This window comes from Primulina eburnea, chromosome 8, assembly GCF_022965805.1.
Source record: "Primulina eburnea isolate SZY01 chromosome 8, ASM2296580v1, whole genome shotgun sequence".
In the NCBI taxonomy this organism is placed as follows: domain Eukaryota; kingdom Viridiplantae; phylum Streptophyta; class Magnoliopsida; order Lamiales; family Gesneriaceae; genus Primulina; species Primulina eburnea.
In genome coordinates, this window is record NC_133108.1 from 29,685,180 (window position 1) to 29,746,610 (window position 61,431).

The 61,431-nt window shown below is 39.0% G+C and overlaps 1 protein-coding gene across 1 annotated transcript; it reads left to right on the plus strand.

Moving 5' to 3' along the window:
- Positions 1 to 42,010: 42,010 nt before the first annotated feature.
- On the plus strand, positions 42,011 to 58,854 carry LOC140839367 (chromatin modification-related protein EAF1 B-like). Its single transcript, XM_073206021.1, is given in 24 exon segments — positions 42,011 to 42,325; positions 43,131 to 43,210; positions 43,574 to 43,652; positions 43,655 to 43,779; positions 43,878 to 43,932; positions 44,010 to 44,107; positions 44,195 to 45,506; positions 45,621 to 45,740; positions 45,865 to 46,020; positions 46,713 to 46,904; positions 47,099 to 47,179; positions 48,178 to 48,235; positions 48,318 to 48,826; positions 49,368 to 49,431; positions 49,516 to 49,709; positions 49,781 to 49,834; positions 49,955 to 50,035; positions 50,175 to 50,312; positions 52,725 to 52,841; positions 53,891 to 53,982; positions 54,099 to 54,314; positions 54,399 to 54,765; positions 56,428 to 58,073; positions 58,366 to 58,854. Coding segments are annotated over 21 exon segments (5,622 nt in total). The 5' UTR covers positions 42,011 to 42,325; positions 43,131 to 43,210; positions 43,574 to 43,619; the 3' UTR covers positions 57,988 to 58,073; positions 58,366 to 58,854.
- Positions 58,855 to 61,431: the final 2,577 nt, after the last annotated feature.

Here is a 61,431-nt window from a genome sequence, read left to right on the forward strand (position 1 = left end):
GGCAATTAATTTGCCGACGTTGTCTTGGACTGGATTCAAGGAAGTGTTCCTCGCCAAGTACTGCACTGAGGAATTACGCTCCCGCCTGACCAGAGAGTTTATGACACTAAGGCAGGGGGACAGCAGCGTGGCAGACTTCGTCCGGAAGTTTGAAAGGGGGTGTTACTTCGTACCCCTCATTACAAATGATGTTCAGGCAAAGCTGAGACATTTCATGGATGGATTGCGGCCAATCTTGCGCCGTGATGTGATGGTAGCTGGCCCTACTTCTTATGCAGTCGCCGTATCTAGGGCTTTCGCAGCAGAACAAGACCAGCGGGATATAGAGGCGGACAGGCAGGGCAAGAGACCCTACCAGGCACCACCGCACCAACCGCCGCAGCATCAGCATCAGCGACCCCAGCACAAGAGTCCTTACCAGGGGCCACCAAGGAAGAAACCTTATTAGGGACCGCCGAAGGGCAAGGGTCCAATTCAGCAGCAAAAGGCACCTCAGAAGCCCGTTGTTTTCCCAGTGTGTCCCAAGTGAAACCGCCAGCATCCAGGGCAATGCTTATATGGATCAGGCAAGTGCTTCAAATATGGAGCCAGTGACCACATGCTGAAGGAGTGCCCGCAGTGGAAGCAACCAACTCAAGGGAGAGTTTTCTCCATGCATGCTCAGGAGGCGAACCCAGACACTACACTACTGACCGGTAACCTTTTCTACCTAAGCTCAGTATCGTTTTGCCTTGCATGTGGAATCTTTATTTGGGATTATTAAGGTGTTAGTATTATTTTATTTGGGCGACGTGGGATAGTAATTTTTCTGCTATGATTGAGGTTAATGTTAGTAATTTGGGATGTAAGTTTGTGTTGTGCTAACGTCTCTCAGGGAATATCTTCATTAAGAGATTAGCCACAACGACACTGATAGATTTAGGAGCCACTCACTCCTTTATCTCAGAGACTTTCGCTAATCATTTGGACATCAAGTCCGTTGCCCTAGATATAAATTTTTCGGTGACAGTCCCATCCGGGGAATAACTGTTAGCGAATAGCGTGATCAGAGACATTGATCTGGAATTGCAGGGCCATCTAGTATATGCGGATTTGATTCTACTGCTGATGCCGGAGTTCGACATTATTTTAGGAATGGACTGGCTGACGAGGAACATAGTTCTGATTGACTTTCAGAAGAGGTCGGTATTGGTTAGACCACCGAGCATGGAGCAATTTCTTTTCGAATTATCCAGATGGAGAAGTTTCCCTCGCATGATCTCTTGCATGCAGGCTAGGAGACTTATTTCTAAGGGGTGTCAGGCCTTCTTAGCCAGCACTATTTCTGCACCTTACATACCCATTCCATCTTTATCCGACGTGCCAGTAGTCAGTGAATTCCCAGACGTCTTCCCAGACGATGTTTCAGGTCTTCCACCAGAGAGAGAGGTGGAGTTTGATATTGATCTTATGCCAGGCACAGTGCCAATCTCTAAGGCGCCGTACCGTTTAGCTCCAGCTGAGATGTTAGAGCTCAAGAAGCAGATTCAGGAGCTTCTCGACAAGGAATTCATCCGCCCTAGTTTCTCACTGTGGGGCGCGCCAGTACTCTTTGTGAAAAAGAAGGATGGAAGCATGAGACTTTGCATCGATTACCGAGAATTGAACAAGGTAACGATAAAGACAAAGTACCCACTTCCTAGAATCGAAGACTTGTTTGATCAGTTACAGGGAGCTACAGTGTTCTCCAAGAAAGATCTTCGATCAGGGTACCACCAGCTGAAAGTGAAGGATGTAGATGTGCACAAGACAGCCTTTAGGACCAGGTATGGCCATTACAAGTTCTTAGTAATGCCATTTGGGTTGACGAATGCTCCAGCAATTTTCAAGGACCTCATGAACCGAGTATTTCAGCCCTTCCTTGACCAGTTCGTATAGTATTCATTGACGATATTCTCATATACTTGAAGAGCCATGAGGAGCACAGCCAACATTTGAGGACAGTGTTGCATGTTTTGCAAAGTCGCAAGTTGTTTGCGAAGTTCAGTAAGTGCGAGTTTTGGTAGCAGAAAGTAGCGTTTTTAGGACATGTAGTGTCTAGCAGTGGTATTGAAGTGGATCCAGCAAAGGTAGCAGCCGTTAAAGAATGGGTTGAGCCAAAGAATGCATCAGAGATCCGCAGTTTTCTGGGTTTAGCCGGTTACTACCGTAAGTTCATTCAGGGATTTTCATCCATAGCAGTGCCACTCACTTCACTCACCAAGAAAAATGCTTAGTTCACGTGGAGTGAAGAATGCCAGAAGAGCTTCGATACTCTGAAGCAAGCTCTTATTTCAGCGCCAGTGCTAGCCATGCCGTCAGGGCAAGGTGATGTTGTGCTGTACACCGATGCATCTAAGCTCGGTTTAGGCGCAGTCTTGATGCAACAGATTCGGATGATAGCTTATGCTTCCAGACAGTTAAAAGTGCATGAGAAGAATTATCTGACGCGTGATTTAGAATTAGCCGCAGTCCTCTTTGCGTTGAAGATTTGGAGACACTACTTGTATGGCAAGAAGTGTCAGATTTTCACTGACCACAAAAGTCTGAAATATTTCTTCACGCAGAAGGAACTGAACATGAGGCAGAGACGGTGGCTAGAGCTAGTGAAAAACTATGATTGCGAAATTAGCTACCACCCGAGAAATGCTAATGTTGTCGCAGATGCCCTGAGCAGAAAAGTGACAGTTGTAGCACAGTTGTCAACGCAGAAACCTCTTCAATCCGAGATTCAGAGGTTTGATTTAGAGGTTTATCGTAAGGACAGAGCTCCTAGACTGTCTAATATGACAGTCAAGTCCGATTTACTAGACCGTATCCGGACAATTCAGTCTTCAGATGAGCAATTACTGAAATGGAGACTGAAAGATGAAGCCAGGGCAGTGTTCTTTACACAGTGTCAGATGGTATCATGAGATACAGAGGTAGAATGTGGGTGCTTAGTGTTGATTCGATCAGAGAGGATATTTTAGCAGAGGCACACGCATCTCCGTATTCTATTCACCCAGGAGGTACCAAGATGTATAAGGACCTACAGATCCTGTATTGGTGGCCAGGGATGAAGAGAGACATCCGCAGATTTGTGCCTGAATGCCTCACTTGTCAGCAAGTGAAGGCAGAGTATCAGAGGCCATCAGGATTGGTTAAGCCACTCCCCATTCCAGAGTGGAAATGGGTGAACATCACGATGGACTTCGTCGTTGGATTGCCTAGATCAGTCAGAGGCTTTAATGCCATTTGGGTTATTGTGGATCGACTCACGAAGTCAGTGGACTTTTTGCCAATGAAGACGACTTTCTCCACAACGCAGTATGCGGAGCTTTATATCAGGGAGATAGTCCGTTTACATGGGTTCCCAGTTTCGATTGTGTCCGACAGGGACCCGAGGTTTACGTCGTCCTTTTGGAAGAGCTTGCATGCAGCCATGGGGACAAAGTTGCTATTCAGTACAGCTTTTCACCCGCAAACAGATGGCCAGTCTGAGGGAGTGATTCAGATTTTGGAGGATTTGCTAAGAATCTGTATGATCGATTTCCAGGGGACTTGGGAATCTAAACTACCTCTAGTGGAGTTTACCTACAACAACAGCTTCCAATCATCGATAGGTATGGCTCCCTACGAGGCGTTTTATGGAAGGAAGTGCAGACCACCAGTTCATTGGGATGAAGTTGGTGAAAGAGCAGAACTTGGCCCGAGATAGTTCAGCAGACTGCAGATATGGTGGACAAGATCCGAGACAGAATGAAGACTGCCCAGAGTCGCCAAAAGAGCTATGCCGATAAGAGGAGAAGAGATCTCGAGTTCGCCGTAGGTGATCACGTTTTCATAAATATAGCACCCATGAAGGGTGTTATGAGATTCGGGAAAAAGAGGCAAACTGAGTCCGAGGTTTATTGGACCGTTCGAAATTTTCGACAGAGTTGGGACAATAGCTTATCTTGTTGCCCTCCCGCAGAATCTGGCCGGGGTACACAATGTGTTCCATGTCTCGATGATGAGGAAGTACCTAGAAAATCCTTCGCACGTATTGAGCTATGAACCGTTACAGTTGGCTCCAGACCTGTCTTATGAGGAGAGGCCCGTCCAAATCCTGGACAGACAGGAGAGGAGACTTCGGAACAAAGTGACGAAGTTGGTTAAAGTCCGATGGATAAAGCAATCAGTGGAGGAAGCCACTTGGAAAGCAGAAGCAGATATGAGGATTCGCTACCCGGAGTTATTCGGTAAGACTTAATTTCGAGGATGAAATTTTTATAAGTGGGGGAGGAATTGTAGTGCCCAAATTCAGTACACATATAACCCATGCATTTATTAAATTATTAAAGCATTTATTTAATTTTGAAACGAGTCCTAGTAGTGCATGTTTTATTTAAAGGAATTATTCTAAATTAATTATATTTATTTGATTCACGTTAAAATGTTCTGCGAGTTTCATGGTTCAGGCGATTATTCGAAGCGGAATCGAGGAAAAGACCGGAGACGATTTTTGGCAATTTTAATGTGTTATTTTATTTTTAAGTTGAGGTTGGGGTATTTTAATTAAATTATTAAGTTTTTAGTATTTTAAAGCCTAATTTATTTATTTAGTGATTTAAGAGTTTGAAACTTTTAAAGTTAGCATTTGGTGTGTGTTATTTTGATGAGGAGATTTTTATTTAGAGGTGAGTAGGGATAGTATTTTAATTAATTTGTTAATTGAGGTAACATTTTAATTAGTATCTTGATTGGCATGGTTAATGATGTAATTAAGCAAAATCATATTGAATCAAACATATGCCACATTACTCACAGTTCATGTGCGTGTGTGTTTTTCTATTCTTGTTTACCCAATCCAAATGCCAAGATAAGTTCATAATTTTTTATCTCATAAAATTCTGGACTCCTCGACACATATGTAATTAGCAAAATCATTGAGACACACATTTACCTTCACAAATCAACAGGACTTATAGGGTAACGTTTGGCTAAACATAATGACAATCTGAGGACAATAATTAACCAAACAAAGTCCAATATCATGAGATGTGCACATGTACACAATCAAATTCTATGTCTATCGACGACACTTTTCAAGTGTCCATAGGCTTAACTTTGACAACTCTTCTCCACTAGTATATTGGGTACGTGTGACTTGGTTAATAGGTCTTTTAAGCTTATAACGTTAGGCTATGGCTAATGGCTACAAATGAAGACAGATAATCAAAAGTGAGAGAAACAAACCAATTTATTTTTCAACACGCTTCTCCTTCTTCCTATTGTTTCACATCCACTTGCTTTGCCACAACATATTCACTATTTTGTCCTCTTTTTCACATCAATACGCCATACTCCTTTATTCTTTATTCAACTTTTTCCTTCTCCTTTTTCTCAACATTCTTTTTCTATGATATTCCTATACGCGCTCAAGGGAGAAGAAGTTTTGTAGTGATACACAAGTTCGTTTTCTCTCAGTTTTCGGTAGGTACTAGTGTATATGCTCAAAAGTTGGTAGTTGAAGTAGGGATTTAGAATTGATACAGATTGGGGCTTTTGTGTGCCTTGGCACACTCCATTCGATTTTCATTAAGTTCAAAAATGGGACACTAGGGTCTTATACAATGTTATGGGTAGGCTTGAAAGGCTCAACCGTTCCAAAAATTGCTTAATCATCCCTAAGTCACACAATACCCATATCTCGCCTCGAAGAGTGCCAAACCAAGTTCTATACTACTTTCAATTTACCAATCAACACACACAGATAGATCATGTTTTCGGGTATTCAAATAGAACAAATTACACATCTCATTCTTATTTAAGCTCAAAGGGCTAACAATTGACAAATGATTCAAGGAAAAACAGGCCCAACATAATTCAAAGACTGCCTGGATCATTTTTGTGTTAGTGAACACATATCTCAACAACAAGTAATCAACATGCAGGTTTTGGAGTCCATTCACACATCACAAATCACAAATCACATGAACACTCTCATGACATCGGATGTATCAACAATCATAGCCATCGTGAATTAGTGTGTAAACGGTTAAGTAAAGATAGCATGCTTTTGGATTCGTAGTCATGGAAAAACCTATGTTTCGGGTCAACTCTCATCATTGTTTGGTTAATAACTTAATTCCACAACTCTAAAAAAAACAGTTTAACGACTAAAAATGGACATAAAGACTAAATTAAATATTATTATTATTATTATTTTAGATATAAACAGCAAAATTAAATCACCCACCCAAACTTAAATTATGCATTGTCCTCAATGTATAATCATGAAATAACGGAACAATCATACCTCCCACAACGAGCGTCAGTGCTCGCCGTCATCATCATCGTCATCCTCATCCATGTTCTGGTATGGGGGCTGGTGAGGGGCTCCATGGTACTGTGGTGGCCAAACCGGTGGCTGGGGAAACGTCGGATCCTCTGGACCTATAGATGGAAACCTCTAAGCAAGCACGCCAGTGAAGTCCATCATATATCCCATGAAATGGTCGGTGCGGTGCTGAAGCGAATCCAGCACCTGGCGCTGCTCAACCAGTAACCTCCTTTGGTCCTCCATCTCTGTCTCAAGTCTATTAAATCGATCTCCCCTGCGCTGCCTGGCTGCCTCAGGTCTTGGTGGCTGTGGGACCTGTGGATGTGGGAGCTCCTCTTCATCTGGATACTCGTGGGGAATATAAGAAGCAGCTCCAAAGAAGGCAACAATGAGGGCCTTCGGCTTTAAAACTTGCTCATCAGGTGACCATGCCACGCTATCCTGTCGGCGTAGCTCGGTAACTATATGAGGGCATGGAAGTGCGACCGTGGCTAACCCTGTGTCGGCTCTCATAATCGATCCATAAATTATTTTCCCCAAGTCAACCGATTTGCCCATCAAAATAGCAAAGACAAGTGCAACTTTTTCTTTGGTCACATCGTGGTAGTGCGAGGATGGGAGAACCCGGGCCAACACGAACGATGTCTACGCACTTGCATTGGGGCCAATATCGGATTTATTTAGAGAAATTGGACCACTCGATCTCATTTTCCATGCAGTACCTGCCTGACATACGGTCCGAATGACCTCTGAATTATTAACCTCCTCTTCCAGAAATTCTCTGTACTCGTCTTGGTAGAGGCTAGGCATCTGATAGATCGTGTTTATCGTTTGAGAGTCAAACAATACCAATTTACCTCACACCAATACTTTCGACTCGTCATGGCGTATCCGCATATTAGCATAGAACTCCCGCACAACTGAGATCACAGCATCTAGAGGAGGGTGAGCAAATTCAACACATTGTCTTCGTTCCAGTTCATTCACAATCACACCACGTCGAATCGTTAAATTAAATCCCCTCTCCGTGATGATGGACCGAGTCATCGAGCTCTCTTAAATTTGTTGGGCTTTCTCATTCCAAAATTGGTGCGTATAAAAACTTGCGGAAGAAGAGGCACCCTTCTTTGATTTCTTTTTCGGCACCATATCAATTAGCTATGCAAAACTCACAACCAACAATAAATTCAACAAGAGAGAAACACAAATCCCTGATAATCACACCAACGTGCGTAGCAAATATAATCTCACCCACCAACTAATCCGGTTAGCAATATATCGTGCAAACTCAGTCACAAACCACTTTAGAGCAACGAGAATTAACCAAGTCAAAATAACAAAGGTTCCCCAACTAGATCGAACCCAACTTATAATTACTCTGAATATTTGAACAAAAATCTGGATAAAATCTTATTGGCATGAGAGAGTGACTAGAAATCGGAGTATGGTTGGAATTTAGGCAGTGGTCAAAGGCGGCGGTCGGTTTTCGAGAGTTCGAGACGGCTGCGTTGCGGAGAAGGAGCGGCTGGTGTATCTGAGGAATGGGGCGGCTCTTTGAAATTCTGATGAAGGGTTCGCGAATTTTTTTTATAACAGGTCGCGCGCATATGTGCATCTTAAGCCCACGCATATGCACGAAGGCTACTGTCCCGCATGTGGTATTTCGCGCATATGCGCGCCCATGAGTAGCGCATATGCGCCGATGTCTCTGCCTGAAATTTGGTCTTTCGCGCATATGTGCGCCCTGCGCCACACCTTCTGCCTTCAGAGTTGGGTATCTTGTGTTTTCGCGCATATGCACGTCCTGAAGCGGTGCAGATGCGCGGCCTCCTCTGCCTGTGTCGCGCATGTTGCCTCCCACACAGCACTTGGTTAATTGTCATCAGCCCGACTGTCACTAATCTTGTTCATGGTGGGTCGTATGATTTTTTGGATGCCCTTATTGCCAGCATTTGATCTTCAACTTCCATGGTCATCTTTCCTCGTTTCACGTCAATGATGACTCCAACAGCAGCCAATAATGGTCATCCTAGAATGACGTGAACGTCCTGACCATTCTCCATATCGAGTACCACGAATTCTGCTAGAACTTTTAATTTGTCAATCTTAAGTTCAACGTCTTCCACAATGCCCAATGGCACCTTCACCGATTTATCTGCAAGCTGCAAGCTGAATTCTGTGGGTTTTATCATGGTTAGTCCAAGTTTCTCATAGAGAGAACTTGACATTATATTCACGCTTGCTCCTGAATTACATATAGCTTTTTCCACTAATTGACCCCCTATTTCACATGGTACAATAAATTCCCAAGGGTCTTGCAGATTCTGATGAAGATTTCCTTGCCTTCCCTTATTATCTCCTCCAGTAAATGCCACCTCTTACTGCTCTGCAGACTGAATGTTAGAGTGTAGGTTCTTGAGATTTTCAAGACTTTTTTTCTTTTGAAACTCAGCCTTTAATTTTAAAAATCTATGGGGATATGGAAGTTAAGAAATATCAATGTATTGATCAAAATCATAATGCTTACCTTTCTTACCTCGATTCCCTTTGCTTGGAGCCCGCTTATCTTCTCGGCTGGGTTTATGATCAACCCTTTTTCTCTTTTACTTTTATCATTCCAACCTTCTCATGTTGTATGAAAACAACATTCACCTCTCTCATACTCGGGTCTGCAGTCTTTGGTATTGCGCTTGACGGTTGAAACGTGAGTTGTTTTGATATCTGCCCAACTTGCATCTCCAAGATTTTCAAAGAAGCACCAATATTTGCCATGTGGTTTTCTATGTTATCAATCCTAGACTCAGTCCTAGCCATTCTCTTGCCAGATTTAGCAACAAAATTCCCAACTAAATCCTCAAATGATGGCTTCCCTTCCTCATTTGATGTATTGAAACCTGGTGGAGGATTCAATACATTCTTATTATTTGCATATGAAAAATTCTCATGATTTCTCAATCCAGGGTGGTAAGTAATAGGGGGAGGGTTACCTCGATATCCTCCATAGCCTCCAAAGTTCTTATTGTTGATGTATTGGACTTCTTCAAGAAAATGTGATTCTTCAACAACAACCAGTGGTCCCTCAGTGTTTGATGTACCTGCTTTATTCATAGTCACTATCTGTGTAGTCAATGCTGATACTTGTGCAATGAGTGATGTGATAGGATCCACAGCATATACTCCAGCAGTCCTCTATACTCCTGACCTCTCAGACGGCCATTGGTAGTTGTTAATAGTCATCTGCTCAAGCAAGTCATAGGCCTGAGCAGGAGATTTAGCAAAGATTGTGGCACTTACCGCTGCATCCACTGTTGTACGTGTCTGACCATTGAACCCATTATAGAAAAGCTAGATTTATACCCAGTCTTCAAAACCATGATTCGGGCACCTCCGCGACAAATCCTTGTACCTTTCCCACGCCTCATAAAGCTGCTCAAAGTCAGTTTGCCTGAAATTACTGATCTCAATCTTCAATTGCACAGACTTTGCTGGGGAAAAATATTTAGAAAGAAATTTCGTCGCCTGCTCCTGCCATGTAGTGATAATTCCCAAGGGAAGTGATTGGAGCCATCCTCTCGCCTGGTCCCTGAGAGAAAATGGAAACAAGCGCAATCTAATAATATCATCATAAACATTATTAATTTTTACTGTATCTGTGATCTCTAGGAATGTTCTTAAATGAACATGAGGATCAGAAGTGGCAGTTCCAGCAAACTGATTTTGCTGAACCATATTGATCAGAGCAGGATTCAACTCGAAATTATTGGCGTTGATGGTCCCTCTTGCAATACCAGAGTAATGATTGTTGATCATTGGTCTGAAGTGGTCTCTGATAGGTATGGCGTATGGAGGGTTATATCTCGTGTCCTCTCTGTTTTCAGCCATTGTTTGGATTTCTTCCCTTCTCGCTTTTCTTAGTCTTATTTGAATTACGTTCATTAGTTGTGACTTCGTATCATCGTATCAGTCGATGGATCCATCTACATATAACAGCGGTTCCCGGCAGCGGGGACATCAGGGACGGTATTACCCATCCACTGAGCCTTGGCCTTACATGTCATCGTATTATCGTATCATCATATTAGTCACACCCAACTCCCTACCTCAAAAAACATGTCATCGTATTCATCACTTATAAAAATCACGCATATACATGAAGTTTTCTTAAATCAAGCATGCAATGTATTTTTCATATTCCATAAAAAGTCATGTTCGTCATAACATAAACATTTAAATCATTTCAAACTGTGTCAAGGTGCTGCAAGGACTATAACTCGACCTGGGTGCAAAATGGTCATTTTTGTGAGAACCCGGAAATTTCGACCAAAGCAAATCAAGTAAGTAATATGAAAATTACTTAAAATAAGTTCAGCAATTCTCGTTTCAACTAAACAACTTGAATAATAACTTAAATTTTATCAAATGTAACTCGAAAAGGTAGATTCTAAGCACGAGGAATAGTTCATCGGCATGCTAAGCTGCAACTAACCGCATTCATCGAAGAGTTTTCACGGGAGGAGTAAAACCCTAGCTCAAGGACACAAACTTCCAGTTCGAAGAAGCTCAACCAAGCTTGTCCTAACAAGACCATAAAGGGAGCTAAAAGTTGAGCTAAGGAATTGGAGAAATTAAATATACAAGAAATGACCTTTGCGTTAACCCATGAAGGAGCTGCGGGAGGAGCTAAAGGCTAGGACAACTTTATTATGCAGGAATGTGACTCTTGATGCTTGATATGGAGCTTGGCCATAATTAAGGTTGCTTGGAGGCCAAGAAGTCGACCAAAGTGGCTAGGTGAAGAGACAAAAGTTGGCCTATAAATACTACATCAAATGGATGGAAAAATGCTATCAAAAAGGTACTAAAATTTCGGCTCTTCCCTCCCCCCTCACACTCCTAAAATTCGGCGAAGCAAGGAAAAGCAAGAGAAGGAGATTTTTTGCAGTCCGGAGTTTCTAACCAGTGTCGGAGTGCTGTCCGATCGAAGGCAGTATTTATTGGAGTTACGCCGAGGTGCTGCCGAAATTTTGGAAGAAAGATTCGTATAAGAAATTGTAAGTGGGCTTTTGTTATGTACTTCATTTGTATTTTTAAACCTTGATATAAATAAAATGACATACATGTATGTGTGTCTTGAATTTCGAAAATGTCAGTTTATATGGTTTGAAATTTCGATCGATTATATGTTTCTTCCATGCTTCGAATTTCTTTGAACCGCTGTGTCTGTTGAAAACTCTGAAATCTGAAACTTCCGATAAGTTCTGTCTAATAAGTTCTGTCTGTTAATCCTGAAATCTTTGTTACACTGTTACTATTCAATTTGAAATGGGACGAGAATTGTGATTCTGTCTGGCCCCCAATGGTGGGTATAAAACCATTTCTGGCCCCCAATGGTGGGTATAAAACCATTTCTGTTTGGCCCCCAATGGTGGGTATAAAACCATTTCTGTTTGGCCACCAATGGTGGGTATAAAACCATTTCTGGCCTCACCCCTTAGAGGAGTAACATAATGGGGACAATTTGACCATGGAAATGAGATGAGTGACAGTGTTCTGTTAGTTCTGATATGATCTGTTTCTGAACTGTTCTGAGAAGTCTGTTTCGTTCTGAAATATCGGTCTCATGTTCGTTTCTGTTATGATAAGTTAAGTAGTAAGATTTGAAAGATTGTTAAAGAATTGTTTTCAAGACTTATGTTCTATATGTATCTTTGGAAATCGATCGATCCCCCTACTTGCTGAGTGTTTCTCAAAACACTCACCCTTTTACAATTTCAGATAAAAATGAAGAACAAATCAATGAGGAAGAGCAGGAAGCTTTCTGGGGTTGGTGATCGATGGACATGAGCAAGAATCAATTTATCCATTTTGTTTCTGTTTTCCGCATTTCGCAACTCTGATGTATTTTATTTCATTGTCATTGTAAGACAATACTCTATTTATGAAAAGACTGGTTTGATTTGATACGAGGCTTTATTGTTTTCAATATAATTATTAAACAATGCCGAATGTCACCGACGCTTCGGACACGGGGCGTGACATTAAGTGGTATCAGAGCCGTCAGGTTCATAATCTCGCTGGGATTTTGACAGACAAATTTGGCGAAGTAAAATTTTGGCAAAAGCCTAGTGTATCTCAATTCGAGTCCAACTTTCATATAATCCTGAAGTCTAACTTTCATCTGTTTCCCAAATTTCGAATAGACTTCAAAAATGTATCCCTTCAATCGTTCTGAAATCTCTTAATATCGAAAATTTTCCACGACTGCTTTGTTTCTATTATTTTTATTTTTCCACACTTTATACGATTTTGATGCTTTACGTTCCATTTTACCCTAGGAGATGGCTGCCCCTCGTACTCGCGCACAGGCTTCTCTCCGTATGCGTCAGCTTACCATCGATAACCACGCTAGGGAAATAGCAACTTTATAGGCGCAACTGGCTAAGGAGAAATTGGAAAGGCAAGAACTTAATGAGATTATACATCTGCTGTAGTCGGACGTACAGCGACTCACTCATCATTTGGATGTGGCTGAAAGTCAAATGCTACAGATACCGACGAATTCGATTCGCTTCGCGCGCTTGGTCTCAATCAACAAGGATTTACTTGAGAGGATAGAGACAGAGAAGGATCACGCTGCTCAAGCCCGATAGCATCAGGAGGAGTTCATCGCCAGGCAGGACCGGTACATTTCGAAGATCCACGGAGCTATGGACAGGCTTCAAGACCAAAACAACTACCCACATTCAGTGATAGAGAACATGGAGGAAGAAGAAGTAGCACCGATGGAGGTGGATGGAGACGACAGTGCCAGTGACAGCGATGATGGAGAGATGTTTGATTAGATTAGCATTATTATAAAATATTAAATTTGTGGCTAAGAAACTATTATGTGAATCAAATTATTTTGAAAATTTCTACTTACTTTCTGTTATTGCACATTAACGATTTGACGAGTATCTTATCTATAAAAATGTTTTTGTAACTTTATAGGAAACCAGTATGGATCTCCAAAGTGTTATAAATGAACTTCAAAAACAACTTCAGGAAAAGGAGTCAGAAATTAAAATACTGAAAGAAAAGAATGAAAAACTTGAAAGAGATAACTACCAATTAGATGGAAATAACGCATCTGGAGTCGGAGCATCAGTACGAAATCACCAAGCAAGAGTTGAAGAACGCACAAGATAGGGTTTTTACGCTTCAAATTCAGAAAGATAGTCTTCTTAAAACCCAACGCCGTCTTCAAGGGCGGATTGAAGAGCAAGAAATCGATGAGAAAGTAAGCCAATCGACAATACAAGAGCTGCAGGAACAAGTTAACCACCTTGATCATCAAAATACACAACTGCAGAATTTCATTGAGCATCTGCAAAATGAAATGATCAATATGGAGGAACTTATGGAGCAAATGGAAGCCAACCCAGCGGGGGAAGAAGTTAACGAAGCACTAGGGGATGGGGAAGTGATAGATGAGTAGAGAGAGAGAGATCTAGAGTAGGCTTCGATTGTATCTAGAAGTATTTACTCAATTATTTGACAAGATTGGTTGTATGAAAACTTTTTACAATTTAATGAAATTATTTCTTTGATTAAATATGGTGGCAAACAAATTAATAAAATACATGTTTATAGGATATGGCAGGCAGACCTCCCCGTCACAACCGTAATCCTCGTGGCGATAATCAAAACGAGAATCCACCACCACCACCACCCTAGGGTGAACCTCAGTCAAGAGGATATGATGGCAATAGCAACTATCGTAGCCGCTACATTGCAAGGAATTGTGAATCCCATTGCCAATGACATACAACCACCACCTGAACCACAACCCCGTGGAATTAAGTACCATTACGAATCTCTCAGGAGGAACCGAGATCCGAACTTCGATGGAAACCCAGACCCAGAAGTCAGTCACAACTAGCTTAAAAACGTCGAATCACAACTACACTTACTGGAGGTACCTGAAGAATTGAGAATAGAAGTTGTAGTACCGTTTCTAGAGGATCGAGCTAGGAAGTGGTGGGAGACTGTGTCGCCATCTTTGGCGGAAGTGGAGGAAATCACATGGCAGATTTTTAAGAAAGAATTTCTGAAGCAATACTATCAAGCCGAGTTCCGTCTACAAAAGCTGAATGAATTTGAAAATTTCAGACAGTCACCGGACATGACGGTAATGGAATACACGTCGAGATTTAATGATCTGGGAATTTATGTCCCCACAATTATGTCCGACGAAACCATGAAGATGCATCGTTTCAAAAAGGACTCAACTAGCCGAATTCAGTCGGCACTAGCAATATTCAAACCTAGTAGTTTTGCATATTTAATGGGAGCTGCAATGAGTGCAGAAACTGATACCAAGAGGCATGAGGATGAAAACAAGAACAAAAGGCCGATGATCAATCAATCTATTCAGAACGGCCCCTAAGTTTAAGAAAACAAACTATTCAGGAGGATCTTTCAAAGAGAGTTCTAGCAATGCTGGCAATAGAGAAGGGAAGTGGTGTGACACCTGTAAGCGGTATCATATTGGAGAATGCTTTCAGAAGTCAGGGGCATGTTTCAAGTGCGGAAAAGTGGGCCATCGAATTAGAGATTGTCCAGACAACAAGGAGAAAGGAACAGGGCCTAGCAAACAACAAGAAAACAAGACTAATGCTCGGGTCTATGCAATAACCCAAGAGGAAGCCGATAACAGCAACGAAGTGGTGGCAGGTACCAGCTTACTCAATAAAATGCCTACATATACTTTGTTTGATTGTGGTGCCACACATTCATTTGTGTCTAGAAGATTTGCCAAAAAGCTTAAACTTGCGCATGATATTCTTAATGAACCGTTAAGAGTAGCAACACCTGCCAACAAAACAATTGAAACTCAAAAAGTGTATTGAAATTGTGAAATTTGTATCAATGAACAAACCTTTGAAGTGGAATTAATTCAACTCAATATGGTTGAGTTTGACATTATCCTCGGAATGGATTGGTTAGCTAAAAACCATGCCATTGTGGACTGTCAAAAGAAATAAATTAGACTTCAGACTCCTACTAAAGAGGAAGTCTTATTTCACGGGAAATCCAAATAAAGAAAATTCCTACTGTCAGCTTCGCAAGCCTGGAAGGCTGTAAAGGGAGGAGAAGAAATTTACCTGGCAGTAATTAATGAAGTCAAAGAAGAAGTCCCAAAGTTGGAAGAAATCCCAATTGTTCAAGAATTTCCAGATGTATTTCCTGAGGAACTACCGGGTGAAATACCCGATAGAGAAATAGAACTTGAAATCAATTTGGTCCCTGGTGCTGCACCAATATCAAAGGCACCATACCGAATGGCTCCAGCTGAATGAAGGAGTTAAAGGAGCAACTCCAAGAATTGCTGTACAAGAAGCAGATCCGCCCTAGTGTATCTCGTGGGGAGCCCCAGTGCTTTTTGTAAAGAAAAATGACGGAAGCATGAGACTATGCATCGACTACCGGGAGTTGAACAAGATCACCATAAAGAATAAGTACCCACTCCCAAGAATAGATGATCTTTTCGATCAGTTAAAGGGAGACAAGGTCTTCTCAAAACTAGATCTGAGATCTGGTTACCATCATTTGAAGGTCAAAGCGGAAGACATCTATAAAACTTCTTTCAGGACAAGATATGGACATTACGAATTCACAGTAATGCCTTTTGGTCTAACAAATGCTTCTGCAGCATTCATGGACCTGATGAATCGGGTATTCAAACCATACCTCGACAAGTTTGTGGTTGTCTTCATAGATGATATCCTGGTGTACTCACCAAGTGAAGAAGAGGACAAAGAACATCTGCGTCTCACTTTGCAGACACTACGGGAAAAGGAACTATATGCCAAATTCAAGAAGTGTGAATTTTGGTTGAAAAGTGTGGCGTTTCTAGGTCATATAATTTCTGAATATGGGGTGTCAGTAGACCCTAAGAAGGTGGAAGCAATCAAGGATTGGCCACAACCAAAGACAGTGACTGAAGTAAGAAGTTTTCTGGGATTAGCAGGCTACTATAGAAAATTTGTGGAAGGATTATTTTCAATAGCCATTCCACTCACCAAACTTACTCAGAAAAATTCGAAATTTATTTGGAATGAAGCTTGTGAAAAGAGTTTCGAAACCTTGAAGACAAAACTCGCATCAACACCAGTACTCATTCTTCCCGAGGATGGTAAGAATTTCATTGTATACAGTGACGCATCAAAGGAAGGATTGGGGTGTGTACTTATGCAAGAGGGTCAGGTAATCGCTTATGCCTCATGGCAATTGAAACCATACGAGCAGAATTACCCCACTCATGATTTGGAATTAGCCGCAGTAGTATTTGCACTTAAAATCTGGAGGCACTACCTTTATGGAGTAAATGCGAAGTTTTTACTGATCACCAGAGCCTCAAGTACATTTTCACTCAAAGGGAATTAAACATGAGGCAAAGGAGATGGATGGAACTTCTCAAAGACTATGACCTATCAATCAATTACCATCCGGGTAAGGCAAATAAAGTGGCAGATGCGTTGAGTCGAAGGAACCCTGGGAAGGTGAATTTAAATTCCCTATCAGTGCAACCAAATCTCCGAGAGACCATCAAGTTGAAGAAGAGTCAAGACATCTCCATCCTGAAAATTAAAGAACAAATCCAAGGAGGAAAAGTTCCAGAATTTCAAATTGATAACGATGGTATCCTTTGGATGAAAGGACGATTGTATGTACCAAACATCGATGGAATTCGAGAAGAGGTAATGGCCGAGGCACATAAATCAAGATTTTCATTACACCTGGGAAGCACCAAAATGTACAGGGATCTGAAGAATAACTACTGGTGGAATGGAATGAAGAAGTACGTAGCTGTTTTCATTGCAAAGTGTCTAACCTGTCAACAAGTCAAGGCAGAGCATCAGCGGCCTGGGGGACTTCTGCAACCATTGGAAATACCCGAGTGGAAGTGGGATAACATCTCTATGGACTTTGTAGTCGGGTTGCCAAGATCGAGACAGGGTCACGATGGGATTTGGGTCATCTTTGACAGACTGACCAAGTCTGCCCATTTCTTGCCAGTACGGATGAATTATAATCTGGAGAAATTAGCCGCTTTGTATATGGACAACATAGTGAGGCTACATGGAGTCCCGGCAAGTATACTGTCTGATAGAGACCCAAGATTTGTATAAAGATTTTGGAAGGGTTTCCAAAAGGCTATGGGAACCAGGATTACTCTCAGTACAGCCTATCATCCTCAGACTGATGGCCAAACTGAGAGGACAATTCAGACCCTTGAAGACATGTTGAGGGCATGTGCATTGGATTTTCATGGAAATTGGAGTGAGCAGTTACCGTTGATAGAGTTTGCCTACAATAACATCTACCATAGTAGCATCGAAATGGCTCCGTACGAGGCACTGTATGGTCGAAAATGTAGATCGCCCTTATACTGGGATGACGTCGGAGAAAAATCTATTATCGGGCCAGAGCTCATTCAAATAACTGTTGATAAAGTGGCCATAATCAAAGAAAGACTCAAGGCAGCTCAGGACAGACAAAAGAGTTGGGCTGATTTGAAAAGAAGACCATTGGAGCTCGAGATCGGAGAAAAGGCTTATGTCAAGGTCTCACCAATGAAAGGAGTGGTACTGTTCAGTAAATCTGGGAAGTTAAATCCAAGGTATGTGGGACCGTTCGAGATACTGGAGAAGGTGGGAACTTTAGCTTATCGACTGGCTTTACCACCTGAGATGTCCAGAGTACATAATGTTTTTCACATCTCACAACTACGGAAATATGTCCCGGACCCGAGCCATGTACTTAAAGTTACACCACTGATGATCGAAGGTAATCTGATGAGGAACTCAAATACGAAGAAGTCCCTACCCGAATAGTGGACTCAAAAGACCAGGTGTTGAGAAATCAGACAATACCTTATGTCAAGGTACAGTGGTCAAATCATACCGAAAGAGAAAAGATGCGCTCTCAATACCCTTATTTATTCAACAATTCAAGCTGATCCAAGTTTCGAGGGCGAAACTTTCAATAAGGAGGGAGGGATATGAGAACCCAAAAATTTCGACCAAAGCAAATCAAGTAAGTAATATGAAAATTACTTAAAATAAGTTCAACAATTCTCGTTTCAACTAAACAACTTGAATAATAACTTAAATTTTATCAAATGTAACTCGAAAAGGTAGATTCTAAACTCGAGGAATAGTTCATCGGCATGCTAAGCTGCAACTAACCGCATTCATCGAAGAGTTTTCACGGGAGGAGTAAAACCCCAGCTCAAGGACGTAAACTTCCAGCTCGAAGAAGCTCAACCAAGCTTGTCCTAACAAGACCATAAAGGGAGCTAAATGTTGAGCTAAGGAATTGGACAAAGTAAATATACAAGAAATGACCTTTGCGTTAACCCATGAAGGATCTGCGGGAGGAGCTAAAGGCTTAGGACAACTTTATTATGCATGAATGTGACTCTTGATGCTTGATATGGAGCTTGGCCATAATTAAGGTTGCTTGGAGGCCAAGAAGTCGACCAAAGGGCTAGGTGAAGAGACAAATGTTGGCCTATAAATACTACATCAAATGGATGGAAAAATGCTCTCAAAAAGGTACTAAAATTTCGGCTCTTCTCTCCCCCCCATCACTCCCCTAAAATTCGGCCAAGCAAGGAAAAGAAAGAGAAGGAGATTTCGTGCAGTCCGGAGTTTCTAACCAGTGTCGGAGTGCTGCCCGATCGAAGGCAGTATTTATTGGAGTTACGCCGAGGTTCTGCCGAAGTTTTGGAAGAAAGATTCGTATAAGAAATTGTAAGTGGGCTTTTGTTATGTACTTCATTTGTATTTTTAAACCTTGATATAAATAAAATGACATACATGTATGTGTGTCTTGAATTTCGAAAATGTCAGCTTATATGGTTTGAAATTTCGATCGATTATATGTTTCTTCCATGCTTCGAATTTCTTTGATTCTGCTGTGTCTGTTGAAAACTCTGAAATCTGAAACTTTTGATAAGTTCTGTCTGATAAGTTCTGTCTGTTAATCCTGAAATCTTTGTTAAACTGTTACGATTCAATTTGAAATGGGACGAGAATTGTGATTCTGTATGGCCCCAATGGTGGGTATAAAACCATTTCTGGCCCCCAATGGTGGGTATAAAACCATTTCTGGCCTCACCCCTTAGAGGAGTAACATATTGGGGACAATTTGACCATGGAAATGAGATGAGTGACAGTGTTCTGTTAGTTCTGATATGATCTGTTTCTGAACTGTTCTGAGAAGTCTGTTTCGTTCTGAAATATCGGTCTCATGTTCGTTTCTGTTATGATAAGTTAAGTAGTAAGATTTGAAAGATTGTTAAAGAATTGTTTTAAAGACTTATGTTCTATATGTATCTTTGGAAATCGATCGATCCCCCACTTGCTGAGTGTTTCCCAAAACACTCACCCCTTTACAATTTCAGATAAAAATGAAGAACAAATCAATGAGAAGAGCAGGAAGCTTTCTGGGGTTGGTGATCGATGGACACGAGCAAGAATCAATTTATCCATTTTGTTTATGTTTTCAGCATTTCGCAACTTTGATGTATTTTATTTCATTGTCATTGTAAGACAATACTCTATTTATGAAAAAGACTGGTTTGATTTGATACGAAGCTTTATTGTTTTCAATATAATTGTTAAACAATGCCGGATTTCACTGACGCTTCGGACACGGGGCGTGACAATTTTTCACCTGGAAACCCTAATTGATCATTTTACTTTTGGACCTCAAAATTTCGAGCGAAGCCAACCAAACACCTTAAAACACCTCAAAACATATGTATAATCGTTTCTTAGACATAATTCGAGCACGTTTCATAATTTATACGACTCGTTTTAAAACTTGGACTGGGGTCCCGGTTATAACCCAAATTAACCCGAAACTCAACCAAACATTTCCCAACTTAAATCATGACTCGAACCTACATGAACAGCCCTTAAAACACTCATTTCAGATCGCCTAGGACCCTCGGAAAAGACCGACCAGCTGCTGGAAATTTTTCAGCGCTGAAGCACCGAAAACCCGAGCGCGCTAAACCTTTAAATTATCGATCCTAGACCTAACACACCCGAACCAGCCTTTAACCAACGTCACCTAGGACCAAGATCAGACCATGGACACCCTACTGGACCAGCCCTAACCACGCATATAGCCCCAAGCTCGCACAAGGCTCGATCTTGCCAAGGAGTGCCATGCCTAGCCTTGTTCCCTTCCTGACACCTCTACCCTCACGACCAGCTGCTCATGTCCCCTTCCCAGCCCTTTCACGAACCCATTAAGGTCTGGTCAACTACTGGAATCGGTCCATGCACAGCCGCACCAACCATATCTCCCAATATAGCCACGGGAACCCTAGGTTCTCGAACCCAACCTGATCGGCCCTCACCCAAACCGACCAAGTCTCGACTTCAGCACCTTGTCACCTTTACTCTCAACATAAGCAGTCCCCTAACACCATGATTCGGCAACCATTACACAAATAACAACAAAAATCGTGAGTTACATGCAAGAATCTGCATATTTCATGACAAAAAGATGCATAAACGATTCACATAAAATATTTATGCATTCCTCATGAAAACACACACACATCAGCATAAAATAGTGTGAATGACGAGAAAAAAGGATTTATGGCATGCCTTTGCGAATATACGCTCAAACATTTGCGTAGAACGTGCACCGGAGAGACGGGGAGGGGTTTCTTTGAAATCTTTGAGAGAATTTAGAAGGAGAAGCTGATGAATAAATTCGAAAAGCTGCTGCTGCTGAGGGGAGGGGCGGGTGTGAGTTGTGAGGGAGTGTAGGTAGGTTTTTAAAATATAGTGTTTAAGTTGCATCATTATGCACTAATGGGCCCTTAATAAAAATCGAAGGAGTTAAAAGGATTTTAGGCCCATTAAGCAATAAAATAATCCCATCAAACCCAATAACACTCTCGAAAAATATTTCGTTTAGGTACGTTTTTGAATATATTGCCTGAACTCTCAAAAAGTCCTTAGACTCGCTAAAAATTGCGTACTGATTAAAAATATGACCCAGCGAGTAAAAAAGCCCAACCAAGGACCATTTTAAAAAATCACACTTAATTACACGATATATTAAATAATTATTTAATAAAAATATTTTTCCTAAATATCCCTGATCTTCGTTCTTCGTTCGAGCATGAAATACAACTTAAAGCCCTAATGCATGAAACTTTAAATAAACCATAACCTAAACCAAATATCCATGCAATAATCATGCAATAAAATAATTAAACACATATTTTAGTAAAACTCAAGATTCATGCAATCAGGTTACGTAGCTCAAATTTCTTAGACATTACAATTCCTCCTCCCTTAAAAAGAATTTCGTGTTCGAAACTAAAACATAGCCAATAACTCCGGGTAACGACTCCTCATCTCGGTCTCATTCTCCCACGTAGCCTCCTCCTCGGAATGATTCAGCCACTTGACCTTGACCATGTGAATCGCCTTGTTCCGGAGCCTCCTCTACTGCCTATCCAATATCTAAGAGGTCTTTCCTCAAAAGACAGGTTCGACGTCAGCTGCAGTGGCTCATAGTTCAGCACATGCAAAGGATTCGACATGTACTTCCGCAACATAGATACATGGAACACATTATGAACTCCTGCCAGATTCGACGGTAATGCGACTCTGTAAACTAGTGTCCTCACTCTCTCTAGGATCTCGAATGGTCCTATGAATTTCACAATGAGCTTGCCTTCTTTCCGAATCTCATCACACCCTTCATCAATGCGACCTTCATAAAAATATGATCGCCCACCACAAACTCTAGATCCCTATGCCGCTGATCTGCATAACTCTTCTATAGGCTCTAAGCAGTCTTCATCTTGTCCCGGATCTTTACCACTAACTCTGCAGTCTGCTGACAATATATGGCCCCAGCTCTTCCCTCTTTCCTACCTCGTCCCAATAAACTGGTGACCTACACTTCCTCCGGTGAAGTGCCTCATATGGAGCCTGTTGGAACTTTTCAAGTTCGCAATGTTGATTTTGATGATAACAAAACTTGTTAATTGTGTTACTAATTATCTACCTTAGTGTGCAGCATCTAGGATCACTCACGAGATGTTTACATCGCAGAACTAAAGACCCAACTGATTGCACAAAATGAATCAGTCTAACAGGTTACGTCAATTGAGCAGTCCGGCTGATTGTCTAGTTGATTGGTGATTCAGCAAGAAAACCTCAGAAGCCTGGCCAGCCGAAGGAGTGTTCAACTGATGAAGAAACCCAGCTGATCAGTCCAACTGAATGAGTGTGAAATCAGTTCAACTGACGAGTCAACTGATTTCACCAGCCCAACTGCAAGATCATTTCAACTGACCAGTTCGAAGCATCAGTTAGAATCTTTCAGTTATGGATGAAGACAAACTCTTTCAAGTGGAATCCAGCTGTACGTGAAGGTACAAAGCCATTATCAAGTCAAAGGACAATAATGGACGTTGTATCAGTGCATTAAAGACAAAATATTTCAGAAGGACAGTCGGAAAGTCGAGACACAAAGTCCAAGAAACGAATTTAAGATGCAACGGATACAATAAATCAGTCTCAATGTACGATCAGTTTTCCCACTTATATAAAGAGAAGTTCAGCGAAGACTCAAACATATACAGCTCAAGAGAGAAATAGAAAAGGACACACTTCAAAGTCATGTAAGCTTAAGAGAAGCATTCAGCTCAGTCGAGGGAACTCTTTACAGATATACCAGCTTAGATTAGAAGGTGATTCCCTCAGTGTGTGAGAACATCCGTGTTCAGTTCTCACACACACGAACATTCTCAACCACTCAGATACAGTCTTGCACAAAGACATTAAACTTGTGTATGTAGTCTTTCTCACATAGACATTAAAGAAGTGTTGACTGGAAGGTGATGCCTTCAGTCTAAGTCTAGGAGTTCATTTTAGGCAGTAGGTAAGTCTTAGCTAAGTGGGTTTGTATAAAGAGTTGTATAAATCAAAGTCTTCTAGTGGATCTGATAAGTGTATTTTGTGCACTTAAATTATCCTTATAATTCATATAAATTGTTAGTTTTCTTGGGAAGAATTATGCGTTTTTGTTATCTTTGGTGTGATTGTAGGAATTTAGGTACGGCTACGGCATGGGCGTGAAAATTAACTAAAATGTTGCTTAGGAGAAGAAGTGTGAGCAAATCAAGCATTGAGGGCAGTGAGACCCGCGCATATGCGCCATTCATGGCGCGCATATGCGCGTGAGACATGAGGAGAGAACAGAAAGACTCGCGCATATTCCCGAGCGAAGGAACTTCAGCGAAGGAAACAGAAAACTCCACGCATGTGCGCGGAGCAAGAGCGCGCATGTGCGCGTAAGGAGAAGGAGTTCAGCACAGAAAGAGGCGCACATATGCGCGAGTCTTGGTCATGCATATGCGTGTTGCGCGATGTTCAAACTTAAATAGGTCAGTCTTCGGCTTTGAAAGGGGTTCTGAAATTAGTGACAAGCAGCCGACATATCACTCGAGAAAAGGAGAAAAGGTCAGAGCACGGGACACAAAGAAGAAAGATAGAAGCCGCTGAATCCGGACACAGAGACACGTTTTCATCTCTCCTAAACACGTTCCTAATTCGGTTCTTTACTTTTACTTTCTTAATGATTAAAAACAGGTTTTGTATTGATTTAAATTCGAGCATGAACTAGATGTTATTTTCTAGAGATTGATGTAGTCGAGGTCGAACCTATGTTATAGACGTTTTGAATTTTCATTGTATTAATTCATCGTGTTTATTTGTGATTTCTTGTCTTTAATACTTTTGAATTACTGGCCATAATTCGATTGATCAAATAATTCAGATCTAACACTCGAGAGTGGGGATTGAAATTAGGACATGGGAAATCACATCGTCAAATATTTATAACGTGCAAAAGACGTATAACTCCTGCGAATCCATAAAAAGAACCTTGATTGCATTTATTATGTGTTACGTGATTTTGAATAGATATATTAAAATCAGTAATAGATAATACAGTTCTATTTAACACTTGAAAAAGAGAATAGAAAAATTTCGAGTTCTTGGTTAATAAATATGATGCGATTTAATTAAATGTTAGTCAATTTTAATTTAGCATAGGGGAGACTCGACAAAATCGTATCTCTGGATTGCTTTACCCACTGAATCTCGACTGCGTGCATAAGATTTACATAATTTTTTATTTTGTCTGAATTGATTATAAACCATCTCATTGATTTTTCTAAATAAAGTTGGACTATGTCAATTATGGTAATTAATATACAGTTTTAAATAATTACTCCTCGTGGGATCGATATTTGTACTCTAACCAGTACTAAAACTTGACACCGTATACTTGCGGTAGTAAAAATACGCAACAAGTTTTTTGTGCCATTGCCGGGGAGTATACTGTTTAATTGCATATTAATATCGTTACTAAGTAGTCTTGACTTTAATTTAGATTTTATTTTATTTATTTATTTTGTTACGTTATAATCTTTTCTTTTTTGCAGTGCATGCTAAGATCGCACAGCCCTGATTTTCTTATCTTTGATCCGAAGATCGTAAGAATTTCGAGAAAAGAAAACTGAACACATATATGTTGATATGATGAGATATGGACATGTTTACGCTCTGCCATGTTATGTTTAAGCTTATGCTTTAAGTTCATAAAATGTATTTTAATTACAATACTTTTCACTGTTGCATGTTAAGTATATGTACTTGTTATATCGATTCAGAGTGTTGAGTCTTTAGAATCACTAGTTGTGAATGATGCAGGTGAGGATATTGATGAGGAGACTGGAGGGGCCGAAGACTGAGTAGACGGGACTGGGTGTGCGCACGCTAACCCGAGGGCCATACTTTTTCCGCACATTACGTTTATGAATTAGAAGGAACCATGGATATTTCTACACACTTTCGTTTTTATAAGTTGATGGTTGTCAGGACTTTTCATGTTGTTTATTTGAGATATTTTAAGCCGCAATACTTCTACGCAGTAGTTGAATACCTTTTATTTTTAAATTATGTGATTGAAGATAGATATTGCATACATGCTTATAAATATATATTTTTGAAATAAAAATGCATATTTTGAGATTTAGTTTTTTAAAAAAAATTCTAGTAGTTTTTTAAGTAGTAGACGTTACAGGTGTGACTGTTGGCTGCTGTTAGGGCACGTACAGGGGTCCTAAGGGGGCTGATTCGGGGTCTTAGACAGGCTAAGGGATGGTTGGTGCAAGAGCTAGGCCTAGAGCATGGGACACTAGGGTGTTGGCCGCGCAAGGCTTGTTTGTGACGGTTTATGGGTTTGCAAATGCATGGGCTGTAGAGGCTGTTCCAGTAGGTTGTTAAGGTCTGGTTGGAATGGCCATGGGCTAGGGTCGAAGGAATTGAGGGTTTGCTCAAGCTAGGCTTTTTTGAAATTTTGCAAAATTTTCGAGAAATGTTCTAGGCTTGTTCAAAGGTCCTAAATAGTTTGATTTGGGTTTTATAGGGTATGGTTAGGTGTTAATGTAGTAGCCCGAATTCCAAATTGGGTAATTAACGGATTAATGGTGATTAAGAAGGTTTAATGTGTAATTTTGACCGTGGTCATAATCGGACGGACCGAAGATGGTTCGGTAGCACCGAAGAGTTCGGACGATCCGAAGTGGGTTCGGTGGATCCGATCATGAGGTGTCAAGAGTTGATCGACACGTGGGAGTTCGGACGTTCCGAAGTGGGTTCGGTGGATCCGATCATGAGGTGTCAAGAGTTGATCGACACGTGGGAGTTCGGACGTTCCGAAGTGAGTTCGGTGGATCCGATCATGAGGTGTCAAGAGCTGATGGACACGTAGGAGTTCGGACGTTCCGAAGTGGGTTCGGTGGATCCGAACATAGCCTATAAATAGTGCTCGGATTTCCTCATTTTGTATTGACAATCCTTGAGTTGTGTCTCATATTTGAGAGATTTGGAAGGTTTCTAGGGTTAGTTGTCGGTCGAGCGATAGCCAAGAGCTGCCAGGATTGGTAGTGTAGCGACGCTTGAGTTACGAGGCAATCGACATCAAAGGGCTGTCGACGGACGAAGGTAAACCCTAAACCTTTGGTAGTACTGGTTTTGCTAGTATAGCATGGTAGTATTGTTCATTGGGTGCTTTTGATGCATAGGCTTGTTCTAGACCTGATTAGCGGTGTTGCGTAAGGCTAGGCTTGCTGTGATAGAGGTACGAAAGTACTATCCGAGATATCCTGGTTGAGTATACATTCATATATGTGTTGCATGATTATTTGCTGCATTGTTATATGTCATATGATGCATGTTATTATGTCACGTTGTATGATGCATGTTGCATTTCATGTTGAGCCGTATCTCCTTCGAGATAGCCTTTACTGTTGAGCTGTATCTCTTTCGAGATAAGCTATATATCTTGTGGGGCCGCTCAGCCCTGTCTTGTCTTGTGGACGCATGGACACCGAGAGTACACAGTGGCCGACGGGTCGGGAGGGCTTCGGTGATCCGGGACATTTTAGGTCCACGTCTGTTCTTGCAGTGGATGCAGTGACCCAGAGGTTGGACCGCGCGGCACTATCCACTTGGCGCCTCTAGACTGAGCATTTTGAGATCTTTTGTGATTCCTGTTTCTTGACTACCCTGGTATCATATCATAGCATGTGCATTTCATATAGGTTTGTATACTCATGCTTTTGTACTGGGCGTTCTTATCGCTCACGTCCTCGGTTTTTGTTTATCTTGGACACCCCATTTCCACGGGGCAGGCCTCAGGTTGGACAGCTCGGGAAGAGCAGGAGGAGGACAGTGAGTATCTGGTTGGTTTAGTTTTCAGTACTATTCTATTTCGATTGGGTTGTATAACTATCATTTGTTGGTATTTTCCGCTGTTATCTCTGATTGTTATTAATTAAGTTAGTTGCATGCTTAGTTCTTGACTAGTAGGTGATTCTGGAACGGGTCACTACATTTATGGTATCAGAGCATGCTTACGATTTTGGGATATAGATTCTGTTTTGGGATTTTCGTTGACAATTTTACCATTTCCCCTATTCTATCTTGTAGCGATGGCTGACCACTTTGGTGATGAGAGTAGTCAGGGGAGTGTAGGTCGTTGGGGTGACCAGGACGATCGTAGACGTCATTCTTTCCGTTTCTACTCCGATGGGTCATTCGGTGTTAGCTAAGCGTCTAAGTGATGGGTTGTTCCTTAGATTTTGAGGGTAACGATGTTGTTATTTTCGTTTTGTTCATCCTCTAAACTTGATTTCGAGGACGAAATCGTTTTAAGGGGGGGAGAATGTAGTAGCCCGAATTCCAAATTGGGTAATTAACGGATTAATGGTGATTAAGAAGGTTTAATGTGTAATTTTGACCGTGGTCATAATCGGACGGACCGAAGATGGTTCGGTAGCACCGAAGAGTTCGGACGATCCGAAGTGGGTTCGGTGGATCCGATCATGAGGTGTCAAGAGTTGATCGACACGTGGGAGTTCGGACGTTCCGAAGTGGGTTCGGTGGATCCGATCATGAGGTGTCAAGAGTTGATCGACACGTGGGAGTTCGGACGTTCCGAAGTGAGTTCGGTGGATCCGATCATGAGGTGTCAAGAGCTGATGGACACGTAGGAGTTCGGACGTTCCGAAGTGGGTTCGGTGGATCCGAACATAGCCTATAAATAGTGCTCGGATTTCCTCATTTTGTATTGACAATCCTTGAGTTGTGTCTCATATTTGAGAGATTTGGAAGGTTTCTAGGGTTAGTTGTCGGTCGAGCGATAGCCAAGAGCTGCCAGGATTGGTAGTGTAGCGACGCTTGAGTTACGAGGCAATCGACATCAAAGGGCTGTCGACGGACGAAGGTAAACCCTAAACCTTTGGTAGTACTGGTTTTGCTAGTATAGCATGGTAGTATTGTTCATTGGGTGCTTTTGATGCATAGGCTTGTTCAAGACCTGATTAGCGGTGTTGCGTAAGGCTAGGCTTGCTGTGATAGAGGTACAAAAGTACTATCCGAGATATCCTGGTTGAGTATACATTCATATATGTGTTGCATGATTATTTGCTGCATTGTTATATGTCATATGATGCATGTTATTATGTCACGTTGTATGATGCATGTTGCATTTCATGTTGAGCCGTATCTCCTTCGAGATAGCCTTTACTGTTGAGCTGTATCTCTTTCGAGATAAGCTATATATCTTGTGGGGCCGCTCAGCCCTGTCTTGTCTTGTGGACGCATGGACACCGAGAGTACACAGTGGCCGACGGGTCGGGAGGGCTTCGGTGATCCGGGACATTTTAGGTCCACGTCTGTTCTTGCAGTGGATGCAGTGACCCAGAGGTTGGACCGCGCGGCACTATCCACTTGGCGCCTCTAGACTGAGCATTTTGAGATCTTTTGTGATTCCTGTTTCTTGACTACCCTGGTATCATATCATAGCATGTGCATTTCATATAGGTTTGTATACTCATGCTTTTGTACTGGGCGTTCTTATCGCTCACGTCCTCGGTTTTTGTTTATCTTGGACACCCCATTTCCACGGGGCAGGCCTCAGGTTGGACAGCTCGGGAAGAGCAGGAGGAGGACAGTGAGTATCTGGTTGGTTTAGTTTTCAGTACTATTCTATTTCGATTGGGTTGTATAACTATCATTTGTTGGTATTTTCCGCTGTTATCTCTGATTGTTATTAATTAAGTTAGTTGCATGCTTAGTTCTTGACTAGTAGGTGATTCTGGAACGGGTCACTACAGTTAATAAGCTATGGTTCAAGTTTGGTAAGGTTTGGTTAAGTTTTGAGTCGATTCGAGTTAAAACCGAGAAGTAGGTTCAAGTTTTAAAATGAATTGAGAAATTTGTTGAGAAGCTTAAGTTTACTTCTATGAAATGTTTATAGGTGTATTTTAAGGTGTTACGTTAAGTTTGGATGGATTTGGGTCGTCCTTTTAAGTTATAAGGGTAAACTGGGAAAGTGAGGGTTTCAGAGGCAAAATGATCATTTTACACCTGAAAAATATTAGACGTCCTGGCAGTGCCCAGAATGTTGTAATGAATGTTAAAATGTTTATTTTAAAAGATTATGGAATTTTATGATGCAAAACGATAAATATTAAAATATGTGTTGTATGCTTGGATTAAAAGAAAATGATATTGTTGCCTGTATTTTTATGAAGTGATGGAAACGAGGAAAAAAGCTTTGAAAGAAGTTATTTAATTGAGACGATAAGGAAATGGGGATTCTTGAGGGACGAGGCCCCAGAGGAATCCCGTTTATTGGAGAAGGCCCTGGAGGAGCCCGGCGATTGAATTTCCATCGAAATGATATGATGATATGTAAGGACAATGCTTAGTTGACGGGTGAGAGTGTCACTAATGTCTCCGCCGAATATAGGCCAAGGCACATAACGGAAAAGTGGTTAATGTTGCCTCGCCGCTTTGTACCATGGTTACAGCTGAAATTGATCAATCGACCGGATAATGAAAGGATGGTCACAATAAATAAACGGAATTCACCTTAAAGAGAATGTATATGTATATGTTTATGATGAAAAGAAAATGATATGATGAAAGGAAAAAGGTTTAAAGGATGCATAGTCGTCAAAATCTATTTTTATTAAAAGTATTTTCACTGCCGCGTATAAATTTATATGCATTACTTGCTATCATGGTTAAGGTTTGATGAGTCATTAGACTCACTAGGTGTGATCGATGCAGGAGAAGATGATTTTGCTGATGATTGAGGACTTGATGGTTGAACTAGCTGGACTGCTAGTGCACATAACCTGAGGAACTTTGCTAGTTTTTCCGCATTAGTATGATTTTAAAAGATTTTATGGCGTTTATGATTTTTTTATGCTTTTGAGTAGTTTTGAGAAGATTTAAGATGCTTATACTTTATTTTGAAAAATGCTAGTTTTTGGTTTGGTTTGTCTGATTGCGGTTTTAATGTTTTGCACTACGTTTTTGGGATTTTTAAATAATAGGTTGTTGGTTTATTTTGATAAACAAAAATATATATATATACAAGCATATTCGGCCGAAAGCATGGTTAGAAAAAAAATTTCTCTAGTATATTTTAAAGAAAAACAAGTAGTGGACGTCTCAGTTGGTATCAGAGCAAAGTTTTTGCAAAGGGTTGTGCCACATCCAGTTCCGGAAAGCTCAGTCGTCGAGCCTCAAGTCTGTAAGTTTAAATGCTTTAAATGATTTTAATTATGGTACCTGCATGTTTACATGGTTTACATGGTTAAGTTACATGTTTAAATGCTTTTTGAAGTTAATCGATAGTTTTGCTTAAGTTGCGCGATAAAGGATTTTTATATGCTGCATGGTTAGAAGCTTAGATTTAAATGCATGTTGGTTACGTTTAGAATTTCGAAAACGGTCAGATATAATGTCACCTAGACTCGAACCTAGGACTGATAGGCAAGCTAAGACTCATGGGGATCGTAGAGAGAATGCACCCCCATCTCCCAGTGGGGATGCTGCTACTAAAGTACTGGAGGGTATGGCATGTTTCTTCGAGCAGTAGGCTCATCAAGCTCCAAGGCCACAACACGATATGTATGATCAGTTCCGGAGCTTGGTTCCGAAGGAGTTTCTGGCACCACCGACTCATTTGCTGCCGATGGTTGGATTAGATCACTTGAGGTGCACTTCTGTTACCTGCATATGGGAGATGCTGACCGAGTTAGATGTGCTACTTATATGCTGCGAGATGATGCTTCTCTTTGGTGGGAAAGAGCTGAACAAGGTATTTGTAAAGTCTGACACTAAAATAACACTATAATTTTTTTGGTAATATAATTTCGAAATTGCTCAACACATGTGCTTAAAAAGAATCATTCAACTACTGAATAAAAATGTTGCAATTAACTAATTTAACCTCGTCAAATTCCTGAACTACTATTTTAAAATAACTCAAACATGACGTTCAAAACCAGGTCACACCTTCAACGTATAAAAGATTTAAAATGTATAAAATAAAAAAAAATTTACTCTTAACTCATAGACATATAATGTGTGCAAAAATCATGATCCTCGGGTTAACGTGCAGACACCTAGCTCCGCCTACTCAGTTTTCGGTGCTTCCAATCTCCACATCATCATGCTCACCCTCATTATTCACACCTAGTGAGTCTAAAGACTCGAAACGCCCGAATCTTGATAACAAGTACATATATGTATCATGCAACATTGAAAAGTACTGTAATACAAATACATCTCATGAACTTAAAAGCATGAATTTAAACATAACATGTCAAAGCATAAACGTATCCATAACACATCTCAACCAACCTGAACCAGACTTGAACCAACCTCTCCTAGCTCACCACTGGACCCTCATGGACCGACCTAACCACCACCCTTAGCCCCATGCACGCAGCTTACTCGATTCCACTGATGCAAGCCCAAAAATCCAATCACTCGACCTTAACTTGCGGCTAGCTCCTTCGATCTCTCTTCCACCCGAGACCAGCTATGCACGAGCTACTCCAGGCCGTGTCTCAGACCCGTCAATTCCTTCTTCACATGCATAAGTGCCCTTCTATTTTTATTCGATCTAGCCGAATATGCACTCACCCGAGCCAAAACCGATCGACCCCTTGCCTTACTTTGAACCGATGCACTCTCAGCCTTATTCAACTTAGGTCTCGACGTGTATAGCCCCTTGGAACCTAGGTCTAGCAGCCCTTTGCACAAACACAAGCGAAGACAAGAGTTACATAAAAAAGAGTATGCATATTTAAAATAAATAATCATGTGAGGCCCGGGGCCGAAGAGGGCGGGGGGTGATCGCCGGTGCCATCAGTTGCACGGACAATGAGCGGCTCCTGGCAGGCTTCTAGGTGGAGGGAACATGAATGAACCGACCCACACGAGAATGAGAGGGATTACGAGAATGGGCAATGTAATGGACTGAACAGTTGAAGAGGGCTTAAAAGATTTGATTGGTACTACTCATATCACGAAGTTGCATCTTCTTTTCGGTAGCTCATCACATAAGAACTCTAAAGTTAAGCGTGCTTGTCTTGGGGCAATTTTGGGATGGGTGACCTCCTGGGAAGTTTCTCAGGGTGCGTGTGAGTGAGGACATAAGCACGCTGGAAAGACCCGTCGTGATACAGTGAGGACAGTCATCGAATCTGGGGCGTTACAAGTGGTATCAGAGCCGACCTCTCTTAGTACGGTGTGGTTCGGGGATGAACCAAGCGGAAGCTGGTGGGCATGTGAGGCCCGGGGCCGAAGAGGGCGGGGGGTGATCGCCGGTGCCATCAGTTGCACGGACAATGAGCGGCTCCTGGCAGGCTTCTAGGTGGAGGGAACATGAATGAACCGACCCACACGGGAATGAGAGGGATTCCGAGACTGGGCAATGTAATGGACTGAACAGTTGAAGAGGGCTTAAAAGATTTGATTGGTACTACTCATATCACGAAGGTGCATCTTCTTTTCGGTAGCTCATCACATAAAAACTCTAAAGTTAAGCGTGCTTGACTTGGGGCAATTTTGGGATGGGTGACCTCCTGGGAAGTTTCTCAGGGTGCGTGTGAGTGAGGACATAAGCACGCTGGAAAGACCCGTCGTGATACAGTGAGGACAGTCATCGAATCTGGGGCGTAACAATATTTCATGTCAAAACCATATAAATCTGATGCACACGATAGATATAAGAATTCCCCATGCAAAAACATAAAAATCAACTTATAATGATGTGAATGATGAGAAAAATGAGATTTAGGGCGTGCCTTTGCGTATTTACGCTCGAAACCTTTGAGATAATCGCATAGAACGTGCACCGGAGAGACGGGGAAGAAGTCTTTTGAAAAAACTTGAGAAATCTAGGGAGAAAAGCAGCTGAAAAATTTGAAGAAGCCTACTAGAAAAATGGAGGGGGCGGCCCAATGCTTAGGGTAGGGAGTTTAGGGTTTTGGATGTAGGTTTAGGTATAATATAATTAGTAAAAAGGATTGATGAGATTAAAAAAGATTTCAAGCCCATTATGCAATAAAAAAGTCTCATCAAGCCCAAAAACCCTCTCGCAAAATATTTCGTTTAGGTACGTTTTTGAAAATATTGTATGAACCCTCAAAAAGTCCTCCGACTTGCTAAATTTTGCGTACCGGTTTAAAATATGACCCGACGAGTAAAAATACACTACCAAGGCCCATTATCGAAAATCACCTTTAATTAAAAAATATATTAAATAATTTAAAAAGATTATTTAATAAAAATATTTTTCCTTAATTGTCCTTGGTCTCCGTTACTCGTTCGAGCGCGAAATACTAGTAAAAACCCTAATACATGAAACCTTAACAATCCATGAAGTAGAACACCTATCCATGCAAAAATCATGCATTTAATGCATTAAAATAAACACATATTTTAGCAAAACCATAGATTGCATGCAGTCAGGTTACCTAGTTCGAATTTTCTAGACCTTACAGTATTAATCTAGCCACCTTCACTTGCGTGGAATTTAAGAATATATTTTATGAGAAGTATTTTACTACCGACGTCCTAGGATGCTTGAAGAAAGAGTTTATGAGTCCTCATCAGTGAGACATGTATGTGGCTGAATTCATTATGAGGTTTGATATGTGTTGTCACTTTGTGCACTTCATTGCTAGAGACGCTGCTGAGAAACTAAGCTTCTTGGTTGTCCTTTGACCTACTATACATTGTGATGTGAAGTTGATGCGACAAGCGGATTATGTAGCTACCACTGCTTGTGCATTCCAAATCGATCAAGCCCTAAAGGATATTGATTTTGAGATGCAGCGCAAGAGGCAGCACCACCAACAGAATTCTCAGCCGAATAAGTGGAAGTTTACAGGACCTACAGAAGCTCAAGGGCGGAAAAAGATTGCATGATTATGTGTGTGTTTAATTTTCTTGGACCTACATGGAAGTTTACAGGACCTACATGATCTATCTGAGTTGGTTTTAAGAGATTACATTGTAAATTATAGAAATTGGGCATAAAATATAAGCTTAATAATTCGAAGGAATCAATTGAACCAAATAAGAATTTTAGGGCCTAAAAATGAATGGATCGAAAAGATAAAGGACCAAAGTGCAAAACCGAAAGTTTAATTATTAAATTGCACTAGGCCTAGAATTTCAGGGGTCAAACCGTAAATTTTAAGAAGTCCAGGTACTGAAGTTGAGATGACGAAAATTCTAAGGTGAAATCTGGAATTTATGAAAATTCAGGGACTAAATTGAAAAGTTTTGAAAGTTCAGAGGCTGTGTTGCGAATTCTAGATAAACATAATTTAGGGACTAAAACAGCAAATTCGAAGGGGATATGGCTAAAATGGAGTGAATCCGTAATTTAGTGGGGGCTAAGACACAATTTACGAAAATTTTAAAGACAAAAATTAAAGAATTTCGAAACTTTAAGGGGATGAAATGCAATTTTGAAAACTTATTTTGGTGTGCATTTTCGAGATTTATTAAGGATGGAGTGTGGTAATTTAATTTTGGGGGACGAATGATAGAAATTCTTTAATTGTTCGACTCGATTGGATTTGAGGGCATAGTTCCCTATCGAGATCACCTATGGGTTCTAATGGCGATTCACTGAGAGGGGTTACTATGAAAGAAGCTTATAATAATACTCCGCACTCTATTCATCCTGGAATTACTAAGATGTACAAGGATTTTCAGCAATTAGATTGGTGTCCGGGCATGAAGCGAGATATCTTTCATTTGGTGTCCTAGTGTTTGACATGCCAGCAAGTTAAGGCAGAGCATCAAAGGCCAGCAAAGAAGCTTAAGCCATTTTTTATTCCCGAGTGGAAATGGGAAAACATTATGATGGATTTTGTAGTGGGATTGTCAAGTAGGGGATTCAATGCCATGTGGGTGATAGTTGACCGTCTTACGAAATCAGCGCAATTTCTACCTATTAAGACGACATTCACCATGAAACAGTATGCGGAGTTGTATATTCAAGAGATAGTCCGACTACATGGAATTCTCGTGTCCATTGTTTCGGACAGAGATCTGAGGTTCACATCGTCCTTCTGGAAGAGTTTACATGCAGCGATGGGAACAAAGCTGTTATTCAGCGTCGCATTTCATCCTCAAACCAATTATCAGTCCGAAATAATGATTCAAATGTTGGAAGAACTACTCCGAGCTTGTGTAATTGATTTTCAAGGAAGTTAGAAACCGAAGTTACCTTTAGTGGAGTTTACCTATAATAAGAGCTACCAGTTGTCTATAGGTATGGCTCCTTACGAGGCACTTTACGGGAGGAAGTTTATATCATCTATACAATGGGACGAGGTTGGTGAAAGAGGAGAATTTGGATCGGACTTGATCAAAAAATTTGGCCCAGAGGGCGCCCGTTTCTGGAGAAGTCCCGGAGAGAGCTCGACGAACGAATTTCCATCGAAAGGATATGATGATATGTAAGGCAAAAACTCAGTTGACGGGTGAGAGTGTCGTTGATGTCCCCGCAGACTATAGGCCAAGGGAAATAACGGAAAAGATGTTAATGTCGACTCGCCGCCTGGTACTATGGTTACAGCTGAGATCGATCGATCGATCGAATGATGAAAGGATGGTCACAATAAATAAACGAAATTCTCCTTAAAGAGAATGTATATGTATATGTTTATGATGAAAGAAAAAATGTTTAAAGGATGCATATTCATAAAAAACTATTTTTATTAAAATATTTTCACTATCGCATGTGAATGCATATGTATTACTTGCTATCATGGTTAAGGTTTGCGGAGTCATTAGACTCACTAGGTGTAACCGATGCAAGTGAACATGATTTTTTTGATGATGGAGGATTTGATGGTTGAACTAGCTGGACTAATAGTGCACATAACCCGAGGACCTTTGCGAGTTTTTCCGCATTAGTACGATTTTAAAAGATTTTATGACGTTTATGACTTTTTGATACTTTTGAGTGGTTTTGAGAGGATTTAAGATGCTTATACTTTTTTTTGGAAAAGTGCTAGTTTTAGTTTTGGTTTGTTGGATTGCGATTTTAATGTTTTGCACTATGTTTTTGGGATTTTTAAATAATAGGTTGGTTGGTTTATTTTGATAATATATATACAAGTATATTCGCCCGAAAGCATGGTTAGAAAAAAAATTCTCTAATATATTTTAAAGAAAAACGAGTAGTGGACGTCTCAGGTCGACTGATCAGTTCAGCTGGTCTACACTTGATGATCAGTTCTAACTAATGTCCTTTTAGTTTAAACGTTCTGTTGGTTTCAATTTGAGTATTTCAGTTATGCTTATATCAGTTTCTACGAATAATACATTCAATTATGATCTTTAGTTCTGATATCTAATATATGAATCATCAGTTTCGAGACTTATTAAAACTTTGAGAACTTTAGTTTATTCATTCTACTTAGTATTTTTTTAGTCCAATAAATCTTCTTCAGTTCTGAGATTTGTTACGTTCTATTAGTTTAGTCTCTGTTCATTTTGGGTCTTTATTTTGGTTAATGATTGGTTTGTCAAAATCTGAAATTTATAATTTCCAACAAGAGCTATTCATAATCACCATATTGGTGATATTGTATCATCGATCAGATTATGAAATGAATCAAAAGTTGGTTCTAATACATGTGGAGAGTTTTAATTGACTTATAGTCCAACAAAATTAAGAGGTAACCTACATGAGGTTGGTTACTAATTATAAATAGGCTATGCTAGCCTATTATTGGACATAAAATTCAGCTCTTATTTTTAAAATTTCTCTCAAAATGTTTCAAAGGTTTTGGATGATTAGTTCCTAAATTTTAGGGATCTAACGCAGTCTTTTTTCTTGTACTTAACGCAAATATCTTATAGCTTTCAAGTGCAAACTAGAAGAGGAACAAAGTATCCTTTCATGGACTTTGTTGAGATGATTTGAAGATCATAAAGGACATTAAATTGGTGGACTTCACATCAAGAGCTATCTCTGCTAACCCTAAAATATTTGAAGTATTTCCAAATTTTTTTCGTTTGGAGATAATACATTCTATAAACACTCTATTGTTGTGATTAAACCATACGAGTGCCCAAACAATATTTTGATTGTCAAAATAAAAATTTAAAACTTGTTGGAACATTTCATGTCCGCAATCTTGATTTTGGTGTTAACAAAACTTGTTATTTTGTTTCTAATAATTTATCTTAGTGCACATATAGCTAGGAACTGATCAGGCTTCTAACTGATCAATTAAGCGAGATAAAACTGAAGCTATCGAGATGTTAACTGAAAAGACCAAATGATCGACCAAACTGAATCAGTTCCACTGAAATATCAAAGAACAGTTTAACTGAATGTCCAGCTGATGGATGATTCAGGAGAAGATCTTCAGAAGCCCGACCAGCTGATGAAGAGTTCGACTGATGAAGAACCCAGCTGATCAGTTCGGCTGAAAGAATGAAATCAGTTCGACTGACGAGCCAACTGATTTCACCAGCCCAACTGAATATCAGTTCAGATGATCAGTTAGGAACATCAGTTAGGAATCATTCAATTGCAGATCAAGACAAGCTTATCTTAATGGATTCCAGCCACGCACAACGAGAAAAATATCAGTACGATCAAAGGTACAATAATGGATGTTGTAGCAAAGACTAAAGCCGACAGATTCCTGAAGGCATGTCAGAAAAGTCAAGACACATACCAAGGAACGCATTCAAAGCTGCAACGATCATATGTGATGAGTCTTGAAGTACGGTCTCAATGCCTCTATAGATACAAGCTCAAAACCATCACCAAGAAGGACAAGAGAGAGTATATACTAAAGTGTGTGAAGAACAAAAGAAATGGCACACTTATTTTCTTATCATCTTACAAGAAGCAATCAGCTCAAAGGGAACACTAAAACGTGTTATCAGCTTAGTTTAGAAGCATATTTCTCTCAGTGTGTGAGAAGACCCTCGGGTAGTTTTCAGAGATCAGTTAACACACACACACACACCACCACTCAAATACAGTTTTTCTCAAAGACAATTAACTTGTGTATGTAGTCTTTCTCACATAGACGGTAAAGAAATGTTGACTAGAAGGTGCTGCCTTCAGTTTAGTCTAAGAGTTCAGTTAGGCATTGGGTAAGTCCTAAGATGGGTGGGTTTGTACAAGTAGTGTATAAATCAAAGTCTTCTAGTGAATCCTACCCGATGTGGTAGAGGGGGTGACGTATGAGCAGTTGAAGTCTCCGAACATCCATAAACATATCTTGAGTATTTAACTGTGTAACAATTGTTTTCAAACTGATTTAACCAGTTAGAGCATTCGTCGGTTCAGTTCTCACCATAATTGAACTACTGAATGCAAAAATCAACTGAAAGAGTGAAACCAGTTCGACTGAGGAGCCAACTTATTTCACCAGTCTTACTGAAGATCAGTTAGGAACATCAGTTAGGAATCATTCAGTTGCAGATCAAGACAAGCTTATCGTAGTGGATTCCAGCCACGCACAAAGATACAAATATATGTACGATCAAAGGGACAATAATAGACTTTGCAGCAAATATTAAAGCCGAGAGATTCCTGAAGGCGTGCCAGAAAAGTCAAGACACATATACCAAGGAACGCATTCAAAGCAACGATCACATGTAATGAGTCTTGAAGTACGGTCTCAATGCCTCTATATATACAAGCTCAAGATCATCAGCAAGAAGGACAAGAGAGAGTATATACTAAAGTATGTGAAGAACAAAAGAAAGGGCACACTTATTTACTTATCAGCTTACAAGAAGCAATCAGCTCAGAGGGAACACTAAAATGTGTTCTCAGCTTAGTTTAGAAGCATATTTCCCTCAGTGTGTTAGAACACCTTCGGGTAGTTTTCAGGGATCAGTTCTCTCTCACACACACACCACCACTCAAATACAGTCTTGCACAAAGACAATAAACTTGTGTATATAGTCTTTCTCACATAGACGGTGAAGAAGTGTTGACTGGAAGGTGCTGTCTTCAGTCTAGTCTAGGAGTTCAGTTAGGCGTTGGGTAAGTCCTATGATGGGTGTATTTGTATAAGTAGTTGTATAAATTAAAGTTTTCTAATGAATCCTACCCGATGTGGTAGAAGGGGTGACAGTAGGAGCAGTTGAAGTCTCCGAGCATTCATAAACATATCTTGTATATTTAACTGTTTAATTATTGTTTTCAAACTGATTTGACCAGTTAGAGAATCCGTACGGTTTAGTTCTCACCTATAACTGAACTAATGAATGCAAAAGCTAATCTAGTCTTTTGGTTATTCAGTAACACATGATATAAAAATATATCAGTGTTTCTTAACGAAGGATTATTTCGAGTGTTTTCCAATTGGTTCTATACCAAACTCGATCTAATTCATCGGTGTATATATTATTAGAACATGAGCTATTATAGCTCTTGGAGAATATTTTGTTTGAAGTACCTCAAGGTGCTCTGCAAACGATCCTTCAAAACTTTTGCTGATTCTCGGGCATGAAAAAACAATACGCCAACAGGGTTTGGTGAAAAGTATTGAGTGTGAACCATAAATTAGTAAAAGATGGATGAATGGAAGGAAACCATGCAGTAGTGGGATGGTAAGACATAACATTGGTTGCTAGACAAAAATCAATAAAAGCATGAAGACATGATGGTGATAAGTGTTGGTTTAGGCATGAATTATAATGGTTAGGGATTTTAGAGATTCCGAGGTGTGTTTGGCTTTGGGTTAGTATAAGCAAAAAGAGAATGTACCAAAACAAGGTTTTGTGGTAGCAAAATGTTACAAGTTGAAGTAGTCTTGACAAAAATTTCAGAGAATGAGAGTCAAGTAAAGAGATCTTGCTTCAGTCCGATTTTCCTTGAAGAGGAAAAAATTTTATGGTTGGGATATGATAACTTGGATTCATTTTTCCAAAACCAATCCTCCCTCCCATCAAGTTCAACTTTGGGCCTCATCCTATAATTAGTAATTGAATGAAACAAATATAAATACAAATTGGTCCATTTGACCAAATTGTCTACAACGGGAATTTGTTCGCCAAAACTATTTAAGTAAAAGCCCAACGACCACGAGCGAAGTGTGGGATCAGTCACTGCGGATAATTTTGAGCAAAAAGAATGAGAAAAGGAACATAAGGGGTCTACATAATCAATCATCAAACAACAACTTCAAATATTCTCTGTTCATTAGTGGACTACACATTAAGAGCTATATCCGTTAATCCCAAAATAGTTAAAGTCATTCCAAAATGTTTATGTTTGGAGATAATACTATAAACACCTTTTATTGAGATTAAATCATATCATTGTCAAAATAAAAATTAAAAACTTCTGCTGCATATTAAGCATGAGAAAACTATATGCCAATATGGTTGGTGGAAAGCGTTGAGCGTGAACCCAAAATTAGTAAAAGAGGGATGGATGGAAGGAACTCGTGCAACGGTGGGATGACAAGACACAACAGTGGGCGCTAGAGAAGAATCAATAAAAAGATGAAGACATGATGGTGAGAAGTGTTGGTTTTAGGCGTGAAGTATAAGTTCTAGGGATTTAAGTATTTTGAAGTGTGTTTGGCAAGTAAAAAAGAATGACCAAAACAAAAGTTTGTGGTAGAAAAAGGTTACAAGTTAAAGTAGTGTTGAAAAAATTTTCAGAGAAATAGAATCGAGTTGGAGAGCTTGCTTCAGTCTGATTTTCCATGAAGATGAAGGAATTTCATGGTTGAGATCTGATAACTTTGTTTCATTTTTCCAAAACCAATTCTTCCACCCATCTAGTCAACTTTGGGCCTCATCATGAAATTAGTGATGGACTGAAACAAATAAGTATAGAAATTGATCCATTTGGCCAAATTGTACATGAGGAGCATTTTTTCGCCAAAAATATTTACATAAAAGCCCAAGGATCACGATCGAAGTGGAGGATCAGTCACTGCAAAGAATTTTGAACAAAACAAAAGAGGGAAGAAAGAGAAAATGTCTACACAAACAATCATCAAACAACTACTGCAAATATTCTTTGCAATTTTTCTCAAGTTTCAACAAGATTTACATATGAAATTTCATGTTTATAAGTTAAAAGTAGGATTTCTAGTTGTAATAATCATCCTTCTACTTTGTTTTTTCCATTCACCTGTCTAATTATAATCAACATCTTTCGAAATTAGAGAAGTAATTCATGTCATTTGTGAATCGATTTTCTATCGTTTCTTTTGTTTAATTACTTTATTTTTTAGCATCTTAATTCGAGGAGGCTAGAACCAACAACCAAGTCGGGAATTCACGTCTGTTAGATATAATCTATTTTTTATTTTATTATTTTTGATATGTTTAACTTGACCACTGATACACCCGCACTTTCACAAAATTTGCATCACACATTCCTTCGCCCAAATAAGAAAACGGGAGGTTTCGTCGAACCGGAGAATCAAGATAACCCTTGGAGGATGGCTCAAAGCTGAGCAAATGCAAGGGAAAATCCATTTTAGAGGTAGCAAACAATTTGTAGGGTTACGTAGAGTTGTTTTTGGTTTTTATATGTATTTTATTTGTTTGTAACTTATTACAAGACTAATTATTGACGGTGAATAAAAATAAATTTTAAAAAGGAAAATCGTAGTAAACAGTTTGTTTGACAGGGATGAAGAAAAATAAAGACCCAAAACGAACGTTAAGAGAAGCCCAATGTATCTGCCAATCCAGCCCTATGATCCCAGAGATCCGGAAATTAATTTTGCGAGCCATTTTAGAATAGAAGCCAAGGGGAAGCAGCAACGAGCACGAACAGCAACCCGAAATCACCCATTATTCTTAATTACTTGTATTCAGAACGCGCATTGGCTCAAATATAGATATCCAATTCTCGTATCTTTGGGAGATTTATTTCATAATTTGGCTTATTTAAGGTCATAAATGTTACCCCTTGGTTTGAGCTGAGGTACAGAAAAAAGATTTGGAAAGGCCCTGCATATCGTAGCCCTAGGTTGCAATCTATTAGTGGTTGATTGCAATTCAGGTAATATATGCAAATTCCCACCTCCGGAGCCCTCTAATACGGAGCTCTGCTTAAGTCAGCACCGACCCCTGAAAATTTTAGTGCATTATCTATTGATATGTTTCCTTTTTTTTTCCTTGAGTGGATGTGGAATTGACTATGTTGTTCATTTAACTTATTTTAGTTGATTTGCATAACTGCTTTGTGGTGTTGAGCTGTCTTGCGACATGTGGGCTTGTTTTGCTGATGATCAACGTTTCATTCCTGCGGGAATTCTGAATGATTGGTCATCTCCAACATGTTATGTTCTGCTTTTGGATTATTGTTACTCTCATTGTTTTTCAGTTGCGTAAGTATGCAAGCTGCGTCTGGGCACATCGTGTAACATGAATGTGTTTTTAAGCTTTTTTTTAGGTTGAGTTCATGAAGCATCAATTTCTTATATCCGGACAGGTTTCTATGTTTGCAGATATTTCTCTAATTTTCAGATAAAGTAACCCTGTCTCTGCATCAGTGACTTGTTTTTGTTGAATCATCCAATAAATGATGTGCAACACTGGTGGATCTAATGTTGATAGGGCACAATGTTTTTACTTGTTAGAAAACAAATAAGGGGAAATGCATGCAGTATGCAATATTTCTCTACATATTGTTTTTCTTAGCTTCACATATTCTCCGACTTTAGGAACTATTGTGGCTTTTCTATGACTTTAGGTTTATCAATTTGCTGTGTACCTTTATGCATATACTTTCATTTTCACTACAATTTGGCATGGTGAATTTTGGGCTTCTTGGGATGTTGACTTCCCTATTTCTTTTGTTTTAGCTCCCAAAGTGTTAGGCTCTGTCCTTGGGCTTCTATATTTCCACCTGGCATTTCAGGCTTGTATGTGATTGTTGACTCAGGTGTGTGAAGATTTTTGATTGGAAAATTGTAAAACTAAATTAAATGTCATTTCATGGATAAATGACTTGAACCTTTTGATAAATTACATAAACAAAAGATGGAAGGTACAATGCAACTTAACACTTATTTTCGTCTCTATTTGATTTCCATTCACCTGTTTTTAGATTAATTAATATTTTTGGGCTTCATCAAAGATTCGAATCTATATTATAATAGTAGCAAGAATATGATATTCATATCTCATTTCTTTGGTTATCTCTTACTGAACTTCTAGTCTATGGAGTATGTGCTTCAGTTATTTACTTTCAATATTTTCTTAATTCTTTTCTTTTCTGATTGTTTTTATGTTTTTATTTTTTCAGTGGTCACTTTTGATCTTTATCTTATGGAGAGGATAATCTGAAACTAATGAAGTATGGAATGTATGGATGTTGTTCACTTCAACATCTGTGAGCTTAGCCAATGCTGAGTTTGATTCTATGGGAGACATTGTTGAAGGTGGAGTTGGTATTCCAAACAAAACGTCTCCACGAAGAACTGCAATTCAAAAGGTTCAAGTAGAGCTGAGGTAATGCTGATGCTGCTTGGATTCTATGTGCCAAATGCTTAACTGTCTTTAGATTTTATTGTTTTTGACATGGACTCTAAATATTTCTTTTGAAACAGGCAAGAGTGTGATTTTCGCGATGAAAGGAGAAGAGAACTGGAATTTCTTGAAAATGTATATGTTATTACCTTTGTTCGTTTTTCTTGACGTATATCAAACAATTTACAATGCTTGATTCTTGTTGTTTGTAGGGTGGAAATCCCTTAGATTTTAAGCTTGAGACTGTTTCTTCAGTGAGTGTTCAGTCAACGTCATGTACAGATCAACATCCTGTTCTATTTGAAACCGGGTATTTCCATCATATTCTTGTGGTATTTGGTTATTTTGTATTCAAGTATTCATATCTACTTTATTATTTTCTTTTGACATCATGTAGTGAAGCAAAAGTTAGCTTTGCTGGTACCGCGTTGCCTCATGGTGACTCTGCAGAGAGTAGTGGTAGACCTGGGACACCTCATGGTGAGGCCAGTAGTGCTGATAATCTCATGTTATTTGCCATTGAACGCGAGGTGTCTGGAAGTGACCGGTCCTCATTGCACCTTAGTAATAGCCATGTTGTGCCATCTGAACAGTCATTCCAGACGGATGTGAGTCATAAAACCATGGAACATGGGGATTCAGCTGCTTTTGACCTGGCTGGGAAAGCATACAAACGACGGTATAGGTCTCACACAAGTCGTGACGGAACCAGGTCCAGTTCAACGGATGTAAATCCCTCATGTGGCAGTCTGAACTCTTCTTTGCCTTTTTGCCATGGCCCTAGGGATATTAAAGAATTTGTAGCTGATTCAAAGTATCGGCATCCAACATCTAACTGTAATTCAAAGTCTGTAAATCCTATAGGTGATATCCATCCTAAGATGGTATTGACAGAAGGTCAGAGGGATACAGAGTTTAATTATGTGAAGGCCGTCGAATTGGGCAAGGACCTTGTTGAAAGAGTTTCAATCGATCCTGCCTCTTCTACTATGGCTTTTGGTAACCCTTTGAATGATCAACATAACCAACAATCGCTCTCAGTTGCTATAGAAGCCCCTAAAAAAATATGTTCCGAACAACCTGAGGTGTTCCAGCCGATGGAAGAAATAACTTCTGGAGTGATTGAGTGTCAGCCAAGTATTACTTTTGTGAATCAATCTAGTTCCTGTCAGTTGAATGATTTTAGCAAAACTGAGAGGGATGAGATTACATATGATTCTCATAACAATACCTCACGCACCATAAATGACATGGGTTCTGATTTACCATGCACTCAAAACAACCCATGTGCTGATGGAAAAACTGAAAAAGAAATATGTAGGATGAGAAAGTTTGATTCCAATGGTAACTTGAAAAATCAAACCCTAGCTGTGGCCCCAGTCGTAGAAAGTGATGGAGTTGCAGTTGTAGAAAACGAAGAAGTTGTAACGGAAAAGAAAAAGACCGAGAATTTTGAAAGTTCTGCCCTTTTTGTTGAAAAGACTATCTTTGCCTTTCAAAGCCAGCAAAATGGTATTGCACGCGAACCTCAGGAAGAACTAAATCAAAACGTTTCTACTTTAAAAAATGAAGCAAGGAACCAATTCAACAGTGAATACAGAGAAGCCTGTGGGATCAATGGATCAGAATCAGGGAGAAGGCCTGCTGTCCCAAAATTTGGTAGTGTAAACGATGAAGACTCGATTTTGAAAGAAGCAAAAAACATAGAGGTTTATATTTTTGCTTTCTGTTTGCTTTGTTCCATTTGTTTATGGTCGAAGAAATTTTTTATGTAACTTGTTGGTGGGCACAATATCTAATATTATTAATAATTTAATGGACAGGAAAAACGGAAGAGGATCATGGAGTTATTGATTGAGCCTTTTCCTGTAGAGATTCATGTGAAATCCAAATGGGATTTTGTGCTTGAAGAAATGGCATGGATGGCAAATGATTTTGCACAGGTTTGACTTTGTATATGCTTTGAGCCTTACTTTGTAGTTTCACCGATTCTTCTGGAGCATTTTTCAATCCTTATTTATTTGAAATACATGTGCTATTTCTTCTCGTTTGGTTATCTATATGTAGGAGCGTATTTGGAAAATTGCTGCAGCATCTGAGTTATGTTATCGAGCTACTTTTAGTTCTCGATTGAGAAAAAAAGAAAAAATTTCTGGCATGGAGGCCAAAAAGGTCGCTCATACACTGTCGAAAGCTGTTATAGGGTTCTGGCATTCTGTTATGGTAACATTACTGTATTTTTAATGGATGCAATGACATGCTTTATGTGTTTTTAGTGCATCTGGTAATTGGTATTGTGTGCCATTGGTTGTGGTTCAAGCCTTTTTCTTCTTTTCAGATTTATTGCGTTTCAGTTCGGATTTATTTACAGCATGATGTTTAAATGTTCAAGCTGAAAACAATTAGTAATTTTGTAACTGCAGTACAGGTGAATAAATGTCAAAAGTATCTCATACATACATGCAACATGGCTAGAAGAGTTTGACCATGTTCTGACTTCAGAATGTGTGTCATCTGTCATTTAATTTTCATCGGTGACTTCTAGTTTGCAATAAAGCTCCTAGCATTGTCTAGAATGTGTCGTGATATGTTAGAATCTTATAACTGATAAAATTGTTTTTTTTTTCCGAAATTCTTTTGCTTTTTATGAGGTAACTTACTACAGTGATGTAGAATTTGAAGATCCTTCTTTCAAGAGGTGTGAAATTATTTAGGGGTTAAATTTCTTTGATTTTTTGATGGAAAAATCTGCAATTGAGGGTTAGAGGAGTACTGCATGAGGTATCTCTGGGGATGGGGTGAATTCAATTAAGTATTTATTGCCATCATTGATATGCCTGCATTTTGTGATTGTAAAGAACAGGGAACTTCAATGTTTTGATCATGACAATTTGCAATGTTGTTGTTTTTGGAAGGAGTCAAGCAAGGAACTTGATGATCAACAAAGTCAAAAGACTGGTGCCTTTTCTGTTCTGGCTTATGCAGTGAGATTTCTCAAGTATAACACCTTAAATGTTCTTGACAATCGAGCAGAATTCCCACCAACACCAGATAGAACATCTGACTTGAGGACCCTGGATGTGTCATGGGAGGAAAATTTAACAGAGGTATGATTGAAGTCAAATATCCTCCATTGTTTATATGATACTCGCCCTCCCCTCTCTCCTTCTGCCACCCAAATCTATCTTCCCAGACGATCCATCAAATTTTGCATGTTCTATCATGCGGTGCATGCGTTCTTGTGAAAAGCTCTGTAGTTTCTTGGTTTACTTATTTAGTATATTTTGTCATTATCACTCAGGAGAACCTTTTTTACATCATACCTCCTGGGGCTATAGGGAAGTACAAAAAGTCAATTGAATCTCATGTGGCTCGGTGTAAGGTAAATGCAGCTCTCAGTTTGTGTGCATTATAACTTACGTGGATTTCCTAATAGTTCATTGTTTTTTTTTGCCTCAATTTTTGTACTCTTTCCTTGTCTGTTAAGGTTTTCCTTTTCCAGATATTTTAAGGTTTCAGAGATTGTCTTATTGGGGCTTTGTTTATGGGGCAGGGTATTGAACTGGCTCATGATATACTTCTTAGGCGATAAGAATGTCATGTCTTTGACGGAGGTCCATGCTATGTACAGTTATAGCATTTTGTGTCAACTTAATGATAATTTTAAAAATAGTTTATTCAATTGCAAGGTTTAGGCTAAATTTAGGTGGGATAAATTTCATTGCTATGTTAGGGCACATTTTAATCCGAAGTTTTATGTCAAATTTTATTTTGGTTGAAGGCTTTCTTTGATTTGAAACTATCTTTGTTGGTTTGTCATTTTATAGTTTATATATAAAGGACAACCTTTATGTTTTTAGACATCAGATTATGGGTTGACCACTTTTCTGTTTGTTATTTAGCCTTTTCTAAGGAACTGGAGTGTTTGTATAACATCTAGTTGAACCACAGTTTTTCAATTTAATGTTCATTATTAAGACGACGGGATGTTTATTGACTTTGGAGTCTGGTGCTAACTAGAGTGGTTTGTTTAGTTCTAAGGTGCTATAAATTATTGGTATGAAGTGTTACTCTTTTTTATGGGTTTTGTCTTTTTGTTAATTAATAAATAATGTATATAATGTTTTTCTGAGAGTGAAATGGTTACCTATCACATTATTAACAATTACCTCGAGGAAGAAAACACAAGACAGCTGTTTTACCTCTGTCCTTCATGCCTAAAGGTCTGTGTTTACTGTCATAAGCTAAATTTCAAGGAAAATAGATGAATGAGACATAAATGTAATGGGTTGATAGTTTTGCATTTTACTTTGGTTTCTTTTGCGTCTGACGTCGTTTACTTACCTTAGATTATATCACGTTATTTGTATCCTTTCTCAGAGAATTGGAGCCAGCGCACCGGAAGAGGTGGAGACATCTGCATGTGATACTGCAGCAGGTAGATATATGTTATAACAGCTGCTTTTTGTAGTTCTGCCTTTGATATTTACTTGTTTTAACAAGATTGCTTTTTGCTGTAGACTTTGCATGTCAAGAAAATTTGTACGAGGAGGAAATGAGTACATATGACATGGCAGTGGCCTATGATAAGAATAAGCCCGCAAGATTTTGCCAAAATAAGCGGAAACAATTGACACATGCTTATGGTGCTCGATCTTTTGATGTAGATTCTAGTCTATTGGCCGTACGGTATACTGATAATAAAATTCTGAGACAGCCATCTTCTTTAATGGTGAAAAGGCCTTGCAGCAGTCTTAATGTTTCAATACCCACAAAACGTGTGCGAACTGCTTACAGGAAAGTTATGAGCCCTTTTAGTGCAGGAACATCTGGATGTATGTTGCGACCGAATAAAACAGAAGCTTCAAGTGGTGATACCAGTTCATTTCAGGATGATCACAGTACCCTGCATGGTGTATCACTTGTTCCAAATAGTTTGGAATCTGAGTTGGGTGGGGAGTATGGAAAGCAATTACCATTGGACACTGCAGAAGTATCAACAAAATCTAAGAAGAGATCAAAGCATCTGGTAGGTGATTGGTTTACTTTCAAAAACTGTGGTTCTATGCTTGTCATATTATTGACTTAATGCCCAACACACAAAGATGGCCGGTTGAATCTAGTTTTCAAAATGAGTAGGCGTATCAATTTGCTTCACTAAAAAGAAGACTTAAATCACGCTTTGGACAAACTTCGATTGCCATGGCGGAATCTGTATTCATCATTTTTTATTCTGCTAAATAATTAAGGAAATAATCTTGAATTTAGGATGATTGGTAGGAGCAAAACCAAGGGCAAACACATTTCACCACTTAAAATCGGCATTCATGTTGTGTTGCTGCGCATGGTTGCAACACTTCCTGTTTGAATACCTAAAAGAGTTGTTGCAGAATGCTCTGTTTCTTCACTTGCTTAAAACAAGTTTACATACTTTACTGGCTCTGGGAAAGAATGAGAACATGCATCCATATTTATGATTTAGTTGTAGGGATCATTTTCCATTTGAAAAAATTATTCTTGTACTCTTTATGTTTGTCAATTGAGACAAACACTGAATTTTCTCTTTATAGCTTCAGAGGATTAATTGGAAAAACGAATCAGACAGTTATCAAATTGACTCTAATGGTGCTGAAGGTATAGTTTTGTCTCTATTGAGCCAGTCGTCGTATACCATACCAAGCATGCAATCTTTGTCGTAGTTATATTTCTTTTTTGAAGGTTTTTTGGTTCAACCCATGATGAAGATGCTGAAGATGCAGCAACCGCATGACAGCTCTTTTGATGATATCTTACCAGTTGGGGGGTCTGTTACTTCTCCAGTAGCCTCTCAGATGAGTAACATGTCCAATTCAAATAAAATTATTAAAGTGATTGTTGCACATGATAGAGGGAGGAAACCTAAAGCTATGAAGGTATGTTTTGCAGAGTGCTATTTCTTTGCCTGTTATCATCTTATTATACTTTATGGTTTGATTTTTATCAGATGCCTGCTGGACAACCAGGTTCCGGGAGTCCATGGTCACTTTTTGAGGATCAGGTTGATATCGTATTTATATGCTATATTTGTAAACAAATTGGTATTTCTTGTGCATGAGTTGTAATTGTCTCATTCGTTTGGAGGTTTGATCATATGAATGTTCTGTATTGTGTTTGATAGGCACTTGTGGTGCTGGTACATGATTTGGGCCCAAATTGGGAGCTTATAAGTGATGCTATTAGTAGTACTTTGCATTTCAAGGTAATCTGAGTTGAACTTCATACAAATCATTCTTGTAGTTTTTCAAAATTTTGGTATGATCTTATTTGAGTGAGTATCCTTTTGTTCCTTTAAAATGCATTCTTTCAGTAAATCTTATTACTTTGTTTGTTTTGATCAGTGCATATTTCGTAAACCCAAAGTATGCAAGGAACGTCATCACATTTTGATGGATGGGACTAGTGGGGATGGGCCTGATAGTGCTGAAGATTCTGGGTCATCACAACCTTATCGTTCTACTTTACCTGGCATTCCAAAGGTGAATTTTCTATTTATTTCTGGTTGACTTGTGTAAAAATACAGTACTTGGCTGCATTTGAAGGTCGGTGTATATCCGTATCAATTCTTTATGTATACCTCAATTGATGATCGATGGGTAGGAGTCAAAAAATGAATATTTTGAGAACCATGATCGTCCTAACACCCAAAATTCGATGAAACAATGAGCTGACATCTTTTTTTTTCAATGGGCGACAAGTGTCCCTTATAAAGTAATCTCAAAAGGGCTGGATTAGGGATGAAATGGGTCAGGATAGGAGTCGAACCCGCCCTATTTGGGGTTTGGGTCGCAAAACGGGTGGACCCGTCCCGTTTTACAAATATATCAAGTTGTATTCTTTAACAAGTATGTTAATGTACCTAAAGAAACTATACAATACATTCTGCATGTACGAGAATATATTAAAATTTATTTAATATATTTTACATAATTCTTTGTTTATCTGTAGGTAATTATTCGTACAATGATGATTTATAGTTTGTTCTATTATAATTGACAGGGAAGGATAATTTTATAAAAAATATGCTCTCGAGTCAAGAGTTACTAGCTATATAGCTTGATTGTGTTCATTTTGTTATAAGAAAACCATTAATTAGGAAATTTTTTTAATCTAATTTTCGTCATCAGTGTACTTTTTAGAGGTGAAAGATGTTGAAAAATATAATGAATACAAGTGTCTGATGGGTATGACAAATCTAATGGGTCAAACCTTTTGGACATTAGGTGTGGGTTGGGGTGGATTAAATGGGTTGTGACTTGTGGCAGGTATCAGTCATTCAAAATCTTAATTGATAAGTTATCGGGTGCTAGCAAACCCAACCATTGCGACCCTTAGGTGGGATTTTGGGGGGTGAGGTTAGTAGCGGCTAGGGAGTGAATTATAGCAAGTGGAGTTATCTGTCTTCTTTCCTAACCCGAAATGGAGGGTATCTCCTCCCATTATCCTAGGTAACAAAGGAATATGTCGTACCATACCCGAATGCTATCTGACATCGGGAGGGCCCTGTACTCATCTGAAGTTGAACCGAAAAAGAAAGCATCATATAACAAGCAATGTTGTAGTCCTCCAATAGGAGGAGATATCTCTAAACAAAGTGTAAGATACAAAGAGAGAAAACTGAAGGAGCATGGTTCATGAATCGAATGATAACAATATTGGCGAGCATGTGTATCATAACTTCACTATTTGTTTTCAATGCTTTCCTCTTCTAGTATAGCTATACTTTCCTTGCTAAAAGAGCTTAGACTAAAAATGCACATCATTGTTGATATTTTTGGTAAAATCTTGTTGTTATTAATAAAGGGACAAAACTTCAATTTGTTGTATTATCAAATCTGATATTGTGTTTTGGAATACAAGGGCTTATGGATCATAAAATGCCTTTTCTTTAGGGTTGTTCATCGGACAGTTCGGATTTACAAATGCCTAATATGATATCCAAACCGTTTTATTTCAGTTCCACAGTCTGAGATATAAATTGATCCCAAAATGTGATTGTTTTTTTGAAACACTAATTATTAATTGCTTATTAAATTTAAAAATTCCCTTGAAATCTCTAGAAGAATCAATCACAATTTTAAAATTTTGGAAGACGTATGTTTATTAAAATACACAATTTTAAGCATAGAGCAGCACATTCGTTTTTGTAGCAAGTGGCATGTTGGGTTTGTTCTGATTGAAAAAGGAGAAAAGCGAGAAAAAAGATGATAAAAGAGAAGGGAAATGAGTTGAATGGAAACAGATTCTCAAAATTCTAAATACTTGTTTATTAAAGTGTAGATCTCAAGGCATATTTGGGTGTAAAATACAAAAAAAAGAAGAGAAATTTAAATAATTATTTATTTTTGTTTTTTATACTTAAAACTGAAAACCGAAATTTTATGAACTCAAACCAAAACTCGTCAAATAACTGAAAAAACTGAATATTTCTGTTCAGTAGGTTTTTTCAGTTTTAGCGAAAATTTGAACACTTCTGCTTTTTTTTTTTAGGGTAAAATTCAAAGTAGTGAATATCAACATACAGACTATATTAGTCACTTATATGGCACAAGAGAAATAGGTTGTCCACCTTCCCGGATTTTGTATTGTATATATAATCGATGAAAATCAAACAGTTATCTTATAATGATAAAATTTCTATTTTTGTTTTGAATTGAAATATAAATCATGTACCAATAGCTCATATGTCATATTGTAAGTGTTGTTGCTGCAATAAAATTCCTTTTATTTTTGGGTAAAATGCAAATTAATGAAAATCAGTGTGCATTTTCTTGTATATACTTTTATATTAAATTTGAATCTGAAACATTTTTTTTGTACTTACATTTTCTATTTTTCTTACCATCTATGTGACATCCGATTTCTACATTTTGCTCTTGCGTTTCATATAGGGAAGTGCCAGACAATTGTTTCAGCGTTTGCAGGAGCCAATGGAAGAAGATACTCTCAACTCTCACTTTGATAAGATCATCACGATTGGGCAGAAACAACATTATCGTAAGACTCAGGTATAGTTATTGACTTTATGAAATGCTCAGGGACGCACTCCAGTCAAGTATTGTCTACTTACTTTTGATTTTTTGCAAGCCTTTTCTGTTCTGTATGTTGGAGTTTTTGCTTTGGATACAGACACCTTGATCTGTTTTATTTGGGACTAAGTGTCAGTATTTGTTGTGTTTGTACCATCGATTTCTAGAATTATGTCTTGGATAGGTTGTGGTTTGGTTCGCAGGACTTTGACTGTCTTGTCTCAGGGCCTGTATACTTGGTCCCAAGACCAGTTTGTTTTATATTTATGCACATGCTGCAATTCGGCTGTTCCTGCTGCCAAGGATACGGTCAGCAGTAAAAGGGTGATGGCTATCACTAACGAGCCAAATTCAGAACGAGCAGATGGATAATGAGGATGCACAGTGATTGTGTAGAAAATGCTGACTATCAGCATGTAAAAAGTATATTCGAAGTGTATAGAATGTGTAATATAACAAACAAGTAATATTAACACAAATAAGAGTGGAATCTGAACTGAAACTTGATCATTTGGTTGGCTCAACACTTTTGGTTTAGAATTTTCCGGAGTATGAATTTTGGAGATTTTTTGCAAATGATGGTCGGGATAGTGTGTTTTAAGTCTTTGGACAATGAATGTGATAAAATTAGTTTCTTGTAATTCTTTGAGAAATGGAAAATTATGTTATGATTTTATGAAAAAGTTGAGTGAATAATACTGTTAATGGATAACTAATCTTTGTTTGCAATGTGACTAGTAGATAAAATTCGAATTTAACAAAATGAAATACCTCGTGTAAATATGAATATCCAGATGCATAAACTCATCTTAGATCCCAGACTAACAGTGACTTGGATATTATCACTGGACAATTGGGTGATCGAGACAATAAGTTTCGGAAGTGGGGAAAACATGAATTATACAATATTGGAATAAAATTAAATCTTCACAACATTGGTTATTCTTTGTTTCATTCTGTTTACACTTTTATCTACCTTGATTATCATTTTTCTCTGCTAACATCTTTATTTTAAGCATTATAACCAGGAACCTAAACAACTTCAGCAACCTCACAGATCTCACGCAATTTTGCTTTCCCAAGTTTCTCCAAATAACCTGAGTGGAGGGCCTGTCTTAACGTAAGAAATACAACTGATTGACGTGTTACATTTTTAGGTGGGATTGTTTGTGTTATATCGTGCTAATTGAACCCTCCCTCTCTCTCATTATACTGCACCCTTGCGCGTCTTTGAAGACCTCTGGATTTCTATGATGCTACCATAGCTGGACCAGATATGCTTGCTGTTGGGAATCAAGGGCAACTTTCTAGCGTATTGACTAATCCAAATCACGGTAGTGTAGCCCCAATGCTTTCTGCATCTGGTGCCAGTTCTACCTTCCATGGATCCTCAACCACGATGCTTGGCAATAGTCTTCAATCATCACCTGGCTCTCTTAATTCCACTGTTAGGTAATTAGCTGTTGAGTTCTCAAACTTCTGTTTGGATTCTATTTCTGATATAAAGGACATGAGTTTTTGATTGCTTTGTTGCAGGGATAGTAGATATGGGGTTCCTAGATCTGCATCAATATCGATTGATGAACAACAGAGGATGCAACAATATAGTCAAGTTATATCCAGCAGAAACAGTTCCCAACACAATACGTTCGCTCCAGGAACTCTTCCAGCAACTGATCATGTTCGTATTCTTTCTGGTGGTAACGGGATGGGCATGGTAAGTGGCATTAATAAAAGCATGCCAACGGTTAGACCAGGACTCCAGGGAATTGTTTCATCATCTATGCTAAATTCAGGGAGTACGCTCTCCCCTGTCGTGGCATCAGCAAATGTGCATTCTGTAGTAGGTTCTGGTCAAGGAAGCTCTTTGCTGAGACCTCGTGAACCCTTGCACATGATGCGGGTAAGCCTTTCATAACAAGTATTCCTTATTAACATCACTTCTTCTGGTAATTGGGTTTTTTCAGAAGTTTAGAACTCATAAAAGGTATGGGACTTCTGAAATAATATCATAATATTGAATAACCAAATGCGACAGCCAACATTAGAGTGAAAATTGGAATTTTATTATCACCTCTCCCTTGGTTTGGAGTGATGGATTCTGGGTTTCTACCTGTTTATTATATCAACCTCCGCCACTAAACAAAACACCCTAATGGAACTAAATGGTTATGTTTTGTCGAGTAACTCATATTCCCCTTTTCTTCTCCTGCACATCAATCTCGCCCTTAAGTATTTCAGTAATGGTATTTGGAGTAAGTTTTGGTTGGTAGATCATATTTTTATTTATGTTGGTTTTCCTTTTATGGTGTTCAAGTGCCTTTTGTACATTTGAAAGGCATACCAGTTCTTTTTCGCACTTGCCTGACATTAGTTAAATTTTTGGTACAAGCCACTTAATAGTTAATACAATGAACTTTAAAGTGTCATTGGATGGAGTCATGGACTTCACCTTAAAACTCTTACTGCCAGCTCTACCTTGTTAAAATTATCATTTTTCTATTTTTGGACGTTCGTAAATAATTTTCCTGTCTCTGAAATAGCAAAGTTCGTGTATTCTTTTAGGTTCAAGCAATGAAGCGACACATTACTAACTCCTAATCCCTCTACTTTTAAAGCAAGAAGGTTTACATTCAAATTATTTTTTTATACGTTTATCTAAGCCTTCTTACAAATTCAAATGGTGTACTCATTTGCGTGTGCATGAAAGCACCCTCATATCTGTTATTCGGCATTTTCGATAATTAACTGTGATAAAATTAGCATTATATCTCGATAAAGTATCCATCTCTATGTTCATGGTTCACCACTCTTAATTCTTTCTCATCTTAATGAAGCAAATATTTGGTACTGGGACATATAGGGTTAGAATTTTTTTACTCGTTGGCCTGTTTTACTTCACGAAAAATGTTACTGAACTGAAATGCAGTAAAAGATAGTGTTCCTTCTGTCGTTCTTCAGTTGAGTGGTTGACCATGTTATTTATTTCATTATTGGGCATCGGTAATTACAATCTAAAGATGTAAATTGTCTCATTATTGTGTAATTTGTACTTGGCAGTCTAAAGATTTAAGTTGTGGCACGAGGTTGCTACTGGAATCATTCTAACTCAGTATAACAGATCCTATCTGTTCTGTACAGTAAAAATAAACCAAAAGTTCCCACAATGGTAATGCAGTAGTCCTTCCATCAAAATTTTCATCTTTGAGCTAAAACAATAGCTTAAACTGTTGCAAGATTGCATTAGAAAGAATGATCCATAGAGCTAATAATTAACTGGCAGATACCTGTTTGGTTCTGTCCTCTCCAATCTTATTGGTTTTTATTTAACCTATGTGTGTAGGAGATAGCCATCATACTTTGATTTGTTTTTTTAATAATTTACCATCGCATATCTAGCACTTTTGCAATGGTTGCTGGAATATTTCCAGATGACTAACCGTCCATTCCTGAACAGCAGAGTTACTTCTTTGCTTTGTGCCATTTAGTCTTCTGATTCACTCCGATATTTCTCTGTTTCATCTCTTTGTACTAATAACTTACATGTAATTACCTGGTTTTGTAGCCTGGCATGGTTCAGGGTTCACAGAGGCAAATGATGGTTCCTGACATTCAAATGCAATTGTCTCCAGGAAGCCAAGGAATGCCTCACTTTGGTGGATTAAGTTCCCCTTCTCCGAACCAGACGACTTCTTCACAGTTGTCATCATACTCCCTCTACAATCAGCAGTCTCATCCAGTATCTCCACAACAGCCTCAAGTTATCAGTCCTCATACACATTTTCAGGTATCTGCCAGACCCAATGTACAGCAGCAAGCCTATGCAATTCACTTGGCTAAGGAGAGGCAGACACGACAGCGCCTTCTACAGCAGCAGCCACAACAACTACAATTGGTTGCATCTAATTCTTTGGTCCCACATGTACACTCGAGCCCTCAGTTTCCAATATCATCTCCAGTGCAAACTAGTCCCCAAGTTCAACATGAAATGAGTTCTCCATCAGTTTCTCTTTCCCCTTTGGCATCAACTTCTTCAACGAATTCAATGCCGCAGCAGCAACAAAAACAGCACACACATTCTCAGGGAGGTGGAGGCAATGCACAAACAGGTGGCATTGGATTAACCAATCAGATAAGCAAGCAACGACAAAGACAGCAGCAGCAGTTTTCACTAGCTAACAGGCAGCATCCTCAGCAGCGACAGCTGCGACAACAAGCTAAGGTCTTAAATGGTGTTGGGAGAGGGAACCCGATTTTGCATCAAATCGTCCCAATCGACCAGTCTCAGTTGAATGGCTTTTCAACAAATCTGGGTAATGAGTGTTTGGAGAAAGGAGAACCAGCCACTCCTTTAGTTCAAAGTCAGGGTTTATGTACCGGTTCAACACAGAATTCTGTGCAACCACCTAGGCAGTACATGTCTTCTCAGTCATCTAATCAGTCCCTGCCTCAGAAAAAAGAGTGTTCTGGTAGAGCCGCCTCATCGCCAAAACATCCGCATCAAATGACTTATCATTGTGATACCAACAGTCAAGGTCATGTTTCAACAGTTGCTCCAACCAGTTTGCCTTCTGTCCAGCAATCTATTTCATCGTTGGCGGTGGCTGGTTTAAACCACCCACCGGTGCTGCCCCCTCGAAACTCAGTGAATCAAATTAAATCAACTCTTCAAAGAGTATCCCAACCAAATCGCTCAATCAATTCTGAGCCATTAGTTAAACCACAAGCCAATGAATTTGATACTGGTAAGCACCAATCAAGCGGGCCTTCAGAGATGGATAGACTGGCCAAAATGGAATCAAATGCTGTAAACTCAGAAATAAATTTGAGTTCCTTGGTGTCAGCTGTCACAAATTCAAGCGAGCCAGTGCCTCGGGCTGGCCAAGGGCTTTGCCAGAGACCATCAGCAAGCTCGCCACCTCTTAGGCATGATGTTAGTGCACATTGGCATCAGCGGCCTTCACACGTGCAGCAGTATCAGCCACCAGTAGCCCAGACACAGCATTCCCCACTACAGCGACAGCAACAGCAACCACTGCTTCCTCTCCATTCTCAGCTGCAAACACAGCTTCACCAAACAGTGAAGAACAATTTGTATGGTAACCCCGGTGACACCAGGATATAATGAAGCTAAACCAACTGACAGGGTGCAGAATTGATTGTTCCTATCCATGTTGGGTCCCCACTCACTCTGGGGACAGAAGTGTACAGGTGAGCCATCTTGATTAATCAAGTTATATATCAATTAACATTTTGTGTAGTAGTTTACATACCGAGTTTTCTGCCTAGGTTATCCTTGTTCCGATGTTGGTTCAGGAAGTCAGTTTCCATTACCTTCTGAAAGTCAAATTCTTAACAAGCTAAAAATAAATTTCCGATTTGCTAGCACAATCTTCAATTTTATCTCATCACTCATTTTAGCTGTTCATCATTTTTTTTTAATTTACTTTTAACTTTACTTGCAACTAATGAGAGTACTAACTACGAATTACATTTGCTTCAGTGAACTCATGGTTTTATTAGCGCATGCCATGTTTGCCGAGCACGATAGTTCTCCCTAAACCATGAAAGAGAGACTGGCAGTGTCAATATTTTGAGATGCATCGAGAATTAGCCCTAGATCTTCGGAAAAGATACGTAGGTAGGTGTACAGTCTTTCAACTCTTTTTTATTTGCCTTTTCTTTCGGGTCTTCTCATTTTCCTTGTTGATTGTGGGGGATATGTATATTCTTCATCTGCCCTGCAAATATCAGTCGTGCATTTTGATGTTGGTGGGGGTAGCTATCGATGTTGTGACCGAAGGCTGTCGTATTCTTTTATTTAAGTTATATGCCAATATTTTATACCTACTACTCTTCTTTGTAACTATATCGAAAAGTACTAGGAATTTCTTCCCCAAAAAAAGGTACTAGGAATAGCAATTTGTAACAGTTAAGCACGCATGAATTGATCTAAATGATGGTATGCAAGAGTTGTTGAAATTTCTGGCTACGATTTCTGTATACGTATTATGCCCCATGAGAGCACTCGGCATATAAATGCTTTCATGTATTAATTGCAAATTATTAAATATATTTTATGATTAGGAATATATGGTGATTTAGTAGTCTAAATTTCCGAGCTCCCAAGAAATTGCTCAAGATTGATAAAATAAGGGGAAAAAAAGATATATGTAAGGTCTAAAATTAAGAAAATGTAATTCATCTACGTTCAAATCTAAGAAAATAGAAAATGACTAATTAAATGATTTTATTGGTATGAATTAATTGTGATATACATGATTACATGTTAAAATATGATTTTTTTTTATTAGAATGTTTAAAACTGTATTTTTTAAAATTTATTCGAAATGCGATCTAGGAACAGAGATCAAAAGCTGAAAAAGGGGAAATATTTTTGTTAAATAATTGTTTTCAGTTATTTAAAATAAGATTGATGCTAAATGGTATTTTTGAAAATAAAGCGTGTTTTGAGTTGATTTTATACGTTGAATTGTAAATTTTAGCGGTATTCTATTTTTAATGAAAATATGAAATTTTTGACAACTCGACTAATATTTTCACGAATGTTTATAAACGAAATATTTTAAATATGTGCTAATGAGCCTAATATACTATACTAATGGGTCAAAGCTTGCACACTAATTATCAAAATAAAAGCCTAAAACCCCTACCTTAAACCCACACCCCTCCTCTCTCAAATATTACAAGGATTCTCCCCTCCCTCAAACCACATAACACACACACGTAATTTTTGTAGAGCTCAAATTCAGTACACATAAAACTCATGCATTTATTAAATTGTCAAATTGTTTATTTAAGTTTAAAATGATTTATAGTGATGCATGATCTATTTAATTGCATCATTTAAAATTATTTATGTTTATGTGATACACGTTAAATGTTTTCTTGAGTTTCATATTTCAGGCGATTATTCGATGCGGGATCGAAGAAAAGAGACCGGCGATGATTTTGGTAATTTTAAAATGTGGTATTTAATTTTAAGTTAAGAATGAGTCATTTTAAATGATTTATTTAGTTTTTAGCATTTTAAATCCAAAATTATTTATTTGGTGATTTTAGGAATTTAAAACCTTTAAAGTCTAGCAAGTGTGTATTTTATTTTTAAGTAAGAGATTTGTTAAGGTTAATGTGGATTAAATTTTTAATTAGCATTTTATTAGTTAATTGAGCAACAATTTCCTCCTAATTAAACACACACACACGTTAACACTCAAACTCACACACACCAACACGTTTTCACACTCTCTCGGCAATATGCGCACACACACATTTCATTTCTTTCCATTTTTTTTTTAAAGAAACTTAGGGTTCTTAGAAGTTATCAGCAGCCACCCCATCTTCTTCTTAAAGTTCAGCAATTCTCGTGCATTTCCTCAAGGAAAATCGAGCCACAAATCGTTCCAGATCAACCCTCGCATTGTTTCTGCTTCAGTATTGCTGTATCGTGAGTTTTAAATATCAAAAGGCATGTATATTCTTTCATTCTTGTATCAATCTTGTCATATTATACGTTTTCTTGTTTATTATGCGTGAAAATTCATGTATGTTGTGCAAAGTTTGAGCAGAAATTTGTTGGATCGATTTTGAAACGTTTTTGGATATCAAAACTCGAAATTTGCTCATTTTGATTTTTCGGTCGATTTTCTTGAAAATCTTTCAACATATAAAACGTAGAACTTTTCGATACCTTCGATTTGACATTACATCGAAATATTTGGATAAGAAATGAGTGAGTTATGATCTTTTTCGTGGGACTGCTCAAATTGCGTTTTTCTGAAAATGTGTTCTTGATGTGTTCTTGAAGTTTTATTGTTGCATGCTTTGTTGGGGATCTACGGGTGATCGCCGCTGCATTTAAGTATATCGAGAATGATTTTGGGATGATTTTTGGTGTTTCGTTTCGTGTCGTTAGGCACTTGGTTGAATTAGAAGTCGTAGGAATTGATTTGGTATCAATTTCGTTCATGAGTTGTACTGCGTTGTAGGTTGGTCGTCGTTGTTCTCGGGGCATTTGTATAGGTTTAGTCAATGCCATAGCACCCTAGGACGAATCTCAATGTGTTGGTTGACGGGTCGTATGATCGAGTTAGGAGAATTAAGTCAAAAGTGTAGTGAATTTCCGTTGGTTCGCGATTCCAGTAGGTACACGGACCCGTAGCCGGACCCTGGCACGAGTTCCGTGCCATTTTTCCTTCAAAATGTGAATTTCCAGCACCTACACAAATCTCGACACGGACCCTTACACAGGGTCCGTGTCCTTAAAAAAATTAAATTTTTTTAGGGATTGTTTTGGGGTTTGCGGATTCTAGTTCTAAGTATTCTGACTCAGAAAGTCATTCCAGTGATAGCGATGCAGAAGAGATCAAATGTCTCATGGCAGACACTGAATCAACCTCGACATCTAGAGAGGTATTTGACTTTGAATCTAATGAATTTACACGAACTGATTTGATTAAAGCACCGCATGACATGATACAAGACTACTCAAGACTTTCTCAATCATTCGAGGATGTTAAAACTGAAAAATCAAAACTTTAGAGATCAA